The sequence below is a fragment of the Leptodactylus fuscus genome, chromosome 3 (genome assembly GCF_031893055.1).
Source record: "Leptodactylus fuscus isolate aLepFus1 chromosome 3, aLepFus1.hap2, whole genome shotgun sequence".
NCBI classification, from domain to species: Eukaryota; Metazoa; Chordata; class Amphibia; order Anura; family Leptodactylidae; genus Leptodactylus; species Leptodactylus fuscus.
The window spans coordinates 50,294,123-50,366,211 of NC_134267.1; the positions used below are offsets into that span (position 1 = coordinate 50,294,123).

At 42.0% G+C, this 72,089-nt stretch overlaps 1 protein-coding gene across 1 annotated transcript; it reads left to right on the forward strand.

Annotated features, from left to right (window-relative positions):
- The first annotated feature begins 6,409 nt into the window (after positions 1-6,409).
- On the forward strand, positions 6,410-47,013 carry XPO1 (exportin 1). Its single transcript, XM_075267574.1, has 25 exons — positions 6,410-6,926; positions 20,056-20,187; positions 20,943-21,044; positions 30,228-30,300; positions 30,408-30,473; positions 30,567-30,607; positions 30,727-30,908; positions 34,972-35,020; positions 35,825-35,944; positions 36,048-36,176; positions 36,266-36,424; positions 36,523-36,720; positions 36,848-36,986; positions 38,003-38,184; positions 38,847-39,003; positions 39,103-39,266; positions 39,906-40,040; positions 40,244-40,427; positions 40,745-40,851; positions 42,258-42,452; positions 42,877-43,045; positions 44,017-44,151; positions 44,619-44,778; positions 44,863-44,959; positions 45,567-47,013. Exons 2-25 carry the CDS (start codon positions 20,062-20,064, stop codon positions 45,711-45,713), a joined length of 3,216 nt encoding a protein of 1,071 aa, XP_075123675.1. The 5' UTR covers positions 6,410-6,926; positions 20,056-20,061; the 3' UTR covers positions 45,714-47,013.
- The last annotated feature ends 25,076 nt before the right edge of the window (positions 47,014-72,089 follow it).

Below are 72,089 nucleotides of genomic sequence, written 5' to 3' on the forward strand. Positions count from 1 at the left end.
ATGCTTGGTTCTTAAACACAAAACAGGCATCATAGCTAGGAGGTCCAAGAGGTTGCCCAGTGAAGAAATACTACACTGCTAAAAAAATAAAGGGAACACTCAAATAACACATCCTAGATCTGACTAAATTAAATAACAATTAAAATTGTTTTAAGGACATTACATCAAAGTTGTATCAGCCTGTAGTGTGTTTTTCCACTTTAATTTTGGAGGGGACTCCAAATCCAGGCCTCTATTGGTTAATAAATTTGATTTCCATTGATGATTTTTGTGTGATTTTGTTGTCATCATATTCAACTTTGTACAGACCAAAGTACTCAATAAGAATATTTGATTCATTCAGATCTAGGTGTGTTATTTGAGTATTCCCTTTATTTTTTGAGCAGTGTATTTTTCTAAGACAGCTTGGAATGGGCTACAAAAAATGATATTCTTTTCACCAATCACCTGTGGCCCCTGGTCCTTTGCTAGTCTTTTTGCTGTAGCTTGATGTCTTTTCACAGGGGCATGGGACTGTTGCAGTCAATCACTGTCAAATGGGGTAGCTTGACAACTGCGTTAAAAAAAGGTTTGGTGAAGTACTGGTTATCTTCATGAAATTTTTTTAAAAAAATCAGGAATTTGAGTGCATTTCTTTAAGGAATTAACACTGAATATCATGCTCCACTTGTTCTTGTTAAGGTCATCACAGAACTGATCTGCAGGTTCCCTTGACTTCCATATAATGAAGGGTTAATCTACATATCTACAGTTTTTTAAACTCGTTTTATTGAGGGAAATGTAACCAAAACAAACAGAATAATCAGGGAAATACATGCACAGAATAACAAAAATAAGCACAGAAAAAAAATACTCAAATAAACAAAGATCTGCCACATCGCCAGCCCATTCCAAGACAAGGAAAGGTACAAAAATAGGCAAAAGACTCCAACGCCAACATGCATATAGTACACCACCAGAAGGGAGGCCACAGATCCAGTCGGCAGACATCCTCCCTTAGGGTACAAAGGCATCTATAGCTGAACGCAGTGAAGGGGCAGAATACTGGGTAGCCAGGGAAGCACACCACGCTCCCCAAACTTTAGTAAACTTCTGAGGACAGCCCCTGCCTTTATATATAATTTGGTTGAAGGGGAGGATCAAATTAATCAGCCTCCGCCATTGAGACACCGATGGAGACCGGGGGGCCATACACCATAAGGCAATGGCCTTCCTGGCATAGAATAAACTCTCCTGGAGAAATATCCGGATGTGGTGCTGTCAAATCTCTTCCTCTAGAACACCAAATAAACAAACCTCAGGGGAAAGGGGGACAGGGCGACCCAGGAAATCTGCCAAAAGATCCACCACCCCACTCCAAAAAGCTTGTACAGTTGGCAAACTCCAAATCATGTGCCAGAAATCTGCACGGGGGTGCGCACATCTAAGGCAATTTGGGCCAGGTAAGCGGCCCATCTTGTGCAGATGGGTCGGGGTCAGGTAACATTGATGTAAAATGAATACTTGAATCAACTTATTGTTAGCTGAGGGAGACACGTAAAGAGAAGATTCCAAGACATCCTGAAATGTCTCATCCGTCAGTTCCGGAATATTAGTGCGCCAGCGCGTCAGGGCCGGGGACTCAACCAGGGACACTTTAGCATAAATCAGATGTTCATAAACAGCAGAAACCTCTTGGACCCTGAGAGCATAACACACCTATTAACGGGTATTCAGAAATGGCACTCGGCTGAGTGGGGAACAGAGAGGAGAGAGCATGACGGATCTGGAGGAATCTAAAAAACTGGTGACGGGGAATCTCACGGGAGGTAGATAAGGAATCAAAAGTAACAAAAATCCCCTGCACATACAAGTCCGAAAGAGAGAGCACACCATAACGCAACCAAGACTGGGCACCAGGTAACCCGCAAAGGTCAGCTGTTACCGATCTGTTTTGGTCGCTGGAGAGCAGACAGCCTCAACATGGGTCTAGAGTGGCCCCACACAGAGGAAGTTATCAGAGAATCTAACTGTCTAAAAAATCGAGAGGCACGGGCACGGCCGAGTGGCTCAATACATACAGGCATTTGGGCAAGACAATCATTTTGATAAGATTAATACGGCCTGCTACAGACAGGGGCAGTGCCGCCCAGGTTTGGAATTTAGCTTTAAAGTGCGGGAGAAGCAGAAATATATTCAGATCTAGGAACCTCATAGGGTCCTTGGGGAGCATTATACGGAGATATTTACAGGCCGAGACTATCGGCAGCCCACACATCAGTCCTCCCTCCACCACCGCTGGGGCACCGCCAATATGCATATAAGAGGATTTGGCCCAGTTAGTACGTAAGCCTGAGTAGTTACCAAATACATCTATCAATTCCATGGCGCGAGGTAGCGACACAGAGGGGTTAGACAGGAAGAGGAGGTCGTCGGCATAAAGCGCGACTCTCTCCTCCTGGGAGCTGATGATAATACCCTGGTAAACAGGATCTCGACGAAGAAGTATGGCCAGGGGTTCTGTGGCTAAGGCAAACAGCAGCGGTGAGAGTGGACAGCCCTGTCGCGTGCCTCTACTCAGCGAGAAATATGAAGACAGCGAGCCATTAATGGACAACGCCGCTCTGGGAGATTGATACAGGAGCGACACTCAAGTAATGAATCCAGGCCCGAAACCATACCTATGTAGGAACTGTAAGAGGAAGGGCCACTCGACCGAATCAAAGGCTTTGGTTTGCGTCTAAAGAGGCTATCGCCCAATCATGAGAAGAGACTGATCCAATCTGGGCCACCGCCTGGACTCGTCTAAGATTATCAGACGTAGATTTGCCTGGCATAAAACCTGTTTGGTCTGAGTGAACCAAACTCAGGACCACTGTATTAAGCCAGTTGGACATATTTACAGTTTATTTTTATATGGTCATGAAATGTGGCACTTTTGTTCTTCGCGTTCACCTATAATCAGGTTAGTAAAACTAGTTGCCACCCTTGTGCCCATAGCAGTGCAGTTTCTGATGCTACACACACCCTTTAAAGTAAAATAGTTATTAAGGTAACCGATTTTTTATGCGGATAGGTTTCCGTTTGGGGTTTCCCAAGTAGACTCCCTGAACAGAAACCTATGCGCAGAAGTGAACCGGGCCTTACTGACTCAAACTTTAAAATAAAATGACTTAGTATTTTTAATTATACTTTAGAATTTTTAATATTGTAAACTTTATAAGATGTAGAGCAGGGGTGCCCAAAACATCGATCGCAATCTACCGGTTGATCGGAAAGGACGTATGGGTCGATCACGTGACATTTTTTGTCTTTTTTTTTGTTTCAACCAGCGCAGAAAAGCTGCCACTCTCCTTGCGTTGGTTCAGACGTCTACGTTTCAGCATAGGCGTCGTCATCACGCCGCCTACGCTGATACGCAGAGGTCTGCCAGGAGAAAAGGATGCAGCGGCAGCAGGAACAGCAGCATCGAGGTCGGTAAGTATGAGAACTTTATGTTTGTTTTATAATAGGCCGCTACCTGCTGGAGTATTCCCAGCAGCTAGCGGCCTATTTACCAACCTCCCCTGACCTGTTCACTGCCATCCCCGCTTCCCCTTGTACTATAGGCCGCAGCGGGCGGTAGTGAATAGGCCCGGGCCAGGCCGCGATCCCACTACCGCTATTACCGTATTTTTACTTTAGTGATGCAGGCCGGCTCCTGCACGGCGAGGCCGCAGGCTCCCAGGCCTGTCATAGATATATATTACTATCGCGGCTGGTCTATGACCCTCCGCGATAGTAATGTATAGAATCTCCCATAGACGGCAATACACTTGTATTGCCGTCTATGGGACTTGCAATCAAATGATTGCAGGTTCAAGCCCCCTAGGCGGGGGATAATAAAATAGTAAGAAAAAAAAAAACACTTAAAAAAAATATAATAAAAAATAAAATAAATAAAAGTTCACCTCCTTTCCCTAGAATACATATAAAAGTATAACATTACTGTGAAACATACACATTAGGTATCCCTGTGTCTGAAAATGCCCGGTCTACTAATATTTTTATGTACAGTGAATGTCAAAATCAAAAGTGCTAAACAGCCGGGTTTTTCTCTCTGTTTTGCCTCTGAATTAAATAAAAGGTGATCTAAGCAATAAACATTTCCCAAAATGGTATATCTAAAAAGTACACCTGGCCCCACAAAAAAAAAACGCCCTATACATCCCCGTACAGCTGCAGGGTCACCTGTCAATGTGGCCTTGCAGCTGTTCCAAAACTACAACTCCCATATATTAAATATTTTACCATTTTTTGCCTGAAAATTTTTTTTCCCTATTTTTCTCCTCTAAAACCTGGGTGCGTCTTATAGTCCGAAAAATACGGTATTATATTCAGGGGTCTTTTCAGACCCCCGAGTATAATAATCGGAGCCCCAGGGGAGGTGAGAGAACATAAAAAACAATGTTACTTACCTCTCCGGGATCCGATGTCAATCTGACAATGCTGCGACCCAGGCCCGCCCACAAGAAGTGGGTAGTAGATCTTTTGACTTGGTCATTTTAGAAGTAGCTCACATGCTGAAAAAGTGTGAGCACGCCTGATGTAGAGCTTGTTGCATATTTTCTTTCATAGAAAAAAAGCTGGTGATAGAATTTTGCTTTCACTGGCACAACGCTTGCAGTTGCATTCGGTATTCCATTCAGGGGAGTCCTCATGCGGACTCCCCCGGACGGCATACCAACGCAGTTGTTAACGAGGCCTAAGACTAAAACATAATCACCTCAATTGTTTCCATCTCTGTGAATAAGCAGTGCCACTTTTCTACCAAAAAAGAAGCGGGCTGCCCTTTCTTCAGACGGATTCCACGGTTCATTTAGCCGCGGCGTCCGCAACCTCCAGAGTCAGCCCATTCATTTGAGCCGACTCCGGAGGGGTAAGTCAGAGGGCTTCCTGCGTCATTCTCGGTGCCAAAATCTGCCCTACCACGCCACGTGTGAACTTAGCCTTATGCTCTGTGAACATCACAAAGTGAGCATCTGTTGCAAAATTCCTAGCTATTTTGAGTCCACATCCTGCCCCATGAATGAAGTGTTTGACTACAAAAGGATAAACCAATGAAAATGTAGCAGGTGGCACCTTTCTTTTCTGTCGTGTTATTCTCATAATTTTTGAGGACAAAAACATTGTGTAAGACCTTGTGTGCATTGTCAGTGTGCCAGCCATGTTTTCCATAGCTAGCACAATGTCAGTAATACTATTTTATGGCCCCATACATATGTCTGTGTATTATCACAGGTCCGTGAACTCAGGGCAAAACTCAGGTCCTATTCCTGTCCATTTTGCAGACCGGGATCATGGAAGTAAATGAATGGGTCGGTGGAGGTCGGGCGCTACACGGATATTGTGCAAGTGCTGTTCAGCCATAGACTTGGCACCTGATGTGTACATAGCCTAAGGCTGGGCTCACAACTGTCTTGTAGTCTCCGTATGAGATTCAGCCACAGATTCCACTTAAAATTGGTGGAGACAAAAATCCTACAAGGAGGACTATTCTCTGAGCAGCAGAAACTTTGCGGACCCCATTATAGTTTATGGGGTCCGTGGCATTATAAGCAGACAGGGTTTCTGCCTTTTAGGTCCCCATGCAAACCCGAAGCACAGAAACCATGCTAGTGTGAACACAGACATTGAAGACAGTCACTCCTACAGCGGTAACAACATGTGACTGTCCATAAAACTGTGGGAACGCGTTTGCGCTTCCGTTTTTTCTTTGTAATGAGTGCGTCTGGCGTGTCACCACACATAATGTGACCATATCCTCAATGTGTGTACTGGGAACACCGCCTCAGGGGATTTTGTTTTTGCTAAAAAACATATAAAGTACACACACTAGACAAAGCAGTCCTATCATGAAGGGACCCCTTACAGCCAGGGACAGGGGACTCGTAGGCTTGTGAGACTGGGCGCCAAAGCTTCACCACAACAACTCTATAGCGTATACAGCTGCAGAGGAAAGGTAGCGTTTCCACGGCAACCAAACCTTGCCCTATGACGGCCACAGCCTACAGCTAAGCAGTCACTACTGGTCCGGGAACTAGTCAGAGTCAGCCAAGTAATCCTCCAACCACTAATCCGACACGACTACCTCACTGGGTACCAAACACTCGGATAGCACATACAAGTGGCGGGGAAAAGGTTCTGTTTCTACGGCAAGCAAACCCTGCCCCATGACTGGCATCTCCTCACAGCCAATGGGAATCCAGCTCCTATCCTACGTCATCGCAACCTCTTCCATAGTCGCTTCGCGGCAATCAAAAAAATAAAAAAGAAAGAGGGCGTCACCAATGTGTAAGTTGAAGGACTCGCCTGCTAACCAATCAGCGGACGCCTCATTAGGGGCGCAGCCAATGAGCTTACGACTGAGGCGGAGTTACACAGGTTTCCAAACGCTCGGCGGCGCCATGGGCTTGAGAACTAAACGGAGATGGAATGTCCCAGTCTGAACCGGTTTCAGCCGGTTGCGAGTGTGTGGCACTAGAGCAGAAGAAGCGCCTCTTTCAGCCTGCCAGTCCGCGCACTCCTTCAGTCACAGCGAGAAACTTGAAAACACAGATCTCGCCTTGTATTCTGCTGCCCGGGAAGAGATTAGTAGAATGTGTTAGGGCCCCCGGACTGATTCTCTCAGCCATTCATTACACCGTACTGCTGTGCACTGACTGTGTGTGTAAGGCTTGAGGCCTAGAGACTCCCTCTTCTTCTCCTCATTCATTGGAGCCCAAGGGCGGCCAGCAGCCCTCCTAGACCCGCCATACCTCCTCTCCTCACACACCCTTCACTGAGGGAGCCTCCTTCTCCGCGCCTGTTCTATGAGCGCTGGGCCGGGGCTTATTCTGCCGGGCGTCGCTGGATTATTTCCCCATCTATCCCCTCCACGTCTGAGGAAGAGGCAGCTCCCGCTCTCGGTAAGTGGCCCGGGCCTGTGGTGTGTACGTGACGGTGGGGCTGAGGGGGGTGTGTACCGCTCTCACACACGAGTTGTGCTGTTTTGTGCCCCCCACGTGTGGCCCCTCTGGCGGGGGTAGTGACTACTTGTAGCTTAGTGGGAAACCCTCATGTATTTTCCTATAGCCAGCCCACATGGATGGAAGCTGTGGGAAGAGCTGGCCTCCAGTAGGCCTCAGGCTTCTAGGGGACTTTCCTGAAGCCTCAGCCCCGGCAAGGTGGCGTGAGGGGCAGATTAGACTGACTCGCGTGCCCTCCCCGGGTTTAGACGAGTTGTTGGCGGAGTGGAAATTTCCAGAAATGTTGCACTGTGTGTGGAGAGCTCCGTGCGCGTCACGTGCTGTGGAGGAGGGAGGGGCAGCAGGGAGAGGCCGCTGTGTGTGCGGGAGACGCGCGGCCGCACTGCCCGAGACCTGCCTGGGCACTGGCACCTACTGCCTGCCGCCTGCTTGGGCCTAGTCTGCCGCCCGCACGGAGAGCTATTGTTCCACAGTGTCTGTGTGAACAGCGTTTTATCCTCTTCTGTGGCCCTGCGCCTTATCACGATATAAAACACCATAAATAGGAATTTAGTGAATTCTCATTTCTTTTAAACAACTTTTCTCATAGATTTGTAACTCCAGCTCTTCACCATTTGAAGATCTGTTTGCAGTCAGTGACTGTAAAGTGTTTTCCTCCCTAGGCCCCCTCCTGTTGTGTATCTAAGTTTGCTGCATGCTTAGATACCTAGATGAGAGCCTACGTCTGGGTGGTGCACAAGATCTGTAGGGGATCCTAGTGCACCTAGAGGTATTGTGATCACTGGGTGGGGGTAACTCCTAGATTAGTGGTGGGGTTACATTGGTCCCAAGTAAGCATAACATATACATGATGGCATGTATGTGTAACTTGATGCTTCTTCATTCATTGCTTTGGGGCTGCTAAAGTGTAGCCAAGCCCAGTATTCAGGTATCACTGGCGTTCCCAAAGAAGTGAATGGGATGGGGGTCATCTGCTGCTCCATTTGGCACCACAGATCTAGCAGTAATCCTCATCCAGCGGGATAACTGGTAATTGCCAAAATACCCGTTTAACAAAACTATCTCCTTTCTTGTAAAGTGCAGATATTGCACATGGTGAGAAGTTGAAGCACAACATAAGATGCAGAACTTATCTCAAAGTTTTGTCAATGTGCGACGGTAGAGCTGTAGATTTTGTGTATTTACAGGAGGAAAATCTTCAACTAAGTGGAAGTTGGAGGAAAATGTGTTCAGTTGATGTGACCAGCTACAGCACCAGTACCTCAAATTTTGCTGCAGGAATAGCACTTTTTTCCCCTATCCTGTTTGGCTGTATTGTTAGAGAATAACTCAGCTGGTGGTCTCAGCAGGTAGCTCAGTATGGGAGGCCAACCATGTGCACAAGAGGGTACTTGCATAACATAGTGAATGGTGCACATGTGCTTATCTAACCTACATTGTGCTTTCATGTCTTTGTTTACAACCATAGAAACAACTGAGTAAGTTTAGTGAAGACTTCGTTGACCTGGCAATTACATTTTATCATGGGAATAAATTTATTTTCCTAGATAAATGCCTACCAGTACAGTGTCCACTCAGATATAGAGAAATTCCTGGGTTGTGGGGATGAATAAGCAGTGTGGAGATAGTAGTAGTCACGTGTGGTAGGATAAGTTTCGTTCTTGCTTTCTTGCACATTGAAACCTGTGTACTAAGTTCATAGTGAAACACGTTTCGTTGCAGCCAGAGGCACGATAAGTTATTGAAACTGGAAGTGTCTAGCCAATAGTGGATCGGTGTGAGTTAGCATTTGGCACTCTTGTTTACATGTCAGAATTATTAATGCGCTCTCTGCTGTGACTCATGTGTAGTTATACCCAAGAGTAAGTGTCAGTGTGTCAGCAAGATCTACTTTATTTCAGGTTAACTTCTTTAGTCTTTGCTTGCCTTTTATTGCTTTGTTCATATCTGTGCTGTCCCTTCTGGTTGGGCACAAGACTAGACCAGAACAGAAAAACAAACAACGGATCCCTTGGGGACCCTATTTACTATGGAAAAGAAGGGCTTTTTGTTGACTTTTGGCAAACATTTGGACAGATAATGTGAATGGAGATTCCACCTCCTATGTATGTAGAGGTAGTGCTATCTGATAAATATTTAGTTTAGCATTGAAACTGCTCTGCCTTGATCAGATTGGTTCACCACCAGAGTTATCTGGTTCAGAGCCTCAAGGTAAAGCATGTGTGATGGACAGGTCACATCCTAAGCTTCTGCTTGGAGAGGCTGTTGTAATTGCACTACCTCAGATTCCTAATATTGGCAACATGTGCTCATACACATGGTGGTCTTATGGCTTTTTTCCCCTAAGGGAAATTACCTGTGGACCTAGCTGTTGAGTGTGTAGGGCACACCACTAGGGGGGCTTTCACACTTGCTCCACTGTATGTCCTTTGTGATTCCGCTGAAAAGCCAAGAAAACCAGCTTGGGGATGTCTTGCCGGCGGTCAGTTTAAATACTCATTCATTTCAATGGTTTTTTTTTAAAGCGAACCGCCAGTGTCTGTATGCAGCCTCTCTACCGTTAGTTTTTTTTTTTTGTTTTGTTTTTTTGCAAAGTCCTGCATGTCTGACACTGTCCATGCAAAAAATCCAGTTTCACGGCAGAAAGCTGCATACGGACAACGTGGTTTGCTTTAAAAACCCATTGAAATGAATCTGTTTTTAAACTGACCGCCGGCAAGACGTCCCCAAGCTGGTTTTCTTGGCTTTTTGGCAGACTCACAGTGGACGGTCAGCGGTGCAAGTGTGAACGCCCCCTAACTCAACTCCTGTTTTTCCACAGGCCCACCATGGGTATGCAGCATCCAATAGTCTTCATGCTCATGCTTTTGCCATGTGTATAAAAGCTTCTACTGCTCTTTGATTGGAGTATATGATAGAAAAAAGTTTGGCTTTGCTCAATTTTTGTAGGATTTTAGAAAAATCTGTAAATCCTGGCAGGATGATTGACAGATTTCCCTGTATCAGTGTGTACACAGAATGTTGTCAAATCATGGGTGGAATTTGCTAACCCTTTTACAACAGTTTTCTGGTATATATGTGTAACTATGACACACTGTCTTGCACCAAAAGTATACTATTTGCACCCTGCTTTGAGGCCAAGGGTGCTTTGACCTGACCAATTTACTAAAACTCATGGCAGGAAACTAGTGTGTACTTGATCTGAAATCTATGCCAAATCCTGACTGACCTATGCTTCACTTCTAGTTCATGGGAATGTAGCTGGATTAAGGCTGGATTCCCCTTAATAATTCGGGCATGGCTGGGGCTTCATTAAAATTGGCATTCAGATGTACGCTGCCCCAATGTGTATAGATGTGGAAAGCAGCACTGTCTTAGGAGTCCTGTCAGGAATAATTCTGCTTCACCTGATGAGACCACTGAGTGTGTAGGTCAGACATGGGTAGTGAGTAACTTATCAGTTAGTCATATTATTTTGGTTGTAGATTTATTTAGTAATTTAGGGCCAACAGTCATGTGCAAATGACCGAAGTAACATCTGTAATACCATGTTTAACATGGGTGACCTTTTGTGAATTGTACTGTATGTTGAACATGCAGATAAACTTAGTGAAAATATCATTAGCTTGGATTCGCACTAGTGTTGTTAATGTCAATTGGTCTTATCCATCACTGGATGAGCACAATAGACATTAAATGACACATGCAGAAGGAGCCCCCTGTTTCGGGTGTCTGTCTGCATGCATCCCAATGGGGGAAAAAAATATTTTTTTTTTTTTTTTTTTCTTATGGAAGACGGTGTTCCTCATGTTTACAATGGTGTCAGTAGGAACAGGCACAGGAGGAGGGAAAGTAGCCTGAGTCACTGCTATAGTTAATGTCCGTTGCTGTCATCCGTCAACAACTGTAGTGTGGACCCACCTATAGATTGTTGTACCAGTGTATAGTCCTATGACCATTGGGAAATTCTTTACAAACTATCCTGCTATGTTTTATTACGCTGTGAGGTCCTCTGTAAGTAGAATGTTTTCCCTCAATCTCCCAATTGCAGCAATATCTTTTGTTTTTCCACTTCTCCCTACTATTCCCCTCTGCATCCCGAGGCTCAGTACTGGGCTGTGTATTGTGTAAGCACGTGTTAATGATTTGCACTTGCTGACAAGCTGTCACATGCTGCTGTTCACTTTACACCAACCCTTTTGGGAGATGTTTTGAAACCGTTGGCTTGTCGATTGTCATTGTAGTAATGACGTGACTAAGAACCTTGACGGTGTGACCACCACTAAAGTGTCAGAAACTGCACCAAATGATGCAGCGTAATTGCTGTGTGTACTTTGGATTTCAGCTTATGTATTGCAAAAGATGAACGCTCCACATAACTTGCTTTTTGGCTTAGAATATAAAGTGCTAATTTGTGTTAACTAGTTTAAGTCCAGGCAGCTAATGCTTTATATTGAAGTCTTTTGGATGTGACTGGCTCTTGGTTCCATTGATGGCCTGCCTTCTCGTTGCTCCCCCCTTGTATTAGCATATACATTAAATACCCTTTGCTTTAGTTTGTTTGCATAGTCACAGTCACCACTAGCTCCTGACTAGGACTCCCAATCAAAATTTATCAGTATGTCCTTGGAATGTGGGAGGAAACCAGAGGGGACAGTACTAACTGCTGAGCCACCTTTCTGCCCACAGTGACCCTGTCCGGTGTCTTATGCTGATCTTTCTGAGAGTAACCATTGGAAAAAGACACTCAATAGGGTTATGTCATTTATGGCAGGATTTCCAAGTACAAAGCAGAGTAGATACCGACTGGATTTCCTGGAAAGGTAAACCTATTAACCTGCTCCATGTACTCCATGATAACTCTTCTCATATCAGTGTACGTTCAGACGGCTGTCAGTCATCTTATGTGGGTGAGGTAAGTACGACCTGGTGTCTCCTAGGAGTCCAGTGATTTTCTCAGTAATCCTACTATATCATATAAACTTGTATATCAGAGTTCACCTGACTGGTTCGCTTTAAGGCTGGTGTTATACGACCGTAGTTTTGCACCGCAAATGGTCCGCAATTGCGGGTTCAAAATTGCGGACCATTTACGGTCCCATAATTTTCTATGAGGCCTCTTACACGATCGTAGGTTTTGTCAGTGGTGTGGCGTGCCGCAACCGTGGTCCGGACAGTATACCGCATGTCCGTAATGGCAGTGTTTGCACGGCACGGAAGGTCCAATAGAAGTCTATGGGTGCATGCATTTTTGCGGATATACACTGAACATACATCAGTGTATATCCGCAATTGCGGATATCAACATGTGTGTTTTGTGGTGGTTTGTTTTTTGCGGATCCGCATAATACTGATATACATGGAACGTTGCGGATGTCTACGGAATTAATTTTTAAAGTGAAATTTGTGTTGCGGATCCGCAAATTGCGGACTGCAAAAACCACTACGGTCGTGTAAGACCAGCCTAAAGACCACATTGGTAAGCTAGAAATGCCCGGCCTCCGGCCTCCACGCAGAGGATAAGCAACAACGACTGCACTTAAACGGAATATGTCCCCAAAAATTGACCTACGTTTTACAGGGGGTTTTTAAGCTCTTATTTTTTTTAATTTGATCTATATTTTATCTATTTTAAAATATATTCTGCAACTTTTGTCTATCCACTAAGCCTAATCTTAGACTGATACTTTCCACTTCTATAGGGGTTTACTATGAAGCAGTAAACTCATTTAAATCAGACAAGACTATTGTATTACAATCAAAGTAAACACCCCAATAAATAACATCACCTAACACGTATCATTACATTCTCTACAGACAATAGATGGTCACCTGCTTAGCTACTCCCCTTCCTGTACAGAGCATGTTTAAAAGAAACTCTCTTAGACCTCAGTGGTCAACTCCAGTCTGTCATTGCCCATTGCCTTGACTATAAAGTAAAACTGATCACTTTATGCTATTAACAGAGCAGAGGAAAAGCTCAGGCAATATGGCTGCCCCTATAACCTTGTACAAAAAAAAAATCTCTACAATCTGAGAATTAAACAATTAGAAAAAATAAAAGCTGACTAAAGTCTTTTTTTTTTTTTTTTTTTATGAAGAGGAGGACCTGTTACCACTTCTGTCAGTTCCCAGCGCTTTGCATTCTTCAACAGGAGCTGCTCCACTGATTCCAGTGCACTTGGAATTTTTTATTTTTTTTTCTCTAGTCCATACCATTTCTAGGCTGTCGGTACAGATAGTTTCAGCGACCATTAACCTCCAAGACTAACAGACTATATTTCTTAGGAGCAGTGAGTGCCATCGATATTCCAAGTGCATGGGAATCAGTAGATCAGCACTTATTTTCAGGGTGTAAAGAACTGGTGAAAGGTCCTCTTTAAGGCACGATGTAGCGGGCCACACCAAAAAGCGCTGCAGGCAAAACCGCAGTGGAAACGCATTGTGGTTTTTCCTGCAGTGCTTTTCACGAGAGTCCACAGAGGTTTGCAGATTTTCTTCAACTATACCTATAGGGAAACTGCTGGCATTTCTGCATATGTTGCACGTATTTTCCTACAGCTTGCAGGAACCGTAAAACGCCATGCTTTTTTCTGCAGGATTTCTGTCATGGGAAAACCGTGGTGTTTACGCTACATGGGACCCTGGCTTAAAGGGGTTACTGATTGCATAATTCTTGGCTGAATGAAGGTGTGGTTGCTGAGAAGTTAAGATGTTGGAGCCCCAACCAATATGATCTATTCTACAACTATATAAACCTTATCAATTTTTCTGCTGCTAATAATGCTGAAGCAGACTTTGCGTTTCTTGCTCAGGCTGGAGGTGTGTACAATGGGCGCCACGCTCCTTTGTCCATCTCCATCACCACTGGTTTATTTACATGTAATTGTGCCAGGAGTAACTGTAAAATGGCAAAGAAATATCCAAGTGAGAGTCAAGTGACCATAATGTAGAATATTATGCTCCAAATTCATCTTATGATGCAGCTTAACAGATCAATGCCAGAAAAAAGAGAAATCTGTAAAGAATATGGAAATCTGTTGTCTGTGTCAGTTATTGCTGATGGGATACTAACATCTAGTCACATCTAGTATTTAGAAGTACACAGTAAACTCTCCTTACACTGTAGAGGGCGCATTGTTTACACCTCCATTCACTGTGAAGACAGCTAGCTGCCTTGCCACTAACTGTACATGTCTTGATTTTGAAGATACTGAGCAGTGTGAGGGACACCCAGCAAGATCTGGGATTCTAACCTGGACTTTCCACTGGGTGCCCAGCTGAACTGTAGGTTTTACAATGTTAGTTTAAATGTCCCTCAGGCCCGGTTCACATCTGTGTTCGGTATTCCATTCAGGGAGTACACTTGGGGTACCACCCCCCACCCCCCCGAATTGAATACCACACGCATTACAAAGCGGTGAGCATTGAAAGCACACGGACCCTATAGTCCATGTATTTTCCGAGCAGTGTCTGCACGAATCATGCAGAGAGAAAAGTACTTCACGTACTACTTTTCTCTCCGCATGACTCGTGCAGACATCGTGTGGAAAACACTCAAACCCCGTTATAGTCTATGGGGTCCATGTGTTTTCATTGCTCACCACTTGCCAATGTGTTTGACATTCTGTTCGGGGGGAGGTTCCCAAGCTTCTTCCCGAACAGAATAGGGGGGCCCCAAGCATAATTCCCGAACAGAATACCGAATGCAGATGTGAATTAGGCCTCAGGGTTAAAAAAGTGTAACCTGTTAATTAGAACAGCACTGTGTGAACACATCCTTAATCTTCTTAAAGCTCACTCTTTTGAGCTAGTCTCAATGTTACAAATAGACTAAATGTGGACACACAATGTTAGTACATGCACTAATAAAGTGACCCCATGACGACGACCTTGTCGGGGAGTCTGCTGGTGTCCTTATAGCTGAAGATTCTTTGTGTGTGCTTTATACAGGTATGAAATAGAAAACAGAATATACATAATTAATTGAAAGACTTTACATTAAAATACAAGTCGTCCTCTACACATTATATACTAAAAGGAAATAAGATAATTGGCTGTGTTCCCAGTATCGGGGTAATATCTGTCTAGTGGTGCCAGTACACCTTCAGTATCTGAACGAATAGCTGCTGGCGAAACTAGTGCTCTGCCAACATAGTCTGGTGGCAGCTTCTATCCAGGGAGATCAAAAGAAATGGGTGGTAAAACTCAACGTGTTTGATCCTTCATTCTCCCAATATCGTTGGTGGAGGCTTCAGCTTAGTTTTTTATACCAGATTTTATTTTTCAGTGGTTCTGGAATTTCTTGTATATTGCAGTTTGGTTCCTGCCACAACTGAGCTATTCTGCAATGGATATGACTAGTTACTAGTAAGGCTTAGTCTGCACTAGTTTTTCTATTCATCTTGCAAAAGCGGTTTCCCTAGCACAAGTTTTTACTTTAAGTAACCATTCAGATGACTATCTACATAGTTTCTGTGACTTCACCCACAACCCTCAAAGCTCCATTAAATTAGAATTTTTTTTTTTTTTTTTTTTTTTTAAAGGTGTTTTATTCCTATTTTATGACTTGAATAAATAGTGCTGTACTATGTCTTTTTTCATACATTGAAGGTATAGAGAATTTTTACTTTTTCTGTTCAGGTTCTGCTTTGTCAAGTAAGGGCTAATTCCTGGTGGCCAAAAAACCCCAAAAACCCCTATTGTGGGATCATCAGGCCAGCCAGTCTGTGTACTACTAGTTCTCTGCTACCAGTATCTATAACAGGCAAGGTAGTTCCAGTTCTGACTGCTCCTAAATATACTAACAGGTCCTGGGATGGCTGTACACATTACCATTATGGACATGCTAGGACTATATATAATCTTTTGTAAACAGAGCTCTTTAACCTGCTGAAATGTAAGACACCCCCCCCCCCCCTCGGTTGTTACTAGTGTCTGCTACATCTGTTAATAGTAAATTTTGGGACTTGATACGGTAGGAATTATTTACACTTTTTGCCCATTTTTAACTGCACGTGCCTCTCTCCTGAGGTGTATTTTTGTGTGCATAGTGTACTAAAAGATGTAAGATCTGTAATCGTGCACCAGTTAACCTCAAGAAAACTTATCCTACAACTGTCAGGTTTTTGTTTTGTTTTTGGACATTGAAGTATAGCGGCACCTAAAGATGGCAGTCATGAATGTATCAGAAAACTTTAGTACAGAACAGCCAAGTGACTAGCCACGTATGAACACCTATGAAATTGATGCAAAACATAAATCTTGTGGACATGGTGTAAAAATGATAGGACGGAATTGGGCTTGATAAATGTCCCCCATTGTGTGCTCCTATATTAAGGTGATTTGATGTGTTGAATCGATTCTAAATAAATGTATTTAAAGGGATATAGCGGCGTGCTGCCTTTAAAATGAATGAAGCAGCGGAGGGGGGTCTCAGTGGTTGGAACCCATCAATCTGCAGTTTCTACACTATCCTATGGTTAGAGGATGGGTTTTTCTTTGAATAAGTTTTAAGGTTTTAGGCTGTGGAGACAAAAATCAGCCAATGAGCTTGGAGAGTAATCCTCATCTCTTGGGTACTGGTTACAGTTGTTACAATTGTGTCACTGGCTGCAGTTGTGGGAATCTGTCAGGGCTCTCAAATCTCTGAAGTCATCCACAATATAAAAAAAAAAAAAAAAAAAAAAAAAGTGCATGCCCTGTACCTCCAGTACTTGAGCAGTGAAGCTTGGGTGGGTGTCCTAACTGAACTGCCAGGAGCACCAAACATGAGTCTAATGAAGGGAAGTATAAAAGTGTTTTTTTTTTTTTCTATTAAGGATATAGTTAGAATTTTTACACTAAACCCTAAGTTTTATAAGAAGCGATGGGTGACTTAGGGAATGTTCACATGGAGTTTTTTCCAGGTGGAATTTTGATGCCTGTAAAAATGGGTCCCATTGACTTCATTGGGAGCCTATCACACTTTTTTTTTTTTGCTAGCTAGAAGCGGGGGAAAAAAAAGCGACGTGAGCTATCTTGCCGTGGATTTCGTGGCTGAGTCAACCATGGCGTCCACGGCTTGAGACTGCTCCCGTTTCGGCCCATTCATCGGCATCCCGTCGCAGCTAGTCGCACGGAAAGTTCTCAAGGCGGAAAAGGTTTCCGCCACCTTTTATGCCTTGTGAACATCCCCCTTAGTTCTCCAAATCGACTTGTCAGGTTCTCTTCAAAATTCATTAACACACACAAAAACTAACCAAATTTGGCGCATAGTTAATTCACGACAAGGGAGTTAGTCTGGCTTCTCTACCTTTATACACAGAATATCACTATCTGTCTGACCATGGCTCTTTTATGTCAGAGTGGGAGTCTGTGCTTTGGCTTACTGACACCACAGCCCTAGGTGTTGGCAGCGGAGGTTATGTGAGGACATGACACAGACTTAGATCCACTGACTAGTACAAGCAGATACCCCACAGTTTCCATTCTCTCCATCCATACACCATGCTAAGTGCTTCATATAAGGAAGTTAGATGTTGCCCTTGCCCATTGTGTATTGCCATTGAAAGACTCACACAGGCATGTCACTGTCACTTGCTGCTAATAATATTGGACCGTTCATGTCACCGTTATAATGAACATGACCGTTCTGCCTTCCTGACTGTAAACTTATGGCCTTTTATGTTATATAGGAGAATGTGAAGTGAAAATGATCACATCATTGACCTGCAGGCAGAGATGGTATTCTCTCTAGCTGCCTCATCTGATGCTGTGCAGAGGCATCATGGTATTGATAGCATAACAAAGAAGGTGACGTTACAGATGTCTGTTCAGAACTGACAGGATTCCATTTTTATATTTATCTATCTATCTAGTGTAGCGTGTACTAGGCAGTTGGGCGAGGGCTGTAGGAATGGCAAAAGGTCTTTTTTGCTGGGTTGCTTCTTTAAAGGGGCTCTATCACTGGGAAAAGTCATTTTTATCTAATCACGTGCTTGCATAGGCTTTAGAAAGGCTATTCCACACTTACCTTTTGTATGTAGATTGCTTCAGTGGTCTCTGAATAAGTCCGTTTTTATTCATATACTAATGAGCCTCCAGCCAGCACAGGAAGTTCCCAGCAGCCTCCTCTCTCCTATTATCTTCTATGTGTGTGGGGCAAACAGGAAGCGAGTCATCAGCAGCAGCCTCCCATAGAAAACAGCAGAGAGGTGATCACCATCTATTGTGCACTAGTCTAATTAGCATATGAATATAAACGGACTTATTCAGAAACCACTGAGGCAATCTACATACAAAAGGTAGGTGTGAAATAGATTTTCTAAGGGCTATGCAAAGGTGTGATTAAACATGACTTTTCCTAGTGATAGAGCCCCTTTAAGTGTGGTGTGAGTCGTGTAGAAATGGGGGGGGGGGGGAGCTCTGTGCGCTTTGTACCTTAAATTAGTGTTTGTAGATCTCATCCCATCTTGACTATCAGTGTCTCTCCCATTCAAGGGTTTTCCAACCAGTTTCAGAAGTTGCCCAATGCTGAGAACTGTGGTAAAATAAACTCTATTTGCTGGTTAAATCTCCACAATGCTTCCAGTTTGATACTTGGGTGGACTTTGCAATGTAGGCCTGAGCAGCCGGGCCTGAAACTGTCTGAAAATTGCAGTGAAAATGATCTGACTTCAGCAACCAGTGCTGGAACTGGGGCCTTGTGCACCTTCATAGATTTACTATATTTAAGCCAGAAACTGGTGTGTGTTATAGCGCCAATGCCAACATGTATTTGAGCACTTTTATACTATTTTATGTATGTATTGTGTAACTGGCATGCTTTCTCCATTTTTAACGTCTCCTTAGCTGTAAGTTCTGTATTTCTTTAGCAGTGAGTCCTCAGCAGCCTCCCCCTCCACAGACTTCTATCCGGTTTCTCCAAAAAATAAGCCTTTGCATCCAAAATAAGCTTTGGTTACAGTCAGCGCCTCCAGTGCTAGGTTATGTCATGTGACGTAACAGAATAGGCATGCCAAAACTCCTAACCATCCTGGACAAGTGCCCCAATACCTCACGGTAGAACAAAGTTGTTGTGTTAAGTGCCAGTATGTGTTGCTCGTTCACACGAGTGACGCAGGGAGCCACGTCACTCTTGGGTCAAAACCCACCTGCCTCGACCATCGCGGTCACGGCTTCCCCCTCCGGAGTCGGCTCAAATGAATGGGCAGACTCCGGAGGTTGCTGCCACCAGGAGCGAGCCACTGAATCCGCCTGAAGAAAGGGCAGCTCGCTGCTTTTTTCCGCTATCGGCGACATGCCCCTAGCGGAAAATAGAACGCTAGTGGTCTCCATAGACCACCATTGTATGGAGGTGGATTTTGAGACGAAATCTACTGTCAAAATCCGCTTCCTTGCCACCCCCCCCCCCCCCCCCCCCCCCCCCCCCCCCCCCCGTGTGAACTAGCCCTAAGACCCTCTGACACCATCAATTGTGAATGTAAACCCCTAACCATTTTACAAGATTTGTCCTGAGTGAATCAGAAAAGACGACCTACCCTGGAAATAAGCCCCTAGCCCTTTTTTTCAGAGAATAAAAAATTATATAAAACACTTATTTTTGGAGAAACATGGTGTATAAAAAAAACAAAACTCTGCTTCTTAAATTTAAAGAGAATTTTTAAAGACTATTATAAAACTTTTTACCTGTTATCTATTATTATTCATTTCTTTCATTACTATTCATAGATGGTGGGTTTTTATTTTTTGAGGTACTTAATAGTTTTTTTTTGTAGTTTTCCACTTTATAAAGTTGATTAAAAACTGCTCCACCAAACTTCTGAATTTGCTGTTCAGAGGAAGATGGCTGCACGCACCCCCCACCCCAAATCTTGTAAAAAAAACAGGAAAATATACTTGAGAATTAAAACCATATTAGAAAGTTTGTGTAGTCTTCGTTATCCTAATAGGACATGGTCTGTGACTTTGTGTAGCCGCAGTGCTTTACAGCTTAACTACAGCTTAACTTTTTGTTCTCCTGCTTTTAGTTTTTACAGACTATTTTGTCATGTATTTCTCATGTAACATGTGATCTGTTATATTGCAGTAATCTATGCCAGCAATTATGACCATGTTAGCAGACCATGCAGCTCGACAGCTGCTGGATTTCAGCCAGAAACTGGACATCAATCTATTGGACAATGTGGTGAATTGCTTATACCATGGAGAAGGTGCACAGGTAACTAGAATGTTTTATCTGCATGTGCTTTCTTTCCCAGCCATACATTTTTATTTTTTATATCACATTTCCTAGATCAAACAATGAAATAGGTGTTTGGTTTTTTTGGTTTTTTTTTTTTTCTCTCCCTCTCTAAAGTAGCATCATATATCAGACATGATGCCAGATGGACCTAGTTTACTATAATGCAGTGGTTCTTAATCTTGTTTGAGGTACCGAACCCACCAGTTTCATATGCACATTCACCAAACCCTTCTTTAGTGATAAATCAAATATGATTTATTTCCCAATTCAAGACATAGATATATATATATATATATATATATATATATATATATATATATATATATATATTTTTTTTTTTACTGGTACACAAAATGAACCGTGCATATGGCCTAGGTTAAGAACCACTGCTATAATAGAAAAAACCTACATGTCGGGTTTTGCTGTCCGCTTGAAAAGTCGGACATCTTTACGAACGAACACGTAAGGACAGGCACGGAGTGTAAACAAACGCACCCGATCTCCATTTAAATGAATGAAAAATGTCACGGACACAGGTAGTGTCCGCTGCTAATGTCCATGCAAGATTTTGAATGGACATTAGCAGCGGACACTAGCTGTCGGACAATGACCGTAGTGTGAACGCTCCCTTAGAGGTTTGTTTACATTTCAGTTTCTTGCTGTGATGTTGAATATGTATATAAATGCTGCTTTCATTTTTAATTTAACAATTTTTTTTTCTTTAATTCCAGCAAAGAATGGCACAGGAAGTATTAACACATTTAAAAGAACATCCAGATGCCTGGACAAGAGTCGACACCATTCTTGAGTTTTCACAGAATATGAACACCAAAGTAAGAAATCATTGACAAGTTTAGAACAAAAGCACAAACCTTTGTTGCTTTGCACTTCTTCCCTGTTCCTCTAACAACTTTGAGGAAGGTGTCTTGCTTGGCTTCAGCTTTTATTTTCTGAAACTTGATACAGTGAATACTTTTCACTGGAAGTCAATGAAACAAAGTCGATTAAATCTAGATTGAGTCTATGAATGTCTTTATTTTGTTTAAGGGCTCTATCAAACTGTGTATAAGGGACGGTCCGGTTCCAGCTTAATTCTCAGGCCTTGGTGTAGATGGTTTAGAGTTCCTGACGCTTGCTCATATTTTTCTGTAATACAATTGCAGCAAATGACCTCAACAATCCTCTACTCCTAAGGGCTACTGAGAATTTGTTGGCAACTCACTTTCTGTTGGGTAATTACCCCAAATTATATTGTCGCAAAACAATAAATTTTGGCTGTTTTGTTAGTCTGTGCAAAGGCTGGGTTCACCTCTGCATCTGAGTCTCCGTTGGAAACTGTATTGCAGAAACTGATGAAAATCTGCAGAGGAAAAAGCCCTAAATCTCACATGGCTTTTTTAAAATTTTTATTTCCCCTCTGCGCATTCAGTTTTAAAACTATGGGGTCTACCAGGGTCCGTGTGTAACCGCTGTTTTAGCAGTGCGCCTCTGTGGTTCAGGGACTCCTATGGACCCGAATAACAGAGTCGGGACTCATGTGAACCTAGTGTAAGCAGTGTATACTAGCCATTCCTGTTTCTGGAATATTGAATATAGGTGTGTAGATGGATGGATGTCTGTCTATCTCCTCATATAGTTATACAACTATTATTTTATACTTTTCTTTAATATAATAAACTAGGAATTTAACTCTAGACCCTCAAAGTGCTTTGGGCATCTCATGACCATATCATTTTATACGTATCAGTGATCTGATCAACGTATCCAGCCTTATGTGTCGTTGTCATTTTGTTCAGCAATCTAATATCTAAATGATGTGGATTATTTTTTTTCATAACTTGTATATACATTAGTAATTTATCAGACTTCAAAATTAACTTTTCCTGTAACTATACAATGTGCGACTTTTTTTTTTGCAGTTTTTTTGCTGCATATTTGATACAGGATCCCATTGTATATTTAATATGGTATTTTAAGGCTTTTATCTTGGCAAATCTAATCTTCTTCCAAAGTGCTAACAGTAGTTAACAGTATTTGCTTGCCTGGACTTTTTTTTTTTTTTTCCTGCTGTTAAATACTGACAGACATTACTAATGTTTAAGTTGATTTATCAACAGTACAATAATATTTAAAAAAAACACTCAAATTGTCTTGTGAAAAAAATGACATTAGCGGAACAGAAAGAAAGCAGCAGGTAAAGAACTCTTCAATTTACATAAATTGCAAATGATTTGGTGCTAAATTTTCTGCACTATTACATTTGGCTTTTATGCAATTTTTATTTATTAAGCTGTTAACGCTTCTTGATATTAATCATAATGTTCCATTATGTTGATTGCTTGTAATAGGAAGAAAAGGGGTGTCTTCCTGTGCAACTGACACAGCTAGGCTTTGACGGCAGGCCTCCACAAGGTCTACCCTTTTCATTCCCTTTAACTGAATTCTGTTCATCAATTGTTTTGTTTCATGGGTGGGTGTTGGGAGGTGGGCTTGGGGGGGATGGGGGTCCAGTGGATAGATATAATTGAGTAACAAAGTTTTCTACCACAGGGATCATTTTCATACAGTCTGTCAATCATATTTGCTGTTATGTTCAAATTGGGAGAAAACCAAAAAAAAAAATATCCCACTGAACAGGAGTCTATTTTGTGGGCCAAAAATCTGTAAATTTCATAAACTAGCTTTAAAAATCTGAGCTACAATTTCATGCTCCCCCTTCATACAGCAGTAGGTCTGACTAGTAACACTCCTGGGAGCGAGTAGCCATGACCAGTAAGCAGATTTTATTAGGAATCCAGAGCCATCTCTAAAATTGATCAGCACCAGATTTGGAAGTGATAAAAACACTTTGGCCAGCTCTTCAATACTCTGAAAATAGTGACAAGAAACCAATTTCAGGCCACGGCAAAAAGGTACCTCCAAATGGGACTAGTTTACAGGTTTGTTGCAAAAAGCTCAGCGACTGTTCCTGTAATCTGAATTGGGATTGCAGACATCCATGCGCACACTGACCTAGGATGTTCATTCAAGAACTACTGTATATATTAGAGCCAACTTTTTCAGCACTTTTTTTTTTTTTTTACTACTGAAAAAGCCCCCCTCGGCTTATACCCAAGTCAATAAGTTTTCCCGGTTATTTTGTGGTAAAATTAAAGGCCTCTGCTTATATTCGGGTCGGCTTATACTCGAGTATATACGGTAATTCTTGTTTGCAAATTCTCTGAAAGTCTGCCACATGTGAATATATTGTTGGGTGTTATTCACATGTTGCACTGAAGTTGTGCTCTTTGGGAACTTGAGCACACTATATGAATAGAAATTACATAATGCCAGAGAGTGTCAGATTCCGAATGTAGTTCAATTAGGTGGCCAAGGGATATTACATATTCTTAATGATTCTAAGGCTTAAGGCAGACACAGATATATATATATATATATATATATATATATATATATATATATATATATATATTTTGTTTATGTGGGCATTTTTGAAAACCGCAGATTTTTCCTGCAAAAGTGTGGATGAGATTGGCCAGATTCCCATTCATGTTGCTGCGTGTTTGCAATGTGTGGCTCTCCCAGCACTTTGGCGTGCTGTTTCTGTTATACCATTCTCCAACCTATGACTTATCCGATAGACTACTGGGCTAAAGGCTCCTAAAATTTTTACCAATCTGTATGGGCCCTCTGTTTAGGCCGTGCTCAATTTACCATTCATATTTATTATTGTAGATTATCTATAACTCGCTCCTTTTAGTAGAACATCTTAATACCAGTGAACTGTAACCAAGCCATTACATGAGAACTAGGCTTTTTAGGTTCTGTTGTGACCCGGCTCACGCTAAATGTAGAGGTCCCCTAACATCCAACAGCAGATATGTTTGCACACTGTGTGAGGTGCGTACATGCACGATCCCTTTGGTTGAAGTTATATTGATCGACTTTGTTGTATAACTAACCTTTGTAGTGACAGCTTTTATTCTTAGTCAAACTAATAGAATGCAGAATCTGTCAGATTTACCTTTCAGGTATTGCTGTGACTGGCGGCTTTTATGGAAACATTTTTGTATAATTTTAAGTTTGTGTTTTTACACTTTTTCACTACGTCCTCTGTGGACCCTCTAGATTGCAACTTTTAAGTATGTTTTAACCTGATCATGTAGTGATCTGGAAATAAGACATGTTTTGGGGTAGCTATATTAAGTTTATTTTTTAATAGTGTTTTTTTTAATATAAACATCTTGTATTTGGTCCAGTAGGGACATGCTATTGGTATGTACACATTGCTGTTAGTGAAAGAGTTACAGCATGGTTGGGGATATACCTGCTTAATCTGACTACACAGGGTTTGTAGTCTGTAACCATGGAGACACATGTTTCCATAGATGTAGTGCTGAAATAATTTATAAAACATGTACATATTCTTCTATCAATAATGAAATGAACTTTCTAATATGCTGTAAATGAATTAGATGTATCTAACGCACAAACTGTGCTACAATGTGATTTTTCTAATATACTTTCTGTATCAATTCTTTATGATTTTAACGATCTCTTACCATTGTGTTTTGTTTTAGGCCAGGCTAATGCATTTTTGCTTAAAAAACAAAACAAAAAAAACCTGTGTTTTTGTCGATCACACATTACAGAGCCAATCATCTTATTACTAGAGCAATTCCTTGGATGTAAACTATGAGGTTTTCTATTAATCTGCAAGCAGAGATCTCCAACTAAGGATCTGTTACAGAAAGTATATTTAATGTTTTATCGTAACCAGTAAGTTATTTGCTGGTACCATAATGGACCTACACGAGACTGGGGCAAATTTATTAAGATTTGGCATATGGACATAAGCTTAATAAATGGCCTGAGTGCACAGGTTCCCAGTATTCCTGAAGAGGCTGCCGTTTCTTTAAGTTTTTGGATGTCTCAGCACTAGAATGCAAATCCATACCAGGCAGAAACTGGTGAGGACTTCTGCTTTGTGGTAACTTTTCCATTTACTATCGAGCCAAGGCATTCCTCTCTCGCTCTGTCCACATTTACACAATGGCAGGCAAAGTACTTCAGGGTTTATGGTGAATGTTTGTTGCAAGTAAGGACCTTGTACTAACCATGTACATCGATGATTTCACCCACCAGCACAGAAACAATACAAAAATAGGAGTGTAACATAAACGCCAGTCTTCAACTGTGACACTAACCTTTTGCTTTCCTTGCGTATACCCCTTTCCACCTTTTGGGTTGAGGTACTTTTTTAGTGCAGTGTTCCAGGCTGCTGCTTACTAGGGTTTATTTCCATCACTATGTAGCGGTTATCTGATCTTTCTGTGGGTGGTTTTACACAAAGCGTTTGTTTTTTGTGCTTGAGCCAAAGCCAGAAGTGGATCTGGGAAGAATTAGAAAGCCTTTGTATTTCCCGTTCTGTTTGCATCCACTTCTAGCATGGTCTTAAAGCGACACTATTTATTATATTTATTTTTAAAGGCCATTTTGAAAGTGCAGAGGCGCAGGACAAGGGACATGGTCTATAGGGCCTCACTATTAAGTAACAAAACTAACAGCAGACAGCAACTTTGTCATAATAGAGCTGAACTATAAAAAGCAGGCATAGATCAAGCATACACTCACCGGCCACTTTATTAGGTACACATGCTAGTAACGCTTTGGACCCCCTTTTGCCTTCAGAACTGCCTCAATTCTTCGTGGCATAGATTCAACAAGGTGCTGGAAGCATTCCTCAGAGATTTTGCTCCATATTGACATGATGGCATCACACAGTTGCCGCAGATTTGTCGGCTGCACATCCATGATGCGAATCTCCCGTTCCACCACATCCCAAAGATGCTCTATTGGATTGAGATCTGGTGACTGTGGAGGCCACTGGAGTACAGTGAACTCATTGTCATGTTCAAGAAACCAGTCTGAGATGATTCCAGCTTTATGACATGGCGCATTATCCTGCTGAAAGTAGCCATCAGATGTTGGGTACATTGTGGTCATAAAGGGATGGACATGGTCAGCAACAATACTCAGGTAGGCTTTGGCGTTGCAACGATGCTCAATTGGTACCAAGGGGCCCAAAGAGTGCCAAGAAAATATTCCCCACACCATGACACCACCACCACCAGCCTGAACCGTTGATACAAGGCAGGATGGATCCATGCTTTCATGTTGTTGACGCCAAATTCTGACCCTACCATCCGAATGTCGCAGCAGAAATCGAGACTCATCAGACCAGGCAACGTTTTTCCAATCTTCAATTGTCCAATTTTGATGAGCTTGTGCAAATTGTAGCCTCAGTTTCCTGTTCTTAGCTGAAAGGAGTGGCACCCGGTGTGGTCTTCTGCTGCTGTAGCCCCTCTTCTCAAAGTTCGACGTACTGTGCGTTCAGAGATGCTCTTCTGGCTACCTTGGTTGTAACGGGTGGCTATTTGAGTCACTGTTGCCTTTCTATCAGCTCGAACCAGTCTGGCCATTCTCCTCTGGCATCAACAACGCATTTCCGCCCACAGAACTGCCGCTCACTGGATGTTTTTTCTTTTTCGGACCATTCTCTGTAAACCCTAGAGATGGTTGTGCGTGAAAATCCCAGTAGATCAGCAGTTTCTGAAATACTCAGACCAGCCCTTCTGGCACCAACAACCATGCCACGTTCAAAGGCACTCAAATCACCTTTCTTCCCCATACTGATGCTCGGTTTGAACTGCAGGAGATTGTCTTGACCATGTCTACATGCCGAAATGCACTGAGTTGCCGCCATGTGATTGGCTGATTAGAAATTAAGTGTTAACGAGCAGTTGGACAGGTGTACCTAATAAAGTGGCCGGTGAGTGTATATTTGCAAAGAAAATATATGGCAGATGACTAAGCCCCTGTGTGACCATTGATCCATTCAGAGATTAGATGAGTTGTAATCATAAAATAAGACTTAAGGGGGTTGGCCACTTTCAGACCAATATTAAGAGACAAATGTTATTTCTTGTGCAATAAAAAGATATACAATTTTCCAATATACTTTGTATCAATTCCTCAGTTTTTTTCAATCTCTGCTTTGTCATTGATTTTGTTTCTTCTAGTAGATAAGTCTGACCATGGTCATGTGATGAGCACACAGATGCACAGCTGATTATTGTGCTGTGACTACGAGCAAGCGGCACCTGTGTGCTCATCACATGACCATGGGCCATAAATCACATGACCATGGTCAGACTTTTATCCACTAGAGGTAACAGAATGAATGACAGCAAGCCGAAATCTAGAAAACCGTGAGGAATTGATACAGAAAGTATATTGGAGAATTGTACAACTTTTTATTATACAAACCATAACGTTTGTCCCTCAATATTGCTCTGAAAGTGGACAACCCCTTTAAGCTATTTTTCCCTTTTCTTTTCTTCTCTTATGTTTATGCTTATAAGTACATTAGCAGTTCTGATTTTGCTTTGGCTTTTGCAGCGTTATTATAAAGGGAATGCGGTCATTTAGACATGTATGTCAGGGGTCTAAATGTTCAATGCAGATTCTAAGCTTGCGTGTGCAGCCACATGGTCTCCATGATCCAGCGCACTTTCTTCTGCAGCCAGGCAGTGTGAATACAATCCTTTGTGAGTCACCAGCCTGTGCTTTTGTCTAATAAGCTTTAGGCATAGTCTCATTAAAAAAGCAATATGGCAGGGTGAATGCTACCTTAGGAATGTACTACTGCATTTATGTAAGGGGGCATTATACCTTAAATTTGCAAAAGGAATGGGAAATATATAGAAAGTTCTTATACCTATCCCTTCTGCTGAATCCACTCCTGGCTGGCTCAAAAAATACCACAGCAAAATCTGCAACCAAAAAAACCCTGCATTTCTGTAACATGGGGCCTCGGCTTAAGGGAATGCTCATATGCGGTTATTTTAGCTGTTGGATTTTGATTCGTAACCCCACAAAAAAAAGCTTCCTAATTCTTCCTGAATTGAATATGAGGTTAAAATAAATGTGACCAATGGTAGCCAGTTGACCAGTTGCCATCTTCTGAGATCCGTGTTGTCTGAAGTATTGTACACTGGATCTGGGGTTACCAATTCACTAGAAATTACGCAAAGGGGGTACCCCCACTGAAAAAAGAAATTATCCGTGTTGTCTGAACCAGAAGTATTTAAGGGAATCTGAGGAATACTGGTGTCAGGGCAATATGGTCTTACACGACCGTAGTTTTGCACCGCAAATGGTCTGCAATTGCGGGCTCAAAATTGCGGACCATTTACTGTCCCATAGTTTTCTATAAGGCCTCTTACTCGACCGTAGATTTTGTCAGTGGTGTGGCACACCACAACCGTGGTCCGAAACTAGTTATTTTGACATCTGGTGAAGCGTGGTCCTTCCTCTCAGTCCCTTTTCATAGACTTCTATTGGACCTTCCGTGCCGTGCAAGCACGGCCATTACGGACATGCGGTATAGCATGTCCGTAATGGCCGTACTTGCACGGCACGGAAGGTCCAATAGAAGTCTATGAAAAGGGACTTAGAGGAAGGACTGCGCTTCACCAGATGTCAAAATAACTAGTTTATTAAAGTTCACTGGTTATTTTGACATCTGTTGAAGCGCGGTCCTTCCTCCCAGTCCCTTTTCATATTTTTCACACCATTGGTGAACAGGACCCAGTCGCTCAATCACTTAGAGGTAGAAACCCCCTAGAATTGGTTTCCAGGCACTTACAGTAGTTGTGAATTTCTCACAACTCCCTGTTACTACACCTTAAAGTTAACAATACTTCACCATATACAGCTCGGTGCTGTTCTGTTTTTTCTTTACAGTAGAAGTCTATGGGCGCGTGCATTTTTGCGGATATACACTGAACATCACTGTATATCTGCAATTGCGGATGTCAACGTGTGTTTTGTGGTGTGTTTTGTTTTTTGCGGATCCGCATAATACTGATACACATGGAACATTGCGGATGTCTGCGGAATTTAATTTTTAAAGTGAAATTTGTGTTGCGGATCCGCAAATTGCGGACCGCAAAAACCACTACTGTCGTGTAAGACCAGCCTAAAGTTATAAGGAGTCTACAGGATCTATATAGCGCTGTCAGCAGTTCCCCTCTCAAGACATGCTCCTTTTTGAGTATTTCCCTCTGGGATACTTATATAGTATTCAAAGGATTTACCATAAATGTATGATAGATGGGGGGGGGGGGGGGGTCCCATGTCTCCACTCACAACCCCTGTTCTTAGATGGGACCTGCACCTGCCTGACATTTTATAGTCTCTCCTGTGTTACCTTGTGGTTGTACTGTGCCCCGCGGTCAACAAGCTTGTATATCTATTTGTGTTACTGCCCTTCAATATAATGACACAGGTTAAGTTAATCCACACATTCTGCTCTTGTAACTGAAAATTATTTGCCGTGCGATTGTCCATTCTGGTCAGTCGTCAATGTGCACATACATAGAATTTTTTTTTTTTAAATATAGTTCACTCATTTCAATTTAAAAATACCTGAAAGGTAAATTGCGTGCTGCAGTCTGTTTTGACGGAGTATAAAAGCTCCTCTGAAAGTTAGTGTATATTTCTATATATGCTGTGGGCAGGTTGGGTGATTTATCTGTGGGATACCTTTGCTGAGCTTGTAGTTTCACACCAGTGAAGTCTGTCGCCAGTGGCAACTTTTTATGTAAAATAAGATTACCATGCTTCTGTAGAACATTTTCTAACTTTTTCTCCTTTCCTCAACACTCATTTGTTATATGTGATCTTTTCTTTTCTTTTTATATTGCTTTATAGTTGTCCATCTGGCTACAGAGAGCTTTTTGCATCTTCCTGGTGTGAGGATGATCAAACAGCAGGGGGCGATAATTTATGAAGTTTAATGCATGGAAGCTCATGGGCTTGTAGATGACTTATGTTCTAGTTAAAGTGTCTTTGGTGTTTGAGTGAGAAGACTGAGTGTCTGCATTTTGTGAGTGACTGTATTAAAAAGTAAAACTATACCCTTTCTCACATGGTTTTTTCTATAATTTTAGTACTATGGACTACAAATATTGGAAAATGTCATCAAAACACGATGGAAAATTCTTCCTCGAAATCAATGTGAAGGTAAAGACCGTTTTAAGGATTTGCTTTACCAGATTCTCAATGTCACTTAAGTATTTGTCCGTCTTGGCTTTGACATTAAACTTTAGCTTTTAATCTCCCTCTTCTAGGTATTAAGAAATATGTAGTTGGATTGATAATAAAGACCTCTTCAGATGCGACCTGCGTTGAGGCAAGTGTCCCACTTTTATATACAAACTGAGGTCAATACGTTTGAGTTAGAACTATGTGAAGTGATGTAATGTTTTTGTTTTTTTAATTACAGAAAGAAAATGTGTACATTGGAAAACTGAACATGATACTTGTACAGGTGAGTGGTGGTAAAATATAAGAAAAAAACCTCAACTTTCTAATGTGAAGAGGAAGCTTCTCCTTGTTTAAAAAAAAAAAAAATGAATCTGATATACAATTCCTACGATCTCCTTTCAGATACTGAAACAAGAGTGGCCTAAACATTGGCCCACGTTTATTAGCGATATTGTAGGAGCCAGTAAGACCAGCGAGAGCCTCTGTCAGAACAACATGGTCATTCTGAAACTTTTAAGTGAAGAAGTTTTTGACTTTTCCAGTGGACAGATAACACAAGTGAAGGCCAAACACTTAAAAGACAGGTAAATGTTTTTCAGAGTTCTTCAAACGGCATCTTTTACACTTCCAAACTCATCAAAAAAAAAAAATGTGCTTGGTGTTTTTTTTTTGTTTTTTTTTCATGTGCAGGTACGCTGTGTTCATGTATTTGCATTGAGTTCCATTATTTTAATCCCTCAGAGGACCAGAAGAAAGGAAAAATGTCCAAAATGGACACTGAGCCAGAGGGACTCCATTTACTATAATGGGGTCTGTCTGGTGTCCAGTTTATAACTAAAAGCACCAGATGAAAGTCAGGCTTAAAGCGCTTTTCTGGTAACTTCTGACAAGTCATAGGTCATAGGACATGTCATAGGTCTTACCATAAATTCCATATGCAAGCTGTTCAGTGCATATGCATGTAACTGTCTACACCGTTTTCACATTTGATCACCACATATATCCGTTGATCTTTGGGGACTGTGTTGAGTTATGCCCCCATCCTGGGTGCACCAGCTTTTTTTGTTTTAAATTTCATTTTATATTAAAGCATTAAAGTTTTTCTCTGCAGGAGGATTGCACTTTGACGCAAAAAGTGGTTTTACCAACAATTTAAAAAAAAATAAAAATCTATAATAAACTTCCTTTTAACCTATCAAAATCCAAGCACTACGAATATAGGGGCATGACCTGATCATGTGTATTCAGGTTTGGCTTCATACAATGGGGAAGTACAGATGCTAAAAAAACCCCACACTGCCGCTGAATATCATTCCTCTTTTGAAATGGCTACTTCTAAGAATATTTTCATTTTTAATAGGTGCAGGGTTATGCAGTAAAATAATAATAGAAGTGCTGTTAACCGTTGTCATTTCACACACTCTCCCATTTCCTTTGGCGTAGCCATCCACTGCATGGCAGGTGCCCCTTGGCCATTCTGTGGTCAGAGTGCGTGAACCTAGCCTAAACTGGCAAAGGACGCCAACAGCCCGAATTGTGATAAGAAAATTAAGTTGCTGAAAACCATTTCTTATCTTTCATTCTTTAATGTTGCACAATCCTAAACCCAAGGCTGCACTACTGAGAGATTCTGACAGCATTTCCTGGTCTAATTTGTCAGGTGCAGTGTTGTCATGAAGATCATGTGTGAATCCAATGACCAAATCCTTCGAAACACACACATCTGGCACTATTCAAGCCAGGTAGGAAGCGGATATTATATCTGGTTCTATATAAATACTTTTCTTCTTTTTAAATTTACACTATTACTCATGACAACAGTCCACCTATTGGCTGTCACAACAGAAAGGTCATTGGAACCAATTACCGTATATACTCGAGTATAAGCCGAATTTTTCAGCCCAGTTTTTGTGCTGAAAAAGCCCCCCTCGGCTTATACTCGAGTCAGCAAAAAAAAAAATTATTATTATTTTTTTTTTTTTTTTTTTAGGAGGGGGGGGGTCTATGACCAGCCACAATATTAATGTATAGAATCTCCCATAAAATAGTGCAAAAGGGAAAAAAAAAAGATTTTAAAAACATAAGTTCTAAAACACTCCTTTTCCTAGAATACATACAAAAGTATAAAATGACTGTAAAACACATACACATTAGGTATCCCTGTGTCTGAAAGTGCCCAGTCTACTGAATATAGGGGATCTGCAGTGCTCCTGTTCCATCAGGAGGGGGTTAATAGAAGCACTGCAGATACCCTATATTCAGCCAGACTGAATTCCAAGTGTGGGGGGGAAGAAAAAAACCAGTCCTCAAGCTCAGGGAAGGGGCAGACAGACAACCAAAACAGCCCCTCTCCTTCCCCAGCATCTACTGCACCCAAAAACTCTGACCTTTTTAATTTTTGAAATTTTCCAGTAGCTGCTGCATTTCCCCCCTAGGCTTATACTCGAGTCAATAAGTTTTCCCAGTTTTTTGTGGTAAAATTAGGGGGGTCGGCTTATATTCGGGTCGGCTTATACTCGAGTATATACGGTAGTACTGCAGAATTGGGTTTTAGGTGGTGGTTGTTTTTAAACTTTGCCAAGATGGTGGCCGTAGATATTAAATAAGTAATATTCCCCCGACTTGTTTTTTTTTTTTTTTTTTTTTTTTTTATTAAATTGACACGGATCACAGGCATTAGCTCCAGGTCTCTGCTGTATAATACAGCAAATGCCCGGCTCTAGGAGGCTGCCATATTTAAATACCAGACATCTTCCGTACTATTATGGCGGATATCAGGAAAGGGTTAATTCTTCTAAGGTTAGTACTTGCATCTTAGCAGCATAGATGGGGTATAAAACCGGAGGTACCACTACATGGAAGTAGTTATATCCCACTTTGGTAAATGCTTCCGGCATACATGCTGCTTTGAGTACATGTGTATAGAAAGTCTCTTCCTGGCAATGCTTAGTTAGAGCATTGCTAATGGAAACTTTACAGCCTGATTAATAAAATATATTACAAAACTATTTAACATAAGTATGTGCTTTGTCTTATGGCCACTGCTAAAATGGAAGTAGCAGAAAGTGTAACAAAATATACCATTGTCAGTGCAATGCCATGACTGTCTGACTAATGCAGGACTCTCCTCTGGGATCTGCACGTGTGTGCAAAATTATCATCTCTGTATCTTACCTCTTATGACTAATGTACAGCACTAGCAAGCATGACCACGTGACATCGGTCATGTCACTAACTGAAAAGAAAGGACCTACCTTATTTTTCGGACTATAATTTTTCCCCCCAAAATTTCGGAGGAAAATGAGGGTGCGTCTTATAGTCTGAATGTGGGGGGAGGAGCGGATTTACAGCATGGCAGCGCTACTGCCACCGCTGGTTTTCTGCAGCGGCAGGAGCGTGACAATCTGCAGGCCCCGGCAGCTAAGACAGTCCCCGGCTTCCGCCGGTCTATTACAGCAGATGCCGGGGACTGTCTTAGCTGCCGGGGCCTGCAGATTGCCACGCTCCTGCTGCTGAAGAAAACCAGCGGTGGCAGTAGCGCGGCCATGCTGCAAATCTGCTCCTCCTCCCCAGGTCCCAGCAGTTAGTTAGCCCTGGGGCCGGTCCCCACCGCCCCATACCTTTAGTGATGCAGGCCGGCTCCTGCACGGCGAGGCCGCAGGAGCCGACCTGTTCCGATGACAGCTGGGAGCCTAATGAAGGCTCCCAGGCCTGTCATAGATATATATTACTATCGCAGCTGGTCTATGACACTCCGCGATAGTAATGCATAGAATCTCCCATAGACGGCAATACACTTGTATTGCCGTCTATGGGACTTGCAATCAAATGATTGCAGGTTCAAGCCCCCTAGGCGGGGGATAATAAAATAGTAAAAAAAAAAAAAAAAAAAAACACTTAAAAAAAAAATATAATAAAAGTTCACCTCCTTTCCCTAGAATACATATAAAAGTATAACATTACTGTGAAACATATACATTAGCTATCCCTGTGTCTGAAAATGCCCGGTGTACTAATATATTTTTATGTACAGTGAACGTCAAAATCAAAAGTGCTAAACCGCTGGGTTTTTCTCTCTGTTTTGCCTCTGAATTAAATAAAAGGTGATCTAAGCAATAAACATTTCCCAAAATGGTATATCTAAAAAGTACACCTGGCCCCACAAAAAAACGCCCTATACATCCCCGTACAGCTGCAGGGTCACCTATCAATGTGGCCTTGCAGCTGTTCCAAAACTACAACTCCCATACATTAAATATTTTACAATTTTTTTTTTTGCCTGAAATTTTTTTTCCCCTATTTTTCTCCTCTAAAACCTGGGTGCGTCTTATAGTCCGAAAAATACGGTATGTTATCTAATCTTGGATAACTTTGCATAAAAAAAAAAAAAAATGTACCTGAAGGCCATTGTATGCCCTAAATCTTAAGTTTTAGCAGCTTTCCTTTCTGCAGGCTGTGTAAGTTACAGTTCTCACTGAGCTGAAGGGTGCTGACTAGTTGCCACTCATTTTGGTATATTTTATGGGGTGTGCGCTTGCATTCAAAGGATGCATGAAAAAAGCCACTATGACTGTGTGTTGTTCCTTTTCATATCTCAGTAAATTATCAATTGCAGAATAATGTAAAACACTGTTTTCTCTTCTACAGTATGTGCAACGAATTTTCCAAAATCTTTCAACTCTGCCAGTTTGTTATGGTAAGTGTTCATGTGCCACATGCTGAATTCCCCTTTATAGTCTCCTGAATAGACCAAGAAGTCTTACAAGGACTCAGTCCCAGTAGCCTCAAGTGAATGGAGGAATGGTCAGGCAAGCACAATGGCGCTTATTTTCACGAGAAGCTTTAAGCGGACTTCTGGGCTCCTGTCCTGTTCTCTGGGGGTCTCGGCTGTCAGACCCTTAGCAATGTCACATTTTTCCCCTATCCACAGGACGGGGAGATAAATGTCTGTAATGGCACAACCCCATCTTCATGATAATTGTGTGACTTGGGCTGTCTAATGTTAAACCGTAACTGTAATAGATACAATAGGGGGCAATAAATCTCTTTAAGTTGCTATGATCCTATAATATATGACAATATTGTCATTACTAGAGCCATTATACTGTGTGCTTTATGCCAGGACTCCTCTGCAGCTTTCTTAAGATGTCCAGAGGAAGGAGGACTGCAGGCGACACATAAAATGACAGTTGTCTTGGGAAAAGTCAGTGGAGCCCTAGCTTCAAATATACAATATTAGACTTGTATATAGATTTATTTATGTACCATTCTGTACATTCATCGGTTTGTATAGTAATGTTTTGCGTCGTTTGTTTCGTGTGAAAATGGAGATTTCCCACCTGGGCTAAATATTTTTCTTATAAAGGGTTTTTCAGTCAATGTTGCATCATGGGTAAGCAAGATCCGAACAATAAATTCTAGGGGACAAAAGCTATTCATGTTTGACTATAATAGACACTTAATAGAAAATGACGGCTTCATTTTTATATTTTTCCTGTAGGAAAACTCTCAAAATGCTCCACTTGTTCATGCAACCTTGGAAACACTTTTACGATTTCTTAACTGGATACCACTCGGTTACATATTTGAGACCAAACTGATCAGCACGTTGATATACAAGGTACAGTATTTGGGCTGACTGCCTATATCAAGGATTCTGTTGAAAGCTTCTTGTGGGGAAAAAGGTCACTAACATGGGGAGATGTTTTTTGTGTTTTCTCCAGTTTCTAAATGTTCCAATGTTCAGAAACGTATCTTTAAAGTGTCTAACAGAAATAGCTGGAGTCAGTGTCAGCCAATACGAAGAACAGTTTGTGACACTATTCACACTGACTATGATGCAACTGAAACAGGTGAGAGCTTTAAATGACTCGATATTTATTTGAAGGAAAAATATATCATCTTGAAAGATGTCATTGACAGTTTCCCCCCTCAATAATAGATGTTGCCATTAAACACAAATATCCGTCTTGCTTATTCCAATGGAAAAGATGATGAGCAGAACTTCATTCAGAACCTCAGCTTGTTCCTTTGTACGTTTCTTAAAGAGCATGGGCAGCTCATAGAAAAGAGGCTCAACTTAAGGGAAACTCTAATGGAGGTTAGTTTGCATTACCCATGGCTTGTTAGATTGTACGAGACATCACAGTAGGGTTTACATTATTATTTTTTTTTTTTTTCCCTTCTCGCTACTTGCAGGCTCTCCATTACATGTTGCTAGTGTCTGAAGTAGAAGAGACTGAAATCTTCAAAATATGTCTCGAGTATTGGAACCATCTGGCTGCAGAATTGTACAGAGAGTCTCCATTTTCTACTTCAACATCGCCGCTCCTCTCTGGCAGTCAACATTTTGATGTCCCACCTAGGAGACAGCTATATTTGCCAGTTTTGTCAAAGGTATTGCACAACGCTCTACTCTTCATTCCTGCTGGGCTGGGAGATTTCTAGGTTTGGTGTTTTCTTATATGGCTATATAGGATAGCGGTTTCTACAATGCTCACTGTTGTTCTATGTTTCTCTCTAGGTGCGTTTGTTGATGGTTAGCAGAATGGCTAAACCAGAGGAAGTTCTTGTTGTAGAGAATGATCAGGGTGAAGTTGTTCGAGAATTTATGAAGGATACAGATTCTATCAACCTGTATAAGAATATGAGGGAAACCTTAGGTAACTATATTGTATCTTCTCAAATAAAAATAAAATAACTCTGACACTTTGGATCTGTAGTTTAGTTACTAATGTATGTATGGAAAATCTGCAGCGCCAAAGCGGATAAAATGTTTTCCACGCTGCATGTTTGAAAATTCTCTCTGGATTTTCACATCTGATTTTACCTTTTGCAATGCAAAGGTTAAATCTGAGGACACATTTATCGCATGCAGATTTTGTGGTGTGCATTTGTGCAATTTTTTTTATTTAAAAAAAATAAAAAATAAAATTGTTATACCTTGTAACAGTAGACGTGAATTCTGGTTTTAGAAATTTGTAATGAAATTCACCAATTAAGACTGGGGCCCCCTCAAAGAAAATGCAGCATTTTACACTACTTGCAAAGTGGATGAGAATCTGGCTAATCCCGTCCGCACTCTGCAGAAAAATATCTGCAGCGTAAAACGTATGTTTTTTTGTAAATCGCAGCATATCAATTTAAAGCTATATGGAAAACTCCAGAATTTCCACATAGGTATAATAGAGGCAGAAAGTCAGCCAAGGAAAACGTCGCAGACATTCTGTGAAAACATTAAAAAATAAAAGCGATAAGTTTTCGCCGCCGTCTTTACCACAGTAATTTGCTTTGTGTGACAGAGTTTTCCTCACAAAGCAAGTTATTGCATATCCATAGGCTAGGGAATGATTTGCTTTGGGGGAAATCTCCTTTAAGTACAGTGCAATGTGAATAAATGGGATGTTATCAAACATAAAATACAAATGGTATAAATTAAAAAAATCTGCATTTCACCTATTTAGGGTTCAATTCACGGCCAAGTCTGGACTGAAACGTGCCTATTACATGGACATTTTATTGCAGGTTTCCTGCCTAGTTGTTATGGTGTGTGAATTTATTCTAATAGAACGGGGATTAATAGGTTCTTGCCAGTATTTATTTCATAATTAAGTAGTTATTTGGCGTGCCTTTGTTTCCTGATGCTGCTTGTTCCTGATCCTCATATTTTCTCTTTTAGTATACCTCACACATTTGGATTATGCAGACACTGAAAGAATTATGACTGAGAAGCTGCATAACCAAGTGAATGGATCAGAATGGTCATGGAAAAATCTGAATACCTTGTGTTGGGCCATTGGTTCGATTAGTGGAGCCATGCATGAAGAAGATGAGAAGAGGTTTCTCGTTACAGTCATAAAGGTACATTTGGCAGTTCATTGATTTAAAGGGGTTGGGGAGAATTAGATGATATTTAAAGGGATTCTATCATTGGGAAAACTTATTTTTAACTAGGCATATATTTGCATAGCCTTTAGACAGGGTATTTCACACAACTTTTGTTTGTAAATCCTCCCAGCTGTTTTTGAATTGGCCTGCTTTTATTGATATGCTAATTAGCCAGCAAGGTGCACCCGAAAGTGTCTGAGCACTGTCCAAGGTGTGTGTACAGGAGGAGGTGGCTGCTGCTACTCATCAGCCTCCCTGCTCTCGTACAGCAGACAGTGCTCACCGAACTTCTAACTTCACCGAACTGGCTAATTAGCACATCAATAAAAGTGGGCTCATTCAAAAATGTCTGGGAGGATTTACAAACAAAAGGTGTATGTCTGGGAAGAATAGAATTTAGAATAGCCTTTCTAAAGGCTTGGAAATGTATGCTAGTTAAAAAATGAGTTTTCCCAATGATAGAATCCCTTTAATGGGATTGGTCTAATGTGATCGCTTCCTGAGAAGAAAGCCGCTACACCAACTTCAACATAAAAATTGTTCTAGATATGTCGCAGGTTCTGTGTGATAACTTGTAAAGATATATTTTAACATTTATTTGGTTTATATTTCCTCTTCTCACTTTACTCTTGCAGGATCTACTTGGCCTCTGTGAGCAAAAGCGTGGGAAGGACAACAAAGCGATAATTGCATCTAATATAATGTATATTGTTGGCCAGTATCCTAGATTTTTAAGAGCCCACTGGAAATTTCTAAAGACAGTTGTAAACAAACTGTTCGAGTTTATGCATGGTATGGAGATTTTACTTTATACATTATCCAAAGCCAAAACTGCATTTTTTGGAATAATGTACAAACTAATTGGCTATTTTTATTTTTTTTCTCCATCAGAAACCCATGACGGTGTGCAGGACATGGCATGTGATACCTTTATAAAGATAGCTCAGAAATGTCGTAGACATTTTGTTCAAGTGCAAGTTGGAGAAGTGATGCCTTTCATAGATGAAATTTTAAATAATATTAATACTATAATATGTGACCTTCAGCCACAACAGGTAAGGGTTTTTCTTTTTTTTTTTTTTTTACCATTTGTATTGTCACTATGGAATACCAATCTTAAAATACCCCTTCCTGCAGACACCAAGTTGAGAGACTGCTTGTTATATATTTGACCAATTTTACATAAGACCACTTTCTAAAGGATGTTTGGGCTTTTTTTTTTTCCGATCCGTGTACTCCACCCGGTGGGAGAGTGTGTGTGTCCCTCAATGTATTTTTACTTGGCAACGCACACCGCCATTTTGGTTTTTCCCACTGGTGGTTTCCGGTTCACATTGTTTGTAGTGTGATATATTCATTGCATGTTTTTGTTCTTGCTCTTCGTATTCTTTAAAAATCAATAAAACTTTTTGAATTGAGAGAAAAAAAAATGGGTTGCTGCTAACCTCGCCTTTTACAAGCTCTCCAAATGTTAGGCAGGGTTCACACTAGTGTCTGTGTCCGACAGCTAGTGTCTGATGCTAATGTCGGTGCAAAATCTTGCGCGGACGTTAGCATCGGACACCGACGCTAGTGTGAACGCCCACTAAGGTCTGGTGATCCCACTTTGAACATTCTCTAAGGTCTTATTTTGGCAATATTGAATGTCAGTAGATTTACAAGGTAATAAGTGTACATGTTTTATAATTCTTTAGGTTCACACATTTTATGAAGCAGTTGGATATATGATCGGCGCTCAGACAGATCAGCCGGTGCAAGAACATTTGATAGAGAAATATATGTTGCTTCCAAACCAAGTATGGGATAGTATTATTCAGCAAGCCACTAAGGTAAGTAATGCTGAAGAAAACATGCGCTTATGGGTTAGGTAATGTGACTGCAGAAGGGCTTATTGATACGTAGATGGAGGTTTTTGAGTTCCATGTTCCTCCTCTTTATTCACTTTTTTTTTTTTCCCTCCAAGGTGTTTTTTTATTTTTTTTTTATTTTTCTAGAATTCTCTCCTTCATGCAATTTCTCATTTGTCTTACAGAATGTTGATATCTTGAAAGATCCGGAGACCGTGAAACAGCTTGGCAGTATCTTAAAAACCAACGTTAGGGCATGTAAAGCAGTCGGTCACCCTTTTGTTATTCAGCTTGGAAGGATTTACTTGGATATGTTAAATGTGTACAAGTGCCTAAGTGAAAATATTTCTGCAGCTATTCAAGCAAACGGTAAGTGAGAAGTGTAACATCAATTTTAACCCGTTGGGGATGCAACCTAGATTGAGGCTAGGGTTCTCTCTATCTATATACGCTGTTCGAGGTGTGGGGCAAATTATTTCTAATAGGCTTGTGATGGTGGCACATCGTGGGATTGCTGATGGGCATGGCAAACAGAAACCATTGCCACCATCTCTATTGATCTTGTCATTTAAGGAGTGCAACTGCTTCTCTCCCGATGGCACCAGGTCAGCTCCTGAGCTGGTGGCATGTTCATAACCTATAAAAACCCCTTTTCTGTTTTCTTTCCCTTTTTCCCATGTTTGCAGGTGAAATGGTAACAAAACAACCTCTGATACGAAGTATGAGAACCGTTAAGAAGGAAACTTTAAAACTTATTTCTGGCTGGGTGAGCAGATCTAATGACCCCCAAATGGTAAGTTCTTATATGTTTACTTCTGCCTTGTGGTGTCGGGTCTGAACACAGTTTTTCACCTCCTCTTGCACTGAGGCCGTGTTTGGTTAGTGGATGGGATTGTTTCTTCTCATAACAACTGTATTCAGTATCTACTGATGCCAAATGTACTTTGCATGTTACATATTGCATTGTAAGGGAAAACTGTGCAATCTCTCAGTAATGCCTCCTCTTTTAAACAATTTGCCGAATTAAACGTAACAAATCTTTAACACTTTTTTAATTCCCCGGTAGTTTTTGTGTTAATAAATTTTGTAATATACTTTAACAGTTTTTGACCCTGTCCTGCGAAGGCCCTTTTTGGTTTTTCCACAATACACAGCTATGCAACTCATATGGGATATTTATATGCAGTGCCAATCCCGACACTTTGTTTTCAACCAGTGATTTCTCTGGAACCATCCTTGATTGTCATGAAAGAATCTCCTTTCATATGGCACCAAAAGCAAGTTTCTATGTTTTTAAATGCCTGAGTCATTTGAAGTGACTCTCACCTACCCTTGTTTTCTCTTCACTTCACACACGGCTGGCGTACACTGTGAGAAAATAACAAGCAGGGACATCTCCCAATAGAGAAGCAAGAGAAAGCAATAAAATGTAGAATTTCACAGAAAGCGGTCAGACACAAATCAGGAGTTGTCTGAAAGTTGACCTGCACTTTGAATAGAGCCCATGGTTAAGGGCTGCTGTGTCTTCAAAAACTAAATCTTGATTTATTTATTTATTTATTTTTTTTTATTCTTACAACTTCAGTGTGTGGTCCTGTCATTGATATATTTACTTCTTTGCACAACTTCTACAGTTTTCAGCTGCCAGTCACTGAGGAGGGTTGGTCTGAGAGCTAAGTGTAGATTGAGTAGGGATTCAGATTTAGGCCTGTTTCACATCTGCATGTGGGTTTCCTTTCAAGGGTCTGCTTGGGCCCCTCCCCAACAGAAACCTAATCCACATTTAAAAAAAAAAAAAATCTGTTACCTAAGGAAACCCGCAGACCCCATAGACTATAATGGGGTCCGTGTGGTTTCTGTACAAAAAATGTGGAGAGAAAAGTGCTGCTTGCAGGACTTCTCTGCATTTTTCATGCGGCGAGGGGAACGGAATGGCCCAAACGCAGATGTGAACCGGGCCTAGTAAATGACAAGTTATACTGAAACTTTTTCCTCAGTTTTGTATTTTGTCACCACTACTGTTCTATAGCATGAATCAGGCAGATCAAAGTGACAGACTGATAGATTTTGATGCAGTTTGCCTCATTCTTTCCTTCCTGTAGCTAGATGCATCCTATAAGTGTAATGAGAATGATTTCAGTAGACCAGAATGGCTTCCAGTCACTCAGCTTTATAACGTGTTTTTTAATTTTATTTTAGGTCGCTGAAAACTTTGTCCCTCCTTTGCTGGATGCCGTTCTTATTGACTATCAGAGAAATGTTCCTGCCGCCAGAGAGCCTGAAGTACTTAGCACAATGGCCACTATTGTAAACAAACTCGGAGGCCATATTACAGCTGAAATACCTCAAATATTTGATGCGGTTTTTGAATGCACGTTAAATATGATAAACAAGGTATACAAGCTTTTTATATGTGTATATATCATTATATCCGTAACTTTGTAATACTCCCTTAAGGCAAGAAATCTATAAATATGGCAAAGAATTTTTTGATATTTGTGGCTTAGCTTTAGAATAGGCCATCCATGTAAGACTGTTATGGGTCAATTCCTTGAACCCACACTGATCAGCTTATTGAAGGGGGCGAAAACGTTCTCTTCATTATTTACCGGGCCTAGCTAATTCAGCCTTTTACAGTGGCTGGGCCTAGAACTGCAACCCAGCCCTGTTCAGGTTAATGGTACGGAGCTGCAGTACCAGGCACCGCTTACTGTGAAATATACAAAACTGTCTGGTAAGGGACAGATTCTGTATGACAAAATCATTTAGGATTGCCAGTACAGATAATATTAAATTACCCATTTTATATTCCCTTCAGGACTTTGAGGAATATCCGGACCACAGGACAAACTTTTTCTTGCTCTTACAAGCTGTAAATTCACATTGTTTCCCCGCATTTTTGGCCATTCCGCCAGCACAGTTTAAGTTGGTTTTGGACTCCATAATTTGGGCGTTTAAACACACGATGCGAAATGTTGCAGATACAGGTATGTAACGGGTTTGGTTTTTGGTTTTCACCCACTTTCTTTAGTTCATTGATGCCAAAAGTAAAATTCTCCCTGCCAAATGTTTCCATTTATGCCAAAGTCCGTCTGCAAATTCAATTGCAATTCTCCACCAAATCACATATGAGCTTCTTTAGACTTGATTATGCCTTTCTTTACACAGTTTTAATGGTGAAAAGCAATTGAACTCAGACTTAAATGTAAAATAATGATTTTGGTTAATTCATGAACTACTTTTTCTGACTCCTGTTGCACAAGTTTTCAAAGGATGAGATGTAAATGCGAAGTATTCTAGAAAATGCGTTCCTGGTTACGCACTGACAGAATACAAAACGTTCCATGGTCTATGAATTGCTCTACCCACATTTACATAATCCTGTTAAAGTGGAATTTTACATATTCTCAGTTTTTAATCTCGTATTTTCTTTTGCCTGATTTTAATACTAGTTTATGGCATATTCTGTGGCTGTCATAAATGTCTGTTACATATCCAACCACTGGGACCCATACCGACCTCTGAAATGACCCCCAATGCTCAATTACCTGGTTCTCCCTCATCACATTCCCTGCTGACTGTCAAATCCAGAGTATCATGTGTTTGAGCTTTAGATGACACTGTGTAGCTGTTAGGTGTAACCTAAACAACACTCATAGTCTGGGTTTGACAGTGGGGACTGGATGAGGGATGTCATGCATCGGAGTCTGGGAATTTCATTTTTGGAGGTGAATGTGGATTTATCAGGCATTTATGACGTAACCACTCGTTTTATTGGGATTTTAATATTGATTGCCTATCAATATCAGATTAGTGAGAACTCTGCATCCTTATCTGTCAGCTTCTTGAAAATTTTGTAATTTGTGAATGTGGAACTCAACACCCCTTCCCCTTTCTATCTATCTTGAGAAAATGGCTGGTTATGGAAAATTTGCTAACTAAATTTTATAATTTTTAGGACTGCAGATCCTTTACACTTTACTGCAAAATGTTGCTCAGGAGGAAGCTGCGGCGCAGAGTTTCTACCAAACCTACTTCTGTGATATATTACAGCACATCTTTTCTGTTGTGACAGATACCTCTCATACAGCAGGTAAGTCCTTTCTCTTTATTGCTATTCATTTTACCTTAAATTTAACTTGAGTTACTTAAGCTCTGTCTTGCGATTCCGAGAGCACAACGGGAGTTATTCATATAACTGAGTTTCGGCTGTGAAAGTGTTTGTGCGCGCCAGATTTACTGGACTGAATAGTGTGCGTTGGTTATCTATGATGCCAGGAGTCCCTGCCTGTCTGCAAAATACTGTCCTGTGCAGATTACACACAGCAGTTTCACAGCAGAGACTTGGTCATGTGAGTAAGACCTAACGCATGATCACAAGTTGCTTACTGCCAAGAAAGTGCAGGTGAGCATGTAGTACTGAAATGTTATGAAACCTGTAATGCTAAGCTTTAATTCCTTACCATTTTCAAGACCTCCTTTACTGATTTCATATGCAAAGTTATAATACTACTTTTTTTTTTTTTTTGTTTCTTCTTCTTTCCTCCTCCTTCTGTATAGGTTTAACAATGCATGCTTCAATTCTGGCATACATGTTCAACTTGGTAGAGGAAGGAAAGATAAATGCAGCATTGAATCCTGCAAATCCACCTAATAATCAGCTATTTATTCAGGAATACGTGGCCAATCTTCTAAAATCTGCATTTCCTCATCTACAAGAGTAAGTTTGCAATATCCAAGGCTTGTGACACACAATGCTATGTAAAAGTGAACAAGAACTTAATTTTTTTTATTTTCTCTCCAGTGCGCAAGTTAAACTTTTTGTGACTGGCCTCTTCAGTTTAAATCAGGATATTCCTGCATTTAAAGAACACCTTAGGGACTTTCTTGTACAGATTAAGGTAAGAAAAGTTCAGAATTTAACAATATGTCACGGGGCTGATGCCCTTGGACTTTAGCGTTGTTTTCAAACAGCCGTGTTTGTGTTGGGGAAAAGTAGTCTATTTATCAGCCCCGGTAAAAGACGTTTTGCCAGCTCCTATAATTTCAGCTCCTTACATCAATTAACAAGTGCTGCTTCACTCATTCTGGGACCGTTGGAATTTTTATCTCTAGCCCCCACCATTCCAGAGTAATCAATTCGGTTAGTTTTGAGCCTGATATGATGTTTAGTCTCTGTACAGTCAGGTGGACTGTGTCGGGCATCAGCAGACAAGGGGTGGGGTGTGATTCTGAGCTCTGACACTGGCTGTGTCTGATTGGAGCTCTGAATCACACGCCCCTTCCTGACACCGCCCTTTTGACATGACAGACCTTAAATGGGACATCAGCCCCCAAATGCCTTGTTTGTGCTTGTTTTTACCTGGCCTAAAAGCAGCCTTGTGAAATCAGTCTTTGGCTGGGGCCACATGTTGCAATTTTTTTTTCTTTTTCCCCACTATATGTGCTTTACTGTATGTTGTTCTGATGTATCCACATTTATGACCTGTATGTTTTTGTGTTTTTTAGGAGTACGCTGGAGAAGACACTTCAGACCTATTTCTGGAAGAAAGGGAAACTGCCCTTAGGCAAGCTCAAGAAGAAAAACACAGACTACAGATGTCAGTTCCTGGCATCCTTAACCCACATGAGATTCCTGAAGAAATGTGTGATTAGTTTTTAGAAGCCAAGTTTTGCCGTTACTTTCCCTCCCGCTGAACATTGGTTTTGTTCAGGAAAACATCACTTTGATTCTTGTTGACCAAAATGATGCCAATTTGTAAATTATGTCACCTAGTGGCCCTTTTTCTTATTATGCGTTTTTTGTATAACAGATTTTCTGTGAATTATCCTTCCATTGTTTAAAGCTTTGGTCATCTTTAGGTTTGCATGACATAAAGAATTAAGGCTTTTTTTATATATAAAAAATTTACTCCCCCCTGTTTTGTGGCTGTGGGGTTAAGGGCAGTTAAATTTATTTAATACAAGTTTATTGCTGCAAAAAAAAAAAAAAAAAAAAAATATTTTTCTTCTCCCCTCTAGAAGATCCATATTTTTTTGATTCAGTTTTCTCTAGCGGGCACTGCAGCGTAGATGGAAATGTCGATAACATCAGACTCGTCTTTGGTAGAGGAGTCGAGCATTTGCTGCGTTCTCTGAACAGGATTATTTTGAGTTGACGCGGCTTAGACTAAATACATCAAATTGGATAGACTTTTGCAGCAAGATCATATGCATATCATCCCGTTGTAAAGCAACTCTGGAAAGTATGGGAACACAATACAGTTAGTTATTTTTACACATGTTTTTGTTTTTTGTGTGTGTGCTGTCGCTTTGTCGACAACAGCTTTTTGTTTTCCTCAATGAGGAGTGTTGCTCATTTGTGAGCCTTCATTAACGAGAAGTGAAATGGTTAAAAAAAAAAAAATATTTATCCTGTTAGAATAGGCTTGCATCTTTTTAACAACTCATAAAACTCTGGCTTTTGAGATGACTTGTACTAATTTACATTGTTTACCATGCTGTAGTGCTTTAAGAACACTACTACTTAAAAAAGCAAAATAAACTTGGTTTACATTTATTTCTCTGGTTTCTCAAGGTGGCTTTAAGGGAGACTGAGAAATATTACACTCGGCGTTCACTCGAGATCATAGATGTAATTGAATTTGTTTCATGGAATTCTAGAATATATACAGTGAAATTCCTTTAGTCTAGTGCCTGTCCTTCATATGTCTGATAATCTGGAGCTCTTGGTGTAACGTTGCAAAAACCACAAGCAGGAGACGAAGCAGAGATATGAAAATTAAAGTTTTCAATTTGCTTGCATATGCATAATGCATTATTTAATTTATGTGAGTAATGGTGTATAAATAGTCTGTACAGGAATTGTATGTCATTTTACAAATGCAGAGTTGCCCAATACTCAATATCCTAGGGATGTTACACAGTCTTTTTATATTAAAGATAAATTCTCATAGTTTCAAGTCAAGTGATTCTTCCCAATTGAGGCCACATTTAATGGTTAATATGTTAATAGTACATATCCGGGAGTCATGTGGTATATTTAATAGTGGTATGGTAGTTTGGTTATGATCCCCAAACTAGGGATTTTTTTTGTGTGCAAGCTTCCCATTCTTAGTGTAAGTAAACTTTTGGACAACTTATGATTTTTCTGGCAGTATTTGTTATTAATTTTGTATTGTAGTGTCTTTCTAAGAAATCCTACATCTTTGTCCTGTATTCAGTTCACAGAATATTACTTTGCTTGGAGTAGAGGGCTGTGTAAAATGTAGAGAAAATTCAGACTTCTATCTTGGACATTTAAAAACAAAAAACATACGAACTCTCTTTTGGTGTCATATGAAGAGGAGATTTTCCTAGTACTGCAGCCTTATTGTAGCACCAGTACAATATCGTTTCTGGAAGTGATATGCTAGTACTAGATCTTCTTTTTACTAATCTAACCAAAGCATGTTTTTACATTTTACAATCCTCCCCTACCCTCATTTTCTTACATGTTTCAACGCACCATGCTCTCATACACAGTAACATTCAAGGAGAAGAAGTAACAGCTCTCAATACAGAAGCAATGTAAAGAATAAAGAGATGCAGGGCTTCATAGAAAGGAGATAAAATGTGTTGATAAAGTATATTAAAAAGTGTATTAATGACTCAAATACTGCCAGAAAATCAAAAGTTGTCTGAAGTGTTACATTTTAAGTTCCCTTCTTTGGGACGAGAAAATTACAACCAGGAAGACTAACAAGACTTTAGCATATGTGAAGTCTTCTAAACTATCTTCTAGCAATCTGTATATTTTATAGTAATAGGCCTTACAATTTAAAAACTAGGTTTATTCAATGGGAATGGTGCCTTCAGGGTGTTGCTTCCAGTCAGAATTGCCATAATATGTTTTGCATACATTAAATGTATAGTGCAGAGCATCCTATTTAAAGGAAGTTGCCTCAAATTTGACAGTTTGCAAATGTGTAAGAACATCTGCAGTCTCTTAAGATGATCAACAAAATAAGAGTACTCAATGAGTAGAATTCTGTTTAACCCTATATGCGCTTAAATCTGCCCTGTCAATCTAAATATTTCCTCCCCTTTCTTCTCACCAGAAGGTTCAGAGTTTATCCCAGGCAAATATATGATCTACTTATGGACAATTGGGTGGCGGGAGGGGCACACTTCCCCAAAGCTAAGTTTCCATGCCAAGTTTTTCTGATGTGGTCATTTGAATGAGGCTTGCAGAAATCAAATCAAATGCTGCAAAAAAAAAAAAAAAAACCAAAAAAACTTTCTAATCTGTAGAATGTTTTTTTTTTTTCTGTCAACAATTTCTGCAACAAATGTCAGTTGTGAATTCATTTTTGTCTTATTTAATGTGGTCCTCACGTGGCTGAAGGCTTCCCAATTCCCAGTGGTGCAGTGACAGCAGAATATTACCTGCAACATTGTGCAGCCAGGGCTCGGTTACAGGCGACTCTCCAGCTATTGATGGATACGCTTAGCCCACAATAGTATCTTGAGCCCTCAGGGATCTTATACTTTTGTTTAAAACTGCTAGTTTTTCCTCCAGACCCCAACTTCTAACACTAGAATTTGGTTACATGTTTAACCCCTTCCCGACATGCGCCGTAATAGTACGGCGTGTGTCGGGTCTGTAACTATGGCGACCGCCCGCGAGGACCGATCGGAGGCATTAACCCCTCCGGCGCTGCTGTCAAAGGCGCCAGAGGCGCCATTTTTCCGGCGGCGCATGGGCGCCGCCATTTTGGCAGGGCCGACCCCCCCCCCCCCCCCCCCCAAGCCCCCACCCCCCCCCCCCCCCGTTGCCATGACAGCCGGGAGCCTTGTTAAAGGCTCCCAGCCGGTCTGCAAATTCTCTTTTTTGCAGGCTGGTGTATACAGCCTGCAAAAGAGATGATGATTTTTTGCAATGCATTAGCATTGTAATGCATTGCATTAGTGATCAGACCCCCTGGGGTTCAACACCCCTAGGGGGTCTAATAAATGCAAAAAAAAAATAAAAAAAAAAGTTAAAAAAAATATAAAAAGTATTAAAAGTTCAAATCACCCCCCTTTCCCTAGAACAAATATAAAAGTAGTTAAAAACTGTGAAAAACATACATGTTAGGTATCCCCGCGTCCGAAATCGCCCGCTCTACAAATCTATAAAAATATTTTTCCTGTTCGGTAAACGCCGTAGCAGGAAAAATAGTCAAAAGTGCCAAACCGCCGTTTTTTCACTGTTTTAATTCTGATAAAAATTTGAATAAAAAGTGATCAAAGCAATAACATTTCCCGAAAATGGTAGAACTAAAAAGTACACCCGGCCCCGCAAAAAAAGACGCCCTATGCATCCCCGTACACCTATGTATAAAAAAGTTACTGCCGTCGGAATATGGCGACTTTTAGAAAAAAAATTTTTTTAACAGTTTTGGAATTTTTTTTAGGGGTCAAAATGTAAATAAAACCATATAAATTTGGTATCCCTGGAACCGTACCGAAACACAGAATATAGGGGACATGTCATTTTGGCTGCACAGTGAACGCTGTAAAACCAAAGCCCGTAAGAAAGTCGCAGAAATGCATTTTTTCTTCAAATCTACCCTATTCTGAATTTTTTTCCTGCTTCCCAGTACATTATATAGAATAATTAATGGTGGCATCATGAAGAAAAATTTGTCCCGCAAAAATTAAGATCTCATATGACTCTGGGAGCGGAGAAATAAAAAAGATATGGGGTTTAGAAGGAGGGGAGTCAAAAACGAAAATCAAAAAATGCCATCGGCGGGAAGGGGTTAATAGACTATTTCTCTTTTAATTCATAGTGTAATTCAGCACTGCTGTGTTTCTTACATTCTACAAAAGGTTAGCGACCCCTGGTCTTGACTGATCATGGTAGTTATATTCCCACATGTCCAATCCTGTGACAGACTGCCTTCAGACTATGCAGATTGTAGTCACCCCTCCTTAGTGTGACATAAATGTACAGTTACAGATGTGCTGTGTCCAAGGGCACAGCCTCTGATGTATCTTGGGAAACCTACAAATGTAATGTCTTTATTATGACCAGTTTAAGTACAAGAGAAAGACCACTTAAAATTTGGTATACATTTTATTCAATTTGTGGGCATCCATGTTCCATGACAAGGCAACTTCGCTCAGATGGTTCCCTCTACGACATGAAACTTTTGCCTTTTTTAGGCTTGGGAGATCAGAGCTGGGATATTTGGGGACCAACTTTATTTACCACCAGCTTGGGTGGGTGCGAGGTATTCTCAACTAAAATGGAGGTGGTTGTCCTCACATATGTAATACAAAACCTCGTCAGCATCTCCTAACCAGGTACAAATCTGCTATGACCCGCAGAAGTTATCCCTGGTTTATATTGTTGCCTTGTGTCCATGCCATATGTAAAATAGGAGGTAGGAAACCTAAATGTGCAACCACTATCCTTGCTCCTGTTAGGCTGACATAAGATAAGATAATCCTTTAATAGTCCCACAATGGGGAAATTTCAGTGATACAGTTTCATAGATGGTACAGTAGTATATAACGAGAGAAAAACACATACAAGCTCATGGCAGAGAAATCCTAGGAATCATAGCAACTAAAAAGAAAGAAACACAGACACACTGCAGGATCATTTAGTTCTCTGTGTGAAGTGATGTTAATACAGCCTGACCGTGGTTGGAGGACATGAGGAGGGGGGGGTCACAGCATGTAGATATAACAGGCAAAAAAACGTTTTTTGGTTGTTTTTTTTTTTTGCAGAGGTGGAGGACATATGCAGCTATCATGATAACATGTGGCAGTTCCTTTGGTAGGTGGTGAGATCTCCTGCTCACAGCTGGTAGTTCGGTATCTTGCATCAGCGCTATTGTCCATTAACCACAAAAAAATGCCCCAAATATCCTTCATCACAAGCCCTCCTCTTCCTTTTTTAATACCACTGTGTTCTACTGCCCAGAGAGGTCTGAAGCCATCCAGGTAGACAGGGTGCTGCTCTCTTGCCAAGCTTCCATAAACACATGGGTAGGTGGGTGATGGTAGGTTCCCAGGTTGTAACAGAGTCCCACGTGTCCACAGTAATAGAAAGAAATATCAGTCAGCTGTAGGCATCTTCACACATCAGCAATAGACTCCAAAAATCATCTCTTTGAAAAGAAGTCCGCACTAACATGTAGGTTTCTCCTCCATGCCACATGGTGTCCATGCTGTCCTTAGCTCCTGGGGGGGATGGTAACAGGCACATGTCCAGGTCTTGAGTCATTGTCCATGCTTAACAATAGAAACAAAAGGAACAAAATACTCCACAGGATCTTCCATTCGATTTATACTTGCTAATTCATAGTGCTAGTTTGCTTGGTTACAGGATTCTTGAAGATACAGAGAAAAAGAGTGAAAAAGGAAAGATAAAGGTTGCTCCCAGCTTGGAGCACTGTATCAGGCAGCCAGCCACTCTCAGGGCGGCGCCAGGAATTACAGTATGTACATCCATACCTGTAATAAGTGGACACTTCCTGACAGCAGAAATTTGCTTGTGCAAAGGGTTTGCATCCTTTGCAGTAAAGTGTTCCAGTTCTGGCTGTTCTCACTGCACATCCATTTTAATAGATTCTTTTGTATGTGTGGGCCCTTCCAGAAGCTTTTAAATGGTCTTGTGAGGGGAAAAAAAAAGTGTACTAAACCAGAACAGGAGGGGATTAAGGAGGTCAGTGAATGCTTACGTTACATATACAATAGTCTTAGGATTGCTGCTGCTCCCTGTAATAACCCTGCACATTATATTCTGTTACCACCTTTTCAGTTCTTTCTCCCAGAGTGCTCCGCCGATTTATTCTTATTTTTCAGACTAAGATGCACTGGACTATAAGATGCACCTAGGTTTTAGAGGAGGAGAATAGGGTAAAAAAAAAATTCATAAATGGGAGTTGTAGTTTTGCAACAGCTGCAAGGCCGCATTGACAGGTGACCCTGCGGCTGTATGGAGAAGCATAGAGCATTTTTTTGTGGGGCCAGATGTACTTTTTAGTTCTACCATTTTGGGGAATGTCTATTGCTTAGATCCCCTTTTATTTAAATCGAAGGCAAAATTGAAAAAAGACCCGTCTGTTTGGCACTTTTGACATTCACCGTACAGGAAAAATATTGGTAGACCGGCATTTTCGGACACAGGGATTCCTTATGTGTTTCACAGTAATTTTCTACTTTAATATGTATTCTAGGGAAAGGAGGTGATTTAGAATTTTTATTTTTTTTTAAAGCTTTTATTTTCACTATTAGTCCAATACAAGTGTATTGCCATCCATGGGGGATTCTCTACATTACTATGTGACCATCCGCAATAGTAATATCGCTATGACAGGCCTGGGAGCCTTCAGTAGGCTACTGACTGTCAAACGAACAGGTCGGCCTGCAACTTTAACCCCTTCCCGACATGCTCCGTAATAGTACGGCGCATGTCGGGTCTGTAACTATGGCGACAGCCCTGGAGCCAGGCGGCCGCCATAGCCGCCGGGTGTCTACTGCTTTAAGCAGTAGACAACCGGCTCTAATGCCTCCGATCGGTCCCCGGACGTCCCGTTGCCATGACAGCCGGGAGCCTTGTACAGGCTCCCAGGCTTGTCTGCAAATCCTCTCTTTTGCAGGCTGGTCTATGCAGCCTGCAAAAGAAAGGATGCTTTTTTGCAATGCATTAGCATTGTAATGCATTGCATTACTGATCAGACGCCCTGGGGTTCAACACCCCTAGGGGGTCTAATAAATGCAAAAAAAAAAATTTTTTTTAAAGTTTAAAAAAATATAAAAAGAATTAAAAGTTCAAATCACCCCCCTTTCCCTAGAACACATATAAAAGTAGTTAAAAACTGTGAAACATATACATGTTAGGTATCCCCGTGTCCGAAATCGCCCGCTCTACAAATCTATAAAAATATTTTTCCTGTTCGGTAAACGCCGTAGCGGGAAAAATAGTCGAAAGTGCCAAACCGCCATTTTTTCACTGTTTTGATTCTGTTAAAAATTTGAATAAAAAGTGATCAAAGCAATAACATTTCCCGAAAATGGTAGAACTAAAAAGTACACCCGACCCCGCAAAAAAAGACGCCCTATGCATCCCCATACACTTACGTATAAAAAAGTTACGGCCGTCGGAATATGGCGACTTTTAGAAAAAAAAAATTTTTAACACAGTTTTGGAATTTTTTTAGGGGTCAAAATGTAAATAAAACCATATAAATTTGGTATCCCTGGAACCGTACCGAAACACAGAATACAGGGGACATGTCATTTTGGCTGCACAGTGAACGCCGTAAAACCAAAGCCCGTAAGAAAGTCGCAGAAATGCATTTTTTCTTCAAATCCACCCCATTCTGAATTTTTTTCCTGCTTCCCAGTACATTATATAGAATAATTAATGGCAGCATCATGAAGAAAAATTTGTCCCGCAAAAATTAAGACCTCATATGACTCTGGGAGCGGAGAAATAAAAAAGTTATGGAGTTTAGAAGGAGGGGAGTCAAAAACGAAAATCAAAAAATGCCATCGGCGGGAAGGGGTTAAAGGTGTGGGGACTGGCCCTGGGGGGTATTTTACACTGGGGGGGGTTAATTTTTATGCCCAGAATTAGAAGTCATTGACTTCGGGCCTACACGTATAGTGGAAACCTGGTTGCTATGGCGGCTGCTCTCCAGTAGAGTGACCGCCATTACAGACCTGGCATGGGTTTTAGAAGTGCGTCATATAGTCCAAAAATACTAAAAGATAATTTTATTCTCCCTTTTGAGGTTTTTCTGGATTTTGATAGCAACTCGATTTTGATGGTACTCCTTTGCTGTAAAGCAACAGTGTTATCCTACCATTCTGTTACAAGACAGAGAATGTTGATCAGGCGTATTTTCAGCTCCCTCTTTTTGTTAGTACATAATTTAAAAATACTCTATCCTAACGGAGTAAGATTAAAGATGAGCAAGTACTAGTCAAACCCAGTTCGAATAGCACGCTCCCATAGGAATGAATGGGTGCCAGTGCGCAGGGGGTTAAGCGGCAGGACGCCGGTCCCAGCTGCATGCCTGCTCCATCCAGCATCGGAAGTTGTCAGCAGCCTCCTCTCTGATATTCTCTCCTATGTGTGTGCGAGCGAGCAGGGAGATGAGTCGGCAGCAGCCTGTGCAGTATACATATATAGGAGAGAATAGCAGAGGGTGCATGGTGGAAGCGAATTAGCATATGAATAAGAACAGGCTCATTCAAAAGCTACTAAGGCAATTTACATACAAAAGATACATGTGGAATAGCCTTTCTAAAGGCTGTGCAAGTATGTGATTATTTAAAAATCATTGGTTATGTAGATGACCTGTATTTCCTTAGTCCAAACAGCAGCGCAACAGTGATGTGTGCGGTTTAGGAAAGGTGGAACTTTTAATAAACTTAATTGACAAGCTGACTCTCCTATAAGAGGTAAAAAAAAAAAAAAAAACTCCCCACCCCCGAGTTAAATATAAAGTACAATATACCATAGGGAGGGAAGTCTTGTGCTGCTGTTTGGACTAAGAGAAAATGGGTTATCTACATAACCAACGATTCCCCCACGTCCAAACCGCAGCACAACAGATGGGGATGTAGCGAGATAACCCCTAGGGAGGGCCCCCTCGGCATACAGTAGATAAGATTGACCGTCCAAAGGCAGTCGCCTCTGAACCCTGTAAGTCTAGCCTATAGTATCTAACAAACGTGGAACGAGAGCGCCAGGTGGCCGCAGAGCAAATCTGTTCTAAAAATACTGAGCGTTTCTCCGCCCAGGAGGCCACTATGGCCCTAGTAGAATGGGCCTTCACAAAGTCCGGCAGGGAAAAACCTTGGGAAATAAAGAGTCTTATTGCTTCCTTGATTCATCTAGCCCAGGTGGGCTTGGAAGCTTTCAAGCCCTTAGATTTACCAAAAAATGATATTAAGTTCTCCTCCTTCCTGAATTCTCTAGTGTGGTCAAGGTACACATGTAGACATCTTACCACATCTAGAGAATGCCACTTCTCCTCCTCAGGAGAGTAGGGAAAAAAAACGGCAAAGAATTAACCTGATTGATGTTGGCATAGGAGGGAATTTTAGGTAAAAAAAACCCGGCAAAAATCTTAATTGGACTCGGTCCAGAAAGAACTGTACATGGGCTTCGTAGAGGAGAGAGCTTGAAGTTCTCCCACACGTTTGGCAGATGTTATGGCCAATAAAAAGGCCATCTTGAAAGATACATATTTCAGATCCAGTGGTTCAAAGGGGGGACTGCAAAGGCCCGCTAGAACTGTGGAAAGGTCCCACTGCGCAACTGGAGAGCATATGGTTGGTCTCAGCCTTGTTGCACCATTAAGAAACTGGGCTACGAGTACATCCTGAGATAGGCGTCTGTGTAAGCAGGAGGATAGGGCAGCCACATGTACTTTAAGGGTGGCGGGTGGCAGCCCCTTGTCCAGTCCATCCTGCAAAAACTCCCGTATTAGAGAAATAGGCAGATCCTTAAAGGACCTTGAAAACGTTGAAAATCCGGTCATAGGCTCTGGTCGTAGAAGGAGCCCTGGAACTGGCTATGGTGTTTTGGACGGCCACGGACAGATTTTCTAGTCCAGATACGGGCCGCTCAACTTCCAGGCTGTCAAGTTGAACCTGTTTAGATCTTGGCAGAGTCTGGTACCCTGAGTAACCAGGTTGTGCATCGGGGGAAGCCTCCAATAAATCCCTCGACTCATCTGAATGAGTTGGGTAAACCAAGCCCTCTTTGGCCAAAAGGGGATGATTGCTATCGCAGATGCTTGATCCTGTCTTACCTTCATCAATACCCTTGGCATCATGGAAAGTGGAGGGAAGATGTAAGCCAGCCTGAACCTCCATGGGATCGACAGGGCATCTATTGCCAAAGGATTGTCCTCTTGGTAGAGGGAACAAAATTTCTCTACTTTAGCGTTGTATTTCGTGGCCATCAGGTCCACGTCTGGTAGTCCCCACATCTCTGTGATTTGATGGAATATCTCCCTGTTGAGAGACCATTCCCGTGAGACCGGACGGCCACGACTCAGTTGGTCCGCCAATACATTCAGGGACCCTTTGATATGAACCGACATGAGGTGTGTTAGATTCTCTTCTGCCCAGGAGAAGATTAGACCTGCTTCCTTGAGGAGGGCAGATGACCGGGTGCCTCCCTGCTTGTTTAGATAGAGGACTGCGGTTACGTTGTCCGAGCGGATCTTTACTGCCTTGCCCAGGAGCAGAGGGGCAAAATGTAGGGGTGCCATATAAATCGCTCTGAGCTTGCGCCAATTGGATGACCTGGTCTTCTCCAACCAGCTCCATGTCCCTCTCGTATGCATCTCGCCTAGATGGGCTCCCCAACCGGTAAGAAATGCATCTGTAGTCAACAGGGTCCAGACCAGCTGGACCGTGGACTTCCTGTCTTTGAGGTGGAACCACCATTTGAGTGACAGATGAGTATTGAGGGATAGTTGAATTAGTATGTCCAGACCCAGAGGGTTGCAGTCCTAAACACTGAGGACCTCGCTCTGAAGAGGGCGCATATGCCATAGAGCCCAAGGGACTGCATCTGCAGATGCTGAAAGGAGGAGAGGACCTTCATGGCTGTCCGGATTGAGATTTGCCTGGTAAGATAGAGGTGCCTGATTTTCTCCCAGGAGGAAGAGAAACAGTCATCTGGACGGAGTTCAGTATGTGACCTAGGAACACCTTCCTTGTGGAGGGGACAATATCCGATTTGTCCCAGTTGATCATCCATCCGAGATATTGGAGGAAAGAGATGGTCATGTGAAGGTGGCAGCGCAGGACCTCTTCTGAGTGAGCCTTCAGCAACCAGTCGTCCAGGTACGGGACTATAAGTAGTCCCTGGAGTCTGAGGACCGCGGCCACGGGAGCTACAACTTTCGTGAATATGAAGGGAGCCGAAGAAATCCCGAACAGGAGAGCTGTGAACTGGAGGTGGCGCAGACGACCATGCAACAGAACTGCTATCCTGAGATATCTTCTGTGAGAGGATGCAATCAGCACATGAAGATTGGCATCTTGCAGGTCTAGAGTGACGAGGACATCGCCGAGTTGAAGGAAAGCGACCACAGACTTTATGCTTAAAACATATAGTTCTGCCCTTCACCTCGCCAAACAAGACTATTTCACCGCCCTCATCTCTTCTCTCTCCAGCAAACGCTAAAAGGCTTTTTGAAACTTTTCACTCCTTACTCACACCCAAGGTGCGGATGCCATTCACAAACCTTAGTGCTGATGACCTGGCCACGTATTTCCATGATAAAATTGATAAGATCTGTCAGGAAATAACTGCCCAAGCCCCAGGTGGCATTGATTCCATCACCTACCACAGTACTGAAACCCCTCACCAACCGCACTTCAGACTGTCTTTTCTCATCTTTTGAACCTGTTACAGAAGAGGAAGTCTCTCAGCTACTTTCTTTATCTCGCCCTACAACCTGCAGTAGTGACCCCTTCCCCTCGCACCTTCTCCAATCTCTGTCGCCTGCTGTCAAGACTTACCTTACTAAAATATTTAACCTCTCTCTCTCTCTCTTCTGGAATCTTCCCATCCTCCTTCAAGCATACTGTTATAACTTCGCTATTGAAAAAACCCTCCCTGGACCCATCCTGTGCTATCGACCCGTCTCTAACCTCCCCTTCATCTCTAAACTTTTGGAACGCCTGGTCTATTCTCGTTTAATCCGCTATCTCTCTGCTAACTCTCTTCTTGACCCCTTACAATCTGGCTTCCGCGCTCTGCACTCTACTGAAACAGCTCTCACAAAAGTCTCCAATGATCTCCTAATGGCTAAATCCAATGGTGACTTCTCTCTTCTTATTCTTCTGGACCTCTCTGCAGCATTTGACACTGTTGACCATCATCTCCTCCTCACTATGCTCCGCTCAGTTGGCCTCAACGACACTGCGCTCTCCTGGTTCTCCTCTTATCTCTCAGACCGCACTTTCAGTGTATCATTTGCGGGCTCTGTTTCTTCCCCTCTTTCCCTTGCTGTTGGGGTTCCTCAGGGCTCGGTCCTAGGCCCCCTGCTCTTTTCACTCTACACAGCCCCCATTGGACAAACCATCACCAGATTTGTACGTCCAAAATTGAAAAATCCAGTATCAAATTCCTTAAGATAAAACTTAGCTTTTATTGTGAAAAATTTTCTCTCATAGTCTGACGCCACAAAGAAACTGACAACCTTAAATAGTACTATTAATTAATCATACACCTGTTTAGTACTAGGGTCAGAAACTCTACGTAACAATCAAAAAAGGTCACAATGAAAAACATGACAAACATACAAAACAGAAAAGCAGAAACAAAATGGATCCATATAATAAACATATAAAACATACATAAACATACATATAATAAAAAACAAATAATATAAAACCATAGTGAACTTACGGAACAACGATCATGAGAAGAAAGATGGCCCATAGCACCACATAAACACTCGTGCTGCCCACAAAAAAGATGTCCGACTAACTCTCAAGTGCGCATGCGTGTTCTAACAAATTCATGATGTGGATAAATAGACTAATCATGAGTGAAAAAACTTCATCTAGTGTGTACGCGGCGCAAAGAATGATATGGCTAAAACATCAATCATGAGAAGAAAGATGGCCTATAGGACCGCATGAGCACTCGTACTGCCCACAATGAAAATGTCCGACTTACTCTCAAGTGCGCATGCGTATTCTAATGAATTAGTCATGTGGTTAAATGGACCAATCATAAATAAGAAAGCTTCGTCTAGTATATACACGGCACAAAGAATGGTATGGCTCTGCTTGAAAATCAATTCAAAACGTAAGTATATCCATATTTTTAGTTTAAAATCTAGTTTTCATGTTTATACTCTTAATGTATATACAAAAAACGAAAAAACACTCAGATTTTTCATAAATTATTTTTAATTTGATTTAAATTTAGAGATCTTCTTTTTATATATTTTTTTGAATATTAATTTTATCTATGTTACGTATTATTATTACGAATGTTTACTATTCGATTACACTAATAATAATATTATGATCAAACAATATATACCCACTGTATATAGACCATAGATCCAAAATCGCACTTTGAAATATTGTTCAAACATATGCCTTATAATCTAGGAAAAACCTGAGTGTGATGTTATTATTGATCAAAATTTGTATATATAAGAAAGATCATTTTTATAATTCATTCCTTTGGGTGCCCTTGTATCCAATTTTAATATCCAAAAGGCTTCTCTGATTCTAACCAAATGCTCCCAGTTTCCTCCTCTTTCTGGTTTGATGATACACTCAATTGCCTTAAAACTAAGGGACGAAATATCTCCTTCATGTTTTTCCCGAAAATGTCTTGTTACCCCTGTAATTTTCATGGAATTTTTATTTGTGATACTTTGTACATGTTCGGATATCCTAAGCTTCAGGGATCTAATCGTGCTACCTACATAATAGATATTACATATCTTACAAGTGATCATGTAGACCACATGATCTGTCATGCAGTTCATGAAACCATCAATTTCAAAAGTCATGGTATTAGTAGAGTTTTTAAATATAGATGTTTTTTCTGCAAATTTACATGTTTGACACCTGTTTAATCCACACTTATAAAAACCTTTGATGTATAGCCAGGTTTCGGATCTAGATTTATTTTTATCCTCCAAAAAAAGGCTAGGGGATAAATAGTTTCCTAATGTTTTTCCTTTTCTGGAAACAAATCTTACTCCTCCAGTCAATATAGTACTGAGTGTGTCATCTTGATGTAAAATCCCCATATTTTTGCGAATTATGTTTGTCACTTCTTTGTAGTCTGTACTAAATCTGGTTGAAAAATAAAGATTGGAACCACTATTTGGCTAATCTTGTGATGGCGTGGTTATATCAGAAAACATGTGAGTGAGCTGACACACCTTTTGTTTGTTATGTCATCACCAGATTTGGCTTCAGGTACCATCTTTATGCTGATGACACCCATTTATACACATCTTCCCATGACATCACCCCTGCACTTATACAGAGGTATCTCTGGACACTGGCAGGCTGGGGCTGCGGCAGCCCCGTCTGCCAGTGTCCAGAGATGACTCTCAGCCTGCACTGTGAACAAGCAGACACCGGGGATCCCTGCATCCCGCGATCGACCCATACGTCCTTTGCGATCAGTAGATCGCGATCGACGTATTGGGCACCCCTGCACTAAAGACACTTATTGTCTCTCTGATTCATTCTCGCCTTGACTACTGTAACTCCATACTAATCGGTCTTCCCCTCACTAAACTCTCTCCTCTACAATCTATTCTGAATGCAGCGGCCAGGCTCATCTATCAGGCTAGACGCTACAGCGATGCCTCCGGTCTGTGCCAGTCACTACATTGGTTTCCTATTCATTATAGAATAAAATATAAAGTTATCACCCTCATCCACAAGGCTTTCCATAATGCTGCACCTCCCTACATTTCCTCCCTCATCTCTGTCTGCCAAACCCGTGCTCTCCGCTCACTCAATGACCTAACACTTACATCCTCTATTATCAGAACCTCCCACGCTCGTATACAAGACTTCTCCCGAGTTGCACCACTTCTCTGGAATGCTCTACCCCGGACAATCAGATTAACTCCCAATTTCTACAGTTTCAAACGCAAACTAAAGACACATCTTTTCAGACAGGCCTATCACAATTTCTAACATAAACCCTTCCGTACTATAATTAGATTCACCAAAATTTAACCTTCCTCTGTCCCCGCGCCCACATTAACCCACATGATGTGATGTCTTTTCAGGCTAACTTTATAGGTCCAAGCTCCATCCACATGTTACAGGACACCACTAGTGACGGCTCATAAAGTTTTGTTTGTGTAATGACAGTCACCTCTATTACAAAATTGTCTGAATACTGTATAAGCAATGCCGCCCCTGCTACCTCTTGTGTCACCCCGTGTACCTCATAGATTGTAAGCTCTTGCGAGCAGGGCCCTCAGTCTCATTGTGATAAATGACGTTCTTTGTTATGTATCTGTCTGTATTTGAACTCTACAAATTGTACAGCGCTGCGGAATATGTTGGCGCTATATAAATAAAATTTATTATTATTATTGTCTCCATCTGAAAATGCACCTTGCGGATGAATTTGTTCAGGTAACGGAGATCTATTATATGCCAATCCCCAGACGTTTTTGGTACAAGAAAAACTGGAGATTAAATACCCAAGTCTCTTTCTTCCGCTGGAACTGATTCTAGGGCGGCCTTGCCCAGATACTCTTGGACTGATCTTTCCAAGCAAGCTTGCTTTGGAGCGGAAAAAGAGCGGGTTACAATAAATCTGTCGGGTGGAGGAGACATGAAGTCTATCCGGTAACCATGTTGAACTAGTTGGAGGACCCAGGGGTCCTAGATTGATTGAAGCCAGGCAGGAGAAAACAGACTTAGGCGACCTCCGACTGATGGAGAGCCCTCCAGATGGGGAGTACAGACACCGTCAGAAGGATGGTTTCTTGGGGTCCTCCCTGGAAAAACGAACGTCCCAATCCCCGGGCCTGGAATCCCGACCTCTGCTGGGGTCTAGAAGGAGGCTGGCGCTGAAAACCTCTGCCTCGGGAAGGTCCATATCTTCCTATGAACGATTGGGGGAGAGACTTCCCCCTTCTTATTCGCCAGGCCTTCCATTATGTCGTCCAACTGCGTCCCAAAGAGCCTCCCTGGCTCAAAAGGGAGGGCGCATAGATTGTATTTGGACGCATTATCAACCCTCCACGGCTTCAGCCACAAGGGCCTCCTAGCAGCAGTAGATAAGGCCATAACCTTGGCGACCACCTTGACTTGGTAGAGTGAGGCTTTTGTGAGAAAATCTGCTGCTAAGGAGAAGGATGACAGAGAAGACAAGTCATCCCGAGGAACGCCTGAGTCAATATCCCTCTGAAGACTGGCCAAGCTTGAGCGGAGGGTGTTTGCCACTTCATTGGAGGCTACGCCAATAGTGGCCTGGGAAGCCGCTGCTGAGTAGATCCGTCCAAGGATACATTCCGCCCTTCTATCCATGGCATCATGGAGGTTCGACCCATCCTCGGCCAGGACCACGGTACGCCGGGAAAGTTTCGCCACGGCTAAATCAACCTTAGGAGGATGGACCCACGGAGTCTGTTGGCTATCCTCGAGCGGAAACAAGGTCTTAAATCTTTTATACTGGAAAAAGGACCCATCAGGTCGCTTCCATTCGGCCTCCATGGCCTTGGCCAGGGCTGGATCCACTTGGAAGGCCGTGGACCTTCTATAGGTGGAACTTGAGGCATCCCCATTATCAACATCGCGCCCGCCTGGACGGTTGGACTTAAGCAATTTAGGCAATTTCTCCAACGGAAAGATGGGTTTGAGCACCAATGAATCCTCATCTGAGGAGACATCAATCGCCATTTGCGATTCCCCTTCGGACGGATAGTGCTGGGACTGGGACTCTAGTCTAGGTCTTTTGGTCAGATGAGAAAGGGAGTTCTTCATTTCCTGCATGGAGTCCTCTACAAATTCCTTTATCCAGGAGACAACGTCCCGTAAGGACGGCTCTTCTTGTGGAGGACCACGGAACTGACGGCAACGGTTGTATTCGTACCCATCCGGCAGAGGAATGTCACATTCGGTACAGTAGAGGTGTCGCCGCCTAGACGTACTCTCTCCTGGGGGATTCGTCCCCTTTAGGGGAAGAGGAAGACATCTAGAAAAGAAAGAGAGAAAGATACTAAGTATCAGGCAAAAAAGCACTTCCAAAGCCTAGCTAGGGATAAAAGATACCGTCTTCAAAGAAGTCACAGACAGACACAAACGAGTGAACGTCAAGAAGAAAAATCGCCACAACAATCAGCAGAGCTGGATCCAATAACAGACCAAGCACAGAGTGCTGGCTCGAAGAGACCTAAATAGGACAAGGTACATAATCCATAATCCACTATGATATACCAAAAGAAAGAAGACAGGGGGGGGGGGGCAAATAAATCTAGTATCACTTGAATATTGTTTTATAAAAAATAAACATTTCTAGGCCAGAGCCGGGCGCGCGTGTCCAACTCCCAGGAGCGAGCGCCCAGCCGGAAGAATGTAAGGCAGACGCCGGGCAGTGCTGCAGCCGGAAGAGCTGCCAAAAAAACCTCACAGGCCCCGGAAAAGGCAGGTAAGACACAATACCACCCCCCATGGAGTCATGGGAGAGGAAGAAAGGGGAAGCAAGAGGAAACCTCCCTCCACTCGTCCTTGCACACAGGACAGAAAAAAAAACACGGGGGTGGGGAGGTTCCCCTTACCTCTTATAGGAGGGTCAGCTTGTCAATTAAGTTTATTAAAAGTTCCACCTGTCCTAAAATGCACACAGGGGCAGGAATACCCCATCTGTTGTGCTGCGGTTTGGATGTGGGGGAATGATATATATATATATATATATATATATATATATATATATATATACAGTGGTGTAACTAGGAATGGCGGGGCCCTGTGACGAACTTTTGACATGCTCCCTTACATCATGTAGATCCTTACATCCTCTGATCAGGATCCCTGCCCTGCCCCTATATATGTCTAGAAGTTCTAGATCTAGACATATATAGGGGCAGGGCAGGGATCCTGATCAGAGGGTCTGCTCTGCTACATGATGTAAGGGAGCATTCACACATGACACATTGGGCTCTGCAACATCATGTAGCAGAGCCGAATGTGTCATCATGTGTGAATGCTCCCTTACATCATGTAGCAGAGCAGTCCTTCTTCAGAATCCCTGCCCTGCCCCAATTATCAGCACTGCACAGCACTGTGAGGAGAGAGTTCGGGGACCCAGCGCCTGCCAGCGCTTACCTGGCTCTGGCTGTGTGCTTGCTGACTGTGCGGCGCCACTAAACATGGCCCCGCTTCTTCTTCAGAACTAAGTCTCCACCCCCCCAGCGTCAGGACGCACGCTGAGGGAGGAGACACTGCGGAAGGTCCTGTCAGGCCTGCGCGGGGTGTTAGCGAACACCCCGCAAAGGTTAAAAAAACAGGTCACTTACCGCCAGTAAGACTGGGGGCCCGAGCTTCTAGAGGTAAAAAAAAAAATTTAAATTGTCACGTCGGGGGCCCGGGGCAAAGCTTGAAAAAGTGCGATAGAGCACGAAACATCTTTCGCTCAACTTCGAGTGTGCCTCCTCCCGTACTCATGTTATTTTAACCTGTACTGTTAAGAATAAAGATTGTATTTTACGCATTTGGGTGAGTGCCAAGTATTTTTCTATTTATTCACATACTTCTACTATTTTTATACTTAGAGCACCACCCATAGTTTGCATTTTTTGTCTATCCCCACGCAGGTCATTTTGACATTTTGACCTGTTACACGAGTAGTGCTGCCTATTATTCTCACTTTTGCAAAAAAAATTATATATATATATATATATATATATATATATATATATATATAATCCTTAATCTTAGTTTTAATCTTTGTAGGACAAATTTTTCTTCATGATTCTGCCATTAATTATTCTGTATAATGTACTGGGAAGCTGGAAAAAAATTCTGAATGGGGTGGATTTGAAGAAAAAAATGCATTTCTGCGACTTTCTTACGGGCTTCGTTTTACGGCCTTCACTGTGCAGCCAAATTGACATGTCCCCTGTATTCTGTGTTTCGGTACCATTCCAGGGATACCAAATTTATATGGTTTTATTTACATTTTATCCCCTTAAAAAAATCCAAAACTGTGTTAAAAATTTTTTTTTCTAAAAGTCGCCATATTCTGACAGTCGTAACTTTTTTATACGTCCGTGTACAGGGATGCATAGGGCGTCTTTTTTTGCGGGGCCGAGTGTACTTTTTAGTTGTACTATTTTCGGGAAATGCTATTGCTTTGATCACTTTTTATTCAAATTTTTATCAGAATCAAAACAGTGAAAAGACGGCAGTTTGGTACTTTTGACTATTTTTCCCGCTACGGCGTTTACCGTACAGGAAAAATATTGAACCCCAGGGGGTCTGATCACTAATGCAATGCATTACAATGTTAATGCATTGCAAAAAATCATAATTTCTTTTGCAGGCTGCATAGACCTGCCTGCAAAAGCAAATCACTGCAGACAAGCCGAGAGCCTTTACAAGGCTCCCGGCTGTCATGCCAATGTGACGTCAGCCCTGGAGCTTGTTCCAGGCACCGGCGATCACCGGCAAAATGGTGGCGCCCATGCCTTTGATCGCGGCGCCGGAGGAGTTAATATTTCCGATAGGTCCGGGGACCGATCGGAGACATAAGTGCCGGTTGTCTACTGCGTAAAGCAGTAGACACCCGGCGGCTATGGCGGCCGCCATAGTTACACACCCGGCATGCGCTGTAATAGTACGGCGGATGTCGGGAAGGGGTTAAAAGGATTTTGAGGGTTAACTGCTTTTTAGTAGGTTTCTCCTCTTCAGCTGTCTTAAGTTCTGTAGAGCAAGGAAACCCTCCCTAGGGGAATTGTGCTGCTGGTAGGATGTAAAGGAATCCTTGATTATGTTGTTAATCGGTTTTCCCTTAGTCCTAATAGCAGCACAAGCTTCTCTCTCTCCCCCCTCCGCAAGGTAATATTGTTTTCTTTATAATTGACACAAGGGGAGGAGGTCTCTCTGCCCTCTTATAGGGGTGTTGTCCTGCAATTAATTATGCTAATGAAAATTCCATCTGTCTTACCAGCACACAGAGGCAGAAACAGCCCATATTGTGCTGCTGTTAGGACTAAGAGAAAACAGATTAACATCATAATTAATGATTATTGTCAAGATTGGTAGTGAAGGGGGGAAAATGGAGAGGGATTTCATGTTGGGATTTAGGAAGGAAAAAGGAGCCATGCTAGGAACAAGAAATGAGAAGGGTAGTTATTCTGGGGTCCAGGAGGGGTACCATGCTGAGGACCATGATTTAAAAGTGTTACCACACTGAGGACTAGGAATGGGAGGTGAGCCATGCCAAGGACCATGATTTACAGTAATACTGTGCTGTGGACCTGTGTACAGTACCTTAGAGGTTTTATTCGTCCCAATCTTGGCCTGGTTCTGTGTATACTGGTATGCTACTTAGTTCTGTGTGATATACTGAAGCATAAAATGGTATTTTATAGGGATGGTCCTCTCAATCAAAAAAAAGTTTACAGAATGCAGGTTAAAATGTGTAATGGAGTCAAGAATGCAAATTTGGATGTAAGCTGAAATATGTTTCACTATATACTCAAATAACAATGTCCTTCAGTGAATACGATTTCAGGTTACGTTCTCTGACCAGACATTGAGTTCCAGATTTTCAAGGCTGTGAGAAATTGAAGAATGTCTGTTAGGTATCCTATATCTTCTAAAGCTTGTCTTATCTACACATTGAGGGATCACTCAAATTCCTCAAAGTGATCACTAGGTGCTTGGTCGCTTTCCTGACCCAGGTGTTTCTTCTGTGTTTAGTTTGGGAGGCACACAGTTTTAGGAAGAATATGGGTGGTTATAAATAATAGAGGATTCTGTTTTGTGAGTTCATCAATATTGCAGCAATGTTTTGTAGCCTTCCCAAGATCTGTGGCTTGAAACAATTCTATCTCTAAAGTCTACAGACACTTTCTTCGATTTGATGGCTTTGCTCTGACATGTTCTGCCAGCTTAAGGATCTTATATAGACCACTGTGTACTTCAGAATTCAGAGCAAGGAATGGTGTTATATCACGTATAGTTTATAGTGTGTGTTTGCTTGATGGTGGGTTCAGAGCATATGCAATGGTTACTAAATGGCAGGGGTACGTACTCAGTCATGGACATCGGTCATGTGATAGGTCTTTTATTCATGCAACATGTAATGAGAACAAAAAGCACTATCTGTGAGTAACAGCACCAAAGACCGCTGGGAACGTGGTGGAAATCAAACTGAAAATCTATTACCATGTGTGGGGAAAGTAGCTTGGTAGCTGCAGTGGTGCAAACCCAACGAGTCAGACACAAAACTGTAGCAAACAGGTTTATATTAAAAAAAAAACAAAAAAAAAAAAACATGAAAAATAAACCTTCACCTCACAAAATAAAATACAGCCTTAACTTCAGGCAAAACAGTGTGAAAAAATCCTGCTCGTCGGAGCGCTAACTAACAGTAAGTATTAACTGTACATGGGGAGTTATGGCCAGCTTGTCCATTAATTTTATTGGTACTGTGTCTTTTGGATAATAAAGGTACTGATGGAGCAGTCAGGAGGACTTTTCAGTTGTAGATTTAAGTTGCCAATCTCCAGGCCTTTTGATAAAACCTGAATGGACATAAATGAAGTGGCTATGGAGAAGATCATGGAGGATCATAAGTTTCCAAAGTATAGCCTTGAAAGTTGGAATGTGTACGAAACCAATATTACAACGCTGAAAGTGGATCAGTCCTGTAGCTGACTCCTGATCTTCCTTGATTTATGGAAATAGTGAATTATGGTGGAGGTGTTCCATCTGGAAGACTATCCTCTCTGGATTGTCTACAAAGGTAAGCATAAAATATGTTCACCCTGGTGCTCTCATGTTGTTAAAAAAAGTTAAAAAAATCTATTTTAAATTTCCTGTTTGCAAACCATTTTTGAGAAGACCACATTGAGGTCCCAGCTGATTTTTTCTGCTCAAGAACATCTGAAGAGATATATGCCTCTTGTCCTTCCTACTTGTTCAACAAAGTCATAATGTCCAACTGAAAAACCAATGACGTTCTGAAGTAGGGGTTGAAAGGGGATAAAGTAAGTTTTCATTTATTTCGGCCGTTTTTTCACTGTATGCTAAGCCCCACGCTAAATTAAAAATCAACGGCATTCTCTCTGACACTTTCTGTATCTCAAATGGCACCCGCCAAGGATGCCCACTTCCCCCTCCCTCTTCATCCTGGTCCTAGAGACCCTTCTCCAGGCGGTCCGCCAAAACACTCTGATACAAGGGATTTCGGTCCGTGACTGCTCTTTTAAAAGTCACAGCATTTGCGGATGACGTCTTATTTATCATTTCCAAAACCGCAACAGGCCTCCCAGACTTAACTGAAATATTACTCAGTTTTGGCGTCATTTCTCACTATAAAAGCGAACCTGACAAAATCTGAGGTCTTGGCCTTCAATCTTCCTCCCAAGCTCAAATTAGAATTGCAATCCTCGACTCCCTACTAGAGATGAGCGAGTACTGTTCGGATCAGCCGATCCGAACAGCACGCTCGCATAGAAATTAATAGACGTAGCCGGCACGCGGGGGGTTAAGCGGCCGGCCGCCGTCAAAGCGGAAGTACCAGGTGCATCCATTCATTTCTATGGAGCGTGCTGTTCGGATCGGCTGATCCGAACAGTACTCGCTCATCTCTTCTCCCTACCACTGGGCCTTCTCATCCATCAAATACCTTGGCATATATTTAACAACCACTCTAGATGACCTCTATCACTTAAAATTCCCGCCTCTTCTTCAAGAGCTAGAAAAAGACTTTAAAGATTACGCTCACCTCCTCTTATCATGGTTTGGAAGGAAAAACTTAATCCAAACTTATCTAGTTCCCAAAATTTTCTATAAGATGTTCATGGTCTAAAGACGCATCTTTTCAGACAAGCCTATCACAATTTCTAACGTAAACCCTTAACCCTCCTCTGTCCCCGCTCCCACATTTCCCCACATGATATGATGTTATCTCAGGATAACTTTATCTGTCCAAGCTCCATCCACATGTTAAAGGACACGACTGTCGACGGCTCATAAAGTTTTATGTTTGTGTAATGACAGTCACCTCTATTACAAAAGTGTCTGACCACTGTATAAGCAATGCTGCCCCTGCTACCTCTTGTGTCACCCCCTCTACCTCATAGATTGTAAGCTCTTGCGAGCAGGGCCCTCAGTCCCATTGTGTGAAATGACTTTCTTTGTAATGTATCTTTCTGTCTGTATTTAAACCCTACAAATTGTACAGCGCTGTGGAATATGTTGGCGCTATAGAAATAAAATTTATTATTATTATAATTATTATTATGGTCCCAATCCATATCCCCAGACAGTTTTTTGTGTCACTTCGACGCCTTTTCACTAGATTTATCTGGAGAGGGAAAACACCGAGACTATCCTGGTCCCTTCTCACAAAACCTAAATCTGCAGGAGGCATTGGTCTACCTGACCTTTCTCGCTACTACGCCGCCATCCAATTGGGATGGTGATCTAACCTCCTCTTTCCACTGCAACCCACGACCTTTGAGACGGATAGAGCCTCCTTGGCTACTTTATGGATTTCACCGAATAGACTCCCAACTGCTACGCATAGTTCCCCTGTCTTGCGAGGCACGATTGAAACGTGGAAGGCAATGTCTCAGACGTTAGCAGCACCCCCCTCCCCGCTGCTACCTGTAGGACTTCTACCCAACTTCCTGAATTTAGACATTAACGAGGACGGCGATCTCTGGACGCTTTTGATGGACATATCGTTGCCGGATATAGTCTCGAACGAGCAAACTCTATCGAAAAATTCAACTCCAACATGAGAGTTCGTACATCTCTCACCCCGTTTGAGAAAGCCCTTCTTTCCAATAGAAAAATGCTGAGAAAAACCTTGTTACTCCTACATCGCTATGTCACCCCGCCCAGCTCCTCTAAGCCGACCTTCATTACCAGCTGGGAGATCGATCTGAGCATCTCTCTTACTGAAGAAGAGATACAGTGTATCCTTAGACAGTCTCATGGCCCTTCACCATGTATCCGGCTTCAAGAGTGCCATTTTAAACTCTTGTTGCGCTGGTACCGCACGCCTGACTGGCTTTTCCAGAAAAAACTGGCCCCCTCTGATATATGCTGGCGATGCAAGTCAGACTCCGGCACATATCTCCACATCTGGTGGACTTGCCCTCTGATCAAAGATTATTGGACATCTGTCCAGAACCACATGAGAAATATTCTCAAGCGACAAATCACTCTGTCGCCCCGACGATCTTTCTCTCGCTCCCTTCCCCCTCTTTGAAACCACACAAAGACATCCTGGCCAATTTCCTTCTCTTGGCGGCTAAATCCTTAATACCTAGATTCTGGCTGCAAGTATCCTCCCCTCCCCATATCACTTTGGTGGGAAAAGGTGCGAGAAATCTCACGTTTTGATGCGCTACTACACAAGTCACGAAGGAATTACGATTCTTACCTTAAGATCTGGACACCTCTATTTGAGTATCTAGACTCTCGTTAGACATCTTTTGTTCCCATATTGCTTCCTCCGTCTTTCCCTTACATGGATCTGCAGTTGATGGTTTGCTGGACTACCTCTGATTGTCCCCGCCCCGCTCTTCATCTAGCTCTTCTCCCTCTTTCCCTGCCTAACTCACCTCTGCTTATACTCCCCTTGCTTATACTCCCCCTGCTTATACTCCCCCTCGTTTATTCGCCCCCTCCTCCCCACCATCCTCCAACTCACCACTCCTATCCCTCACACATGAACCCCACTGCCAACACGATCACACCCTTTGCTACTCCTTTTCTCGCCCTATGTGCTTCCCCCCACCCTTTTTCTTCTCACCCCTGAAACTCAGTTATGTGAAGCCTACCTAAAGCTAGTTCACACCTGTGCCCGTTCTCTGCTGGGGAATTCTGTCCCCCAATCCACTTTAAAAATGTGGAGATAAAAATCCTGCAAACAGCACCTTTCTCTCTGCATTTTTACACCCCTTTTCGGTCGGAAACACGGCAGACCTCATTATAGTCTACAGGGTCCATGGTTTCCAAGGGTAACCACATTTTTAATCGGATTAGGTTTCTGTTCAAGGAGTCCCCAAATTGACCCCTTGTTTGGAAATCTGAACGCAGGTGTGAACCTAGTGTAAAATCAGACTGGAGACAGAATGCACAGACATATTAAAGTGAAGTGAGCATAAACATGGAATTTTATTTGTACGGACTTTAGTCCTTGTGGAGGGGGAAAAAAAAAAGTGTATGTCCTATTCTGGTCCATTTTCCTGGATTGGAATTGCACATATCATGCTCAGCCTAAACCAGAGGTTCTCAAACTTATTTTGTCTACCGCCCACTTCGAGAATTAATTATTTTCTAGCGCCCCCCCAGTGATCCTATGGGATGACTGAAGGGCCTGTGATGTCATCAAAAGGTCCTGTAGACTTGGATTTACCTTGTACGGAGTTTCCTAAAGGACCTGGCTCCTCTGCCCACTAGCAGCCTGCTCTATATAATAAAGCTTTATCCTAGTGAACAGAGAGACCAGGTCCTTCAGCCCAGTAGGATTTAGACTGCTTTATATAAGAAAGCAGCACTTATTCCCCCCTCTATCTCACAGCAGGGAGCTAGGTGATGTGTATGTGATGTGTATGTGTGGTGCAGACACAGGCTGGCTCTGTACACTCACATACCTCCCAACTTTTGAAGAACTGAAAGAAGGACAAAATGTGCGTCGCGCGTAGCGCGTCGCAGAAAATTTAGCCCCGCCCACTTTTGTGTTGACTCCGCCCACTCGTTAATTTATCATGTGCCCGCACACAGTATAATCCTCCTACAGTCACCCATAAATTAGATGTCCCCCTCTATCTCTCTCCCCAGTTTCATATACACCCTTCATCTGCCCCCAGTTTTATGTCCCCCTTCCATCTCTGCCCCCAGATTCATGTCCCCACATCTCTGCCCCCAGTGTCATGCCGTCCTCTCCTTCATCTGCCCCCAGTGTCATGCCGTCCTCTCCTTCATCTGCCCCCAGTGTCATGCCGTCCTCTCCATCTCTGTCCCCAGTGTCATGCCGTCCTCTCCTTCATCTGCCCCCAGTTTCACGTTCCACCTCCACATTAAACTTACCTTCTCCTCCGCTCCCTTGCCACTCTCTGCACGCCTCTCTCGCTAATACATATGCGGCTGAAGCGAGGAGCTGACCTGGACGCAGATCTGAGTTGAAATCGAGACATACCTCCCTCCAACCAGGACCGCGGGACATGTCACCCAAATCGTAACTGTCCCGCGGAAATCGGGACGGTTGGGAGGTATGCACTCAGCCCCCCCCTCCCCCCACATAGCAGGGAGCTACGTCATGTG

Coding starts and splice junctions, on each gene's coding strand:
- XPO1 (XM_075267574.1), top strand. CDS start 20,062: ATGCCAGCAATTATGACCATGTTAGCAGACCATGCAGCTCGACAGCTG. Junction 20,188..20,942: donor ACCATGGAGAAGGTGCACAG/GTAACTAGAATG, acceptor CTTTAATTCCAG/CAAAGAATGGCACAGGAAGT. Junction 44,960..45,566: donor ACTTTCTTGTACAGATTAAG/GTAAGAAAAGTT, acceptor TGTGTTTTTTAG/GAGTACGCTGGAGAAGACAC.